This window comes from Podarcis cretensis (assembly GCF_951804945.1).
Source record: "Podarcis cretensis genome assembly, chromosome: 9".
Lineage (NCBI taxonomy): Eukaryota > Metazoa > Chordata > Lepidosauria > Squamata > Lacertidae > Podarcis > Podarcis cretensis.
The window spans coordinates 44,751,641-44,822,505 of record NC_137178.1 but is presented as its reverse complement, the minus strand read 5'-3'; the positions used below and the strand labels follow the sequence as shown (position 1 = coordinate 44,822,505).

General features: G+C 41.2%; 1 protein-coding gene and 1 long non-coding RNA gene across 2 annotated transcripts; one reads left to right on the top strand and one right to left on the bottom strand.

Annotated features, from left to right (window-relative positions):
- Window positions 1-18,887: 18,887 nt before the first annotated feature.
- NAF1 (nuclear assembly factor 1 ribonucleoprotein) lies at window positions 18,888-35,990 on the top strand (the record flags this gene model as incomplete). The annotated part of the gene is given in 10 exon segments (XM_079991475.1): window positions 18,888-18,903; window positions 18,906-18,922; window positions 18,926-19,611; window positions 22,048-22,189; window positions 23,870-23,966; window positions 29,931-30,013; window positions 31,068-31,228; window positions 32,976-33,027; window positions 33,958-34,060; window positions 34,559-35,990. Coding segments are annotated over 10 exon segments (1,800 nt in total). The 3' UTR covers window positions 35,002-35,990.
- Window positions 22,625-23,863, bottom strand: LOC307224575. The gene is made up of 2 exons (XR_013842678.1): window positions 23,184-23,863; window positions 22,625-22,918 (listed from the first exon to the last, which is right to left on the bottom strand). It is a non-coding gene; the product is annotated as an uncharacterized lncRNA (long non-coding RNA).
- Window positions 35,991-70,865: the final 34,875 nt, after the last annotated feature.

The window sequence follows — 70,865 nt, the reverse complement described above, 5'->3', positions numbered from 1 at the left end:
TCTGGGGTTGCCGTGCTCATCTCGCTTTATTGGCCGAGGGAGCCGGCGTACAGCTTCCGGGTCATGTGGCCAGCATGACTAAGCCGCTTCTGGCGAACCAGAGCAGTGCACGGAAACGCCGTTTACCTTCCCGCCAGAGCGGTACCTATTTATCTACTTGCACTTTTATGTGCTTTCGAACTGCTAGGTTGGCAGGAGCAGGGACAGAGCAACGGGAGCTCACCCCGTTGCGGGGATTCGAACCGCTGACCTTCAGATTGGCAAGTCCTAGGCTCTGCAGTTTAACCCACAGTGCCACCCGCGTCCCTCTTGCTTTAAATTACTTCCCCATATAATTTCATATTTTTACATTAATTGTTTTTACATCTTTTTCAAAATTTGAAAAACCACCCATGTACTGCCAGGCTGAGCCCACTTGACAATAAGCCCCATCTAACAGTGGCGTAGCATGGGGGGTGCAGGGGGGGCTGGCCGCACCGGGCACAACATCTGGGGGTTAGGGTTAGGGGCGCAAATCCACGGGTTAGGGGGTGCAAATTGCTTCCCTTGCCCCGGGTGCTGACAACCCACGCTACGCCACTGCCATCTAACTCAGCGGAGCTTACTTCGGACTGCCAAAGTTTTGTTTTCTATTGTTGCTGGGTAAGAGATTATGATGCACCGGTATTTTCTCTTCAAATCTCATGGGGAGGCAGGCTGTTAATTTGCACAGGTTCACACAACCATTTTCCACATATGGGTGTTTGTGCTAGAATCACTGACAAAGCCAATTATGTACAATAATATGCAACAGAATCAAGCTGAATAGGGCTGTCTAAACCAGAAAGCAAACTAGAGGAAACTATTAAGAAAAATCTTGTGGTGGTTCATTTTTCTGCCCTCTGGGCTCCTTTAGTCTTCATTTCCCCTGAAATATACTGAACTAAACATGTGGGAGAAAATCAAATATGTATGTGACATTAAGAGTTAAGTGATTCCAGATTTTGAGATGCACTACCCTACGATAAAATCTGTTCAGCACTTCTAATTTCATAATCTGATTAGATATTAAAATAAAATTAGAAATTGGTTTTATATAATAGACTGCAGAGAAATTAGTGGTCTCATTATGCAAATGATGATGAAGAACGTAATTTCCTTAAGCCACAACCATTATGCTTGCGATGGTCTTCTACTTATTGCTCTATCCCTCAACGTAACCCAGACATAGACTGACCTTTTCTTAATTTGAGTCGTCAGATGCACATTAGCGCCTGGGATACCCTCCCAGTCTGCACAAATATCAGCATTGCTGATCAACAACCATTAAGCTGACAAATAAGCTACTCAGTATTTTAATTTCCTCCTCTGTTTCCTACAGTCCCCAGGTTCTTTCCTGGGAATAGTTCATTAAAGAGAAAGTGAGAACACAGCACAAGGATGCTCTTTTAATGCCACTAGAATCCATTTACATGATGATCACTGAATAAAATAAACAATGTTTTTCCTTTAGTGATGTTGGTTTTTTGTTTTGTTTTTACAAAATTAAAAGAACGGTGCAGTGATGGGAGTGTAGTTATATAGATGAGAAGAATTCTGTTTATATTTGAAGGGGGGGGGAATGTGCAGCTACTCAGTCCAGGAAAAATCCACACCATCATCTCACAAAGGACCTCTTTTTCCACCATGAATTGATTGTTAATGTTAGCTTCCATCCTCCGGATCATAGATCAGGGTGGGCTAATACAATGGCACCTTGGGTTACAGACACTTCAGGTTACAGACGCTTCAGGTTACAGACTCCGTTAACCCAGAAATAGTTCCTCGGGTTAAGAACTTTGCTTCAGGATGAGAACAGAAATTGCACGGTGGCGGCACAGCAGCAGCAGGAGGCCCCATTAGCTAAAGTGGTGCTTCAGGTTAAGAACAGTTTCAGGTTAAGAACGGACCTCCAGAACAAACTAGGTTCTTAACCTGAGGTACCACTATACATGGCTCAGGGGTAGTCTTGGTCAGTACTGTGCAAACAAGAGAATCATGCCACCAGCCACTGCTACGGATTTCTGAAGCATCTGATCAAATTTGGTCAGGAGTCCTCATTACCGGACTTCCGGGTTAGCGCGATCCGAGTAATGGCGGATTCCCTCCGAGCTCCGGAGGGAATCGGCTCCATTGCAAACGGGTCTCGCCGCGACGGCGACGCGGGGACCCTTAGAAACCGCAGGCGCGGAAGCCTGCGGACTTGGTGACTCGGCGGGCACCTAAAGCGCCCCCCCGACCCACGAAGAGCCTTTTTAAAGGCTGCGGAGAGGGTACGGGGAGTGGCGTGGTGCTGTGAGTAGACCGCTACTGCAGTGGAGCGAAGCCGCGAGCCATGGCCGGAGACCGCTGACTTTCTTCCCTGAAATTCGGACTCTAATTAATCCGTGAGTAGATTGGAATTTGGACTTTAAAAAGCTTATCCTTGAATTCGGCACGATCGGGGGATGTGCTAAAGGGAAGTCCGCAACCCCCTGCCTACAGAAAATTTAAAGCAAAGATCGGAGAACTAAGGTGGAGAGTTCTTTCCTTGGTGTTCTGTAAAAGATAAGATTTGCATGAATTTGACAGAAGAAGATGTGCTGGAGAGTAAGAGTGATTTTTTAGAAGTTTGTCTTTTTTGAACCCCCCCAGACCCGGGGGTGTCCTTTTATGTGAGCTGGAGAACAAGGAACGAGGAGTTTGACAGCTGTCAAAGGAGCTGTCAAACGGGCAGCGAAAGTGAAAAACTCTATTATTTAACACTTTTTGGACTTAATTTGTTACATTCGAACTAAAGTGGTTGGAAACAAAGTAGGGAAATAACAAAGTAAAGGACTATTGGAAAAGATTACTAAGTAACTAGAATCCCCCTAGGGGAAACATTGAAACATTGCAATGGCTGCAGATGGAAAACTACAGGCAGAGCTAGAAAGAATGTTTTTTCTTGTGGGAAAACTGGAGGAGCAGACTACGGTCATGAGTAAACAACTCATAACCTTGAACTCTAAAATAAATGACTCTGCTGAAGGTACAATGGATTTGACTGTGGAAAAGTCTGCAGCTGAATCAGAAGAGATAACTTCGGAACAGGGGGAGAGCGAGCAAGGGCTAGTACAGATGGAGACTACCAACCACAAGCCTACATTGTTAGAATACAAAGAAGAAGACCCTTGGATTACAAATCTGCGAAAGATGCGAAAGAGGAGGGGGGAAGCCCCTGGAACATCTGGAATACCTGATTTTAAAAGAAATAAGAAATACGACTGGGGCTTCCTATTTGAGTATGGACTGGTTGATCTTCTGCAGCAGCTGGTGTCAAGTACTTTGGATGGAAGAAATTCTGATGAGACTGAGCTGAAATTTCCCCGAAACCTGAGGACCAATGAGGAGGGTTACCAACAAGATCGGCAAAGAGAGACTGACAAGGACTTAAAGGCCTCAGATGTGAGGAACCCAGGCTAAAAACTGTTGTTATGGATGGGGGGACATTTGGAAGGGACAGAAACCGGGGCTGGGGGGGGGGGAAAGGAGAATTTGTTTTTAAATCTTTATGACTTTTGTGTTTGATTATTATGACCTATTTTTAAGATTAAAGGGAAATTCGTGGAAGGAACTCGAGACGACCTTAGGAAAGGCTTTAATGTTTTATAAGAAAATTGGATAAGTAAAATCTGGCTAAGTAAATGGTTTTTTTTTAAAAAAAAAAACATATATATATAGATATAGTAATAATACGCAATGGATGAGAGATTTGAATTTGCTGAGTTAATGTAACTGAACTAGGATGTATGAAGGGGGGATGGGGGGAGGTCAAGAACTGGGGTTAGGAAAGTAAGGTTATGAAATTTTTATACGTGTTGTCTTTGTCTTTGTGTGTGTATGTTTGTCTTTATAAAATGTGAAAATTTAATAAAAATATTAAAAAAAAAAGGAGTCCTCATTACCATCTGATTTTATCTTTAGCTCAATTTTTGTAGAGAAGAGCATTTTGACTGTGAGAAATGTTGATCCTGATGGAGTAGAACATAGAGGTGCAGTTGGAACTGGCTCAGTGGGGAGGGGAGTTGCGGAAATATTTCAGTAAACTGGAACTTACTTTTTATGTTCCAAAAAGACCAGGGTATTTGGGACTGGCGGGTTCAACAGCTGACACTTTTGATTTAGCAACATACAGATTTTTCTTAATTGTCTTTGGCTGTGGGATGAAGTGGATTTGAGTTTCCAGCTGTTCTTCTCTCTCAGACTGTTCATTGAGGTCTAATTTGAAAAATTTAATTACTTTCCACATTCCCACCCTTCCCAACAACCCGAAGGGCTAAAGAGAGTTTATTACTAACCAAAGCACACCATTTAAGAGAAGGGCATCAGATGTTGTTATAGCTTTAAATCAAAAAAAGTGGTAGATAGTTGTGGGCCTAGTTGTGGGCAGCAAAATGGAAGAACCCAGAGAAAAGTGGTTTCTGCATTCCTGAAGGACATCTCAGGTATGAAGGGAAACTTGCTTTGCTTGTTAAAAATTTGAGACCCCAAAGTCTGCCACTGTCTCCAACTCCAGCTTCTCCCCCACCCCAGAAAAAGGTCCGGGTGTTACAAGATCTACAACTTTTGTAGAGTAAAGGGTCATTGGGGGTGTTGTTGTTGTTTAGTCATTTAGTCGTGTCCGACTCTTCGTGACCCCATGGACCAGATCATTGGGGGTAGTTGAGCTGAATTAGACAAAATAGTACTTCCTCAAACCCAAATAAACACCCCCCCCCTACACAAAGAACAATTTAAGGGGGCAGAGTCAGTGCATCCTTTTGCCAGATTTTGTGACTTGGTGCTTTAGATAGTGCTTTTTTCTGGGGGGACGCAGGGGTATGCATATCCCATAACATTTAAGTTTGGTGTTAAATTGTGGGTGAACATAGCAGACGACACAGCGATTCTTCAAACAGCTCTTGTTTATTCAGAGGCCAGAACAGAAGTGAGCTGAAGGGCTCAGTACGCCTGCTTATATAGAGCTCCAGTACAACGTTACTGTAGCAACTTTCTAAAACTATCCAATCACTGAACATCACTTTTGATCCTTCATTTGCATAACTATCTACAGTATCCCCCTGTTGGCCCAGGGTGAGAACTTCAGTACATAACATTTGGCCTCACTGAGGGGCAGTATTTCAATATGAATAGGAAAATGAGAGTACCCCAAAACATTTTTTTTTTTTTTAGAAAAAAGCACTGGCTTTAGATATATTTTAGCTATATTATCAAAGTGCCCATTATGATGGGCTGGGTGGGTGTCTGGGCAGGGTGGGCTTTGCATGCTATATGGACCCCTGGAAAGCAGAGTTCACCTGTGTGCTCTGCACAAATGCAGATAGAGAAAAAGAGACGGCGACCCTATATGGGATCCTCTCTGCAGTAGGGCCAGATCAGTAGTGCCAGAAGTTGCATGAGTTTCTTTTAGTCTTTAGAATGCCCTTCAGAAGGGCAATCCAACACCAAATCAGGACATTAGTCACCAAGCACATTTGAGGAAGATTGGAAAAGCATGACCTGGCCTCCCAACTAAATAGATTTATGTTGACTTTTGACTTCCTTTGCTTCCAGTGTCATAATTCCAGCTCCTGAACTGTATTCTGCACTATTCCAGGCATAACCAAACCCCACTGTCAGCAATACAAAGGACTCTGCATACAACCTGTTTCATAATGGACAATGAGAAAGCCCTCGCTGCTTTTGTAGATACATTTGCTGAATCACATAGTCCTGGACTGTTGCAGAAGTTCCCAGTTGTTAGAGGAAAAGCTAGATTTAAGAAGAACACAGGGCTTTTCCTCCTCCTTTTCTGTGGAGGTATTCTACAACATGTACGGTAATTGACACAATTACAGTGCATTGGAGTCATTTTGGACTCACAGCTGTCCTCGTCCTTTCTGCAGCTCTACTGCCATTCTAAATATGATTCTGCTGGCACAATATTTCAAGGATAAGGTCAAAACAATCTAACGTTAATTAAATATTGCATGGAATTTTTAATATTGCATAATTCTATTTCTCAACCTACCCCCCTTCCCTGGATAGCCATCTTCTTCTGTTTGCTTTGCTTACAGATTGTGAAGCACCATCAATATTAAAACAGGGCAAGCAGCACCAGTAGTTGTACCAGATGCTCCTGAAATGGATTCCCTGACTGTGCCGCAAGGGCACCGTTTGAGTCATAACACTCAAGGCTGAGTCACTGGAATGGCTTATATTAATTTTCTGAGCCTGCAACTCAGCAACTCAAAATTATTGTGGAAGACAGCAGGAATATAGTACTGATAAGGTGTGCCTTCCACAAGAAAGGTAATAATGATAGGTCAGCATTTTTCAAGATATTTTAGACTACAGCTCCCATCAGCTGGGGAAAGTTGCGTTCTCAAAGGCCGCACTAGAGCCTAAGCGGAATTTGACCAACAGAATATTTTCTGATTACTATGGGCCTGTATGGAATTCCCCATGACAAGCAGCCACACAGAAACCAAAAATGACCAAGCATGTCCAAGGTTAGAGGTTCTTATTCATGGCAGCAGTACATGCAATTGGTGAAAAGATTAGTTGATGTGCTACAATAATTGTGGCTCCTATAACCCCAGATATGTTCAGGCCATCAGGCAAGATGCTCCACAATAAAGACTTCCCATTGCCTGGAATTTCCCTGTAATGTAAATATTATATACTCTTGTGCTTGTGGTGGTGAAGCTTTACCACAAATGATAGAGGAGAATGAGAGACGATAGAAGTAATGAGCAGGAGTTACCCATCCCAGTTCATCCACCAGCAGAAGATTCTCATGTAGGCCTTGAATCATCCATCTGCTCCCTTCAAGAAAATGCTAGTTTTCCTCCACAACCTGCTCAGGTGATTTTTATTCCTGGAAGGAAGGGGAGAAATGGTGCTGTTGGGTATTATAATGGACCATCTACCTCACACCTTGTTTGGTATTTGATGGAGGGGATGGTCAGCAACCCACAGTTCCTCAGCTACTTACATTACCTACTTAGAGGACTGACATACAGCTTAATCAGAAGTGTGCATGCACATGAAAGCTCATACCAATAACAAACTTAGTTGGTCTCTAAGGTGCTACTGGAATGATTTTTATTTTGGTTAACATAAAATATACATAGAAATTAATAGTTGAGTGGTCATATATGGGATATGGCAAACTACTAGCAAAGCCATTGCTAAACAATAAACCAGGACAGACAACAGGTGAGAAAGGGGTAGGGTGAGAAAAGGACAGGCAAGAATGAACGCATATGGGAGGAGATTTTCCTGTGGGCCGTTGACTGGGGTGGATGGGATCTCTCTGTGCTACTGGTAAAAACAGCCACTGAAAACCTCGAGTAGCTACAAGTTCTTGAAATGCCATATGTGGTCATTCATTGGGGATCATACTTCCCAGTTTCAGGTACATATTTGCTATTTCAGGTAAAACATGGACTTGCTGATTCACAGGTGTTTCAAATTATAGTGTAGGCTGACATGAGGAACAGTTATAAGCATGCAGTTGCCTTTCCTATTCTTATCTTCCTTCTCCTATCAGCCCACAAAGCATTATTGCAACAACACACTCCCTGAAGGTGTCCACCCCGCTTTCCCAGTTTGGGTAGAATCGATGTGTTAGGAGTGAGACTCCAGCAAACCAATTAATTTATTTTGTATACGTAAACTGATTTGCAAGCACAGAATATTTTCACCTAATATTTTAACACATTGACAAGAGCACCCAGAGGGTGTTGGATGGGCATTTTGCCATTGTGCTTTGCATTTATACATTTAAATATGCTGCTTTTCACATTTTACTGTATCAGACCACTTAATCTTGACTCTTACCTCTCTGAGATGTCACCACCTTCTCTCATTTATTTATTCGAAAATTTATCAGCTGCTCTTTCATAAGATATAGCAAAGTTGTTTACCACATATAAAATAAAACCGGTCTATGAATTTCTACAAGACTAAAAACATCAACGAGACATAAATCCATTGAACAAATAAAAATGGGCAATATATCATGCTGACTTCAATATATGTGTGTGTGTGAGAGAGAAAGCTTCATTTAGTTCTATTTTCTAGTCACTAGGAATTTTCCATAGGTTTCCTATAAAATGTTAAGACATCTTGCCACCAGTTTCCAACCCCCCTTCCCCTTATGAAAAGCATGGGACATTTATTAATCAAAGAGTGCTTTGAAGTTTAATTAAAAAAAACCTTTCAGCTCATTTAATCAACTATTCATTGCATATATTTGTACTGAACAAAATCCAATAAGCTTAAGAAAACATTTTGTGAAATCTTAAAGGGCTCTGATAGCTACCATACATCAATGAACCGAATTCTTATGTAAAATCTATACAGACCCCTGTTTCGTACTGTCCTCATGTCATGCAGTCATGAGTGGCAGCCTGAGTCTCAAGAGGGGACTCAGCTATACAGCTGCAAATGAAAAGTTTTAAATGTTATAAAGTGCAATATACAAATGTGACACTATGTGGCGACAGTGAGCTATGCCAAATTCAATGTATTTTTCAAAACTTTTTTTTAAAAAAAGCATTTCCACAGTGTTTTTTTATATGTGTGCAGATTCCACTAGGATCAGCTCAATGACTCATTTAAGACAGTTGTTTTTTTGAAAACACCGTCTTTGAGCTCTATGTTTTCCACAAAAGGTACACTGGCTTTAAAGAGTACAATTTACTTACTGAGGGATCAAATATTAGTCTCTCTCCCCCCCCCCTTCTGCCTGTGGCAAGTGGAAAGATTTAAGAGTTATGTAGGTAGGTTTCTCTGTGCTCTACTTTGAAGCAACGTCATTTAAATCCCAAACTGCTATTTCAAAGGCAAAACTCAAGATAAAGGAAGCAAAAAAATGGGGTCTGCGATCAATGTTTAGGTGTTTGTTTGTTTTTTTAATAACCATATGAAATAGGCTTAGGCAGAAAGATAGCTGTCGTCACTCCATTTGTGAATGTATGAAGCTCTCTTAGACATACAGTGGTACCTCGGGTTAAGAACTTAATTCGTTTTGGAGGTCTGTTCTTAACCTGAAACTGTTCTTAACCTGAAGCACCACTTTAGCTGCTGCTGCACCACCAGAGCACGATTTCTGTTCTCATCCTGAAGCAAAGTTCTTAACCCGAGGTAATATTTGTGGGTTAGCGGAGTCTGTAACCTGAAGCGTATGTAACCCGAGGTACCACTGTATACAGATATGTCACATTCACTAACAAAACAGTAATTGTCCTAGCGCTTATCAGTCACTAGCTTAAAGTTTGCTGATGCCTAGAAAAGATCCTAGTTGGAACTCAATAACACAACTTTGATGAGAAAGGAAAATGTGCCCATGTACCAAAGGGGCATGTAATAGCAGTATGCCTCCAAATCACATTTCATAGAGGCAATTTCAACCCAAGCTTCACTGCACCGCACATAGACACCTCTTATATTTGGGCTCTTAACCTGCTCTCTTCACTCTGTAGTCTGCAGAACAATTGAAGCAAAGCTCAAAAGGGTATTGGCAACTTGTCAGTCAGCCCCAGAAATCACAATATGCAGCACACCTTAACTTTTAGGGAAGAAATAGCAACTTACCACCTTTTCTTAAAAATAAAAATAAATCGTTCTCATGAGATTGAAAACAAAACCCAGGACCCAGAAGTCATGGCAAAGGCAAACACTTGTTGCCCTGCAGGAAAAAGGATCGAAAAGCTACTACATTTGATTATCTTTAATCAGCATAGTGAAAAGAACTGAATAAAACTACTCATTGATTTTTCTGGGAGTCTAAACACAATATTTACTATGCCACAGAATTATCTGCAACAAAGAAGAATTTTGATTGCAGCAATAATTAAAAAGGCAATCAAGAATGGAGTGATTGCATATTAATAGTTTGCCCTTTAAAATTGGTTTCCATGAATGATTGCTTTTCATCAGCCTTTATACTTGTTTCTATGGACAATATAAAAGCTTACAAAGGAGAAGTGAAAACAGAAATAATAGAAATTTTATCAAGCTCTCTAACTTGCCTTATTAACCTTTAACTTTAATAAATATAATAAATATTCTACAACTATAGATTAAAATACACAACTAAAACATTTATTTATATGTATCTATATATAATTATTTTTATGTCATTTTTAAAAAGTCAGTTTGGGCTCAACCACACTTCTGGTTTGCCCCATGCATGCATAGAAAGTATAAGTCTGAGAGGTTTGGGGTCCGAATGGTGTTTTTTTTTTTTTTTTTCCCCTTTCCCATTGCTGTTTACTGCTGAAATGGTGTTTGTTCCGTGTTTCAGCAGTAAACAGCAGGTTTCCTCAGGACAAGCAGAAGTGTGGCTGAGCCCAAACTAACTTAGGTAGCATAAAAACATAGTACGAAAGCATGATTATAGCTGCAGCACTACCAACCATTTAAGGACATGTGCCAGTTAAAACAAATACAACAAAATAAGGTTAAAGGAGACAGAGAAAAGCTATCCATCTTAAGAGAGCTTTGTAACAATGAAAGTCTTCTTTGGGAGAAGGTGCCCCCAAATCAACAGTTGGGGTGATGTAATAGTTGAGATGCCCCTTGTAGATAATTCATCCAGCCAGAGGTAGCTTGTCTTTGTTTTATATCTCATCATCCTGTCCCAGGGGTGGGTGGAAAGTGAAAACAAATATTCTAGTGTTTATGAAAATTAAACACCCTGTATCAAATTACTACACTGTCTCTAGAGACACTAACTGGGAAAAATTATTGCTGTTACACATCTCTGAAATGTGTGCCTGAGGGCAATTCCAGACGGTCGTTATTTTTAGTGAGATCTAGTCGCATGCTGGAGGGCTGATTGGGAGGTCTTGCACAACAAACTCACTTATCCAGAAGATTGGACTTTTTGGGGTAAGAAAAGTGACCAAGAAACGCAGTGGAAAGTGTGATATATCACTAGCTTTGATGCAACATCATCTCACCTCACCACCAACAAATCAGATTTAATGCCCAACAGCCAATGTCATCTAATTTCCCTGCAATCAAATCAAGATTAAAAACAACAACAACCCAGATCATCTGGAAATACCCTGAAGGAGGAATGTTCCTATTTTTTTGCTGGAAGGGCTGGGCTTCGCCATTGAGACAGGACGGGAAATCAAGGACATACAGTAATGGCTTGGAAAAGCAAGAGTCTTATGGAGATATATTATGATCGATTCTTCCACTGTGAATAATAATGCCCTTGATTCATAATAGAAGCTACCTGCCAGTTTTTCTGTACATATATTTGTGTTTTTCCATAGTTGACAGGTAGTCATTTTGTTCATTTTATAAAAGATCTTAAAGTACCTCTTGATGATTTATAATTTACTCAAGGCAATACGAGTCTCTCTTTTCCACCACAGTATAATTTTGCATTTCTTTTCACTGTATAGTATGTGAGCGAGACCACAAAGGAACTCGTTACTGTAGGTATTCTGTTTCCTTGAAGGACTGCCATTATAGAAGCAGAAATAGTGATCAACAATCAGCCTGTGTTTAGGTGAATGGCGTTCCATATGGAAATGCCTATTCTTTCAGTGCTAGGCAGTCATCACCTTGCCTGATCACTGCATGTATTGAACACATTTCTTGGTGGCAAATAACGACTTGACAGCATTGTAATTAAAAGCAAAAGAATCACAAGAAATTTTTTGCCAGAAGTCTTAAGGCAGTAACCCCACAAATGCTGTAGCTTCCAAGACAAGGCAGCCTTCTGTCTTCTATATTTCCATTGTGCTGTAAGAAGAACCATAAGGAAGGGAAGCTGCCCATCAACTGTTAGCAACTGGACCCCAGACTGAGCAGACACACAGCTCACCTGGTTAGTCTTCCCTACAATAACGAGATGTACTGCATTTCTATTTAAATCACATCGACTATTTCTAAATTTGCACCCATATATGTACATTAGTACCTGCAAATATAATGCAAATCTGCACCGCATTTGGTCCCCTCTTTTTTTTGATGTTTAACGTGATATTGGTAACCATGTCTGTTGAAAAAGAAGGCATGGGGCAAGGGGGACTCGATTTTTCCATGAAGCATTTTTTGGGTATTTACCTTGAAATTTGGTAATGCCAGCTTAAACAGCAGATACCAGCAATTTCAGTGAGTAAGAACTAACTTCTGTGGCTGTCCACATAAGCTCTACTGTCCTCCTTCAAATGAATTAGTGAGAAAGATACTGAAGCCTTTCCTATGTTCCAAAAGGTTATACAAGGGGAAACCAGGCTTTATTTGTGGCAGATGCTGTCTCCAAATATGAAAAGTAATCTCACTGCAGTCCTTCTCTGTCATCCATCTTGACACAGCTGTGATTATTTACTTCTTGTTCTCTCTGTCATGGGCACTGAAAAGTAATTTAGTAATTTAACCTTTACATAGACTTAGATAAACATCTGGGAATAAAATCACACTAGGGTGGTTAGAGGCACAGTTAAGGTTACTGGTGAGTAAAGAAGGGTTATAAAGTAAATGGATGATAAACATCATGTGTAGGTTTGTGTAGGTGTACGTAATGTACATGTTACATATAACGTTTATGAAAGAGGCTCTCTTTCAACTTCAACTTTGCTTTTGGTCACTAGGTCTGCAATGCAGTTAACGAAATCTATAAACTGTCTGCAGACAAACGTTGGCTCCCTCGGCCAGTAAAGCGAGATGAGCGCCGCAACCCCAGATTCGTTCGCGACTGAACTTAACTGTCAGGGGTCCTTTTCCTTTACCTTTTTTATAATCTCATCAGTTACGTCAGCATAAATCTGCACATCACAAGCATATGTTTCCCTGCTTAATATTTTGGTAAAAATAAATAAAAGTCAGTAGTGTGATCCAGAGGCTTTAGCGTAGGACAGTTGCGTTACATGAGCTGCAGAAGAAGGGATCCATTGTGCACATGTCAGAATGCACCGGATTCGGAGCACTGGATTATTATTTGGGTTGTCACTTAGGGAAAGGACACATTGTTTTCATGAATTTATGAGGTCCAATTGATAAATTGATTAACTAATCCAATTTGCAAACAAAGAGGCAATGCTTTGGAAGGAGACACCTCCCCCCACTGATTTTTGGCTTGCACATGTTGAAGCAGGTTCTGCCTTGGAAGAGGTATCTCCCTATCCAACTATGCATAAATTCTGGTTTTGAAACCTAATAGATGGGGATGTGAAATTATATGGAGGAAAACGGATATGTTGTTCTTAAACAAGCCAACCAACACCAACAAAGTTTTAACAAGGAGAAATAGTAGAGATGGGTACAATACAGAAACGAACACCAAAAAGATAACACAACAGAACCTTTCTCAACTCCCTTCTTACTGTGCTCAAATCTTGTTTTAAGCTGTCACCCCCTGCTCACTCAAAACTCTGCCACCATTGTTTTCCTCTCAGTTTCTTTCCAAGGATTTGAGCCTTCAATATTTCATTGTATGAAGGTCTAACCTCCCTCTCAGTTCTCTGCCTTCCTGCTTTACTCAGGCTTCTTCTGCTGTTTTAGACCATCAATTTCCACCTGTCATCATTTATCCTTTCTCACTCCCATGTCATAGATACTGGTGTTGTGCAACCGGCCTTCTCTTTTGCTTTTCTTCCCCCCTCCTACCCTGACTCCCTGCAAATATCAGCTTCCTATATGCACATAGGAAGGAAATTTATATACTGCTTGACTGTAATAAAACATCCAAGCAATCTACTGCATGTGTTCATTAGGCGAGTAATATGGAAAACAGTTTTAAGAATAGCAATGGTTTTTTTTAGCCACCATAAGACATTTCTTGAATTTATGTAACAATCCTGGTTGTCAAGGGAACAGAAAACAAAGCCAGACTCCACTCGTTATTGTTTACCCAGGAGTAAATATCACTGATTTCACTCCTGATAAGCGTGCACAAGAAGAGTGCAGTCTCAGACTGAGCATCTCTTTCTAAGCGGCCTTTGAATGTTTACACATGCACACACCTTTCAGTCTCAGGTCAGAGAATTCCAAATTCCAGAGGTACTACACTCAGTTGTCATAGTTACTGAACTTGTTAAAATAAAGCCTTATGAGGAACAGTTGAAGGAGCTGGGTATGTTTAGTCAGGAAAAGAGGAGACTGAGAGGAGATATCTCAAGGGTTATCACATGGAAGAAGAAGAAGAAGAAGAAGAAGAAGAAGAAGAAGAAGAAGAAGAAGAAGAGGAGGAGGAGGAGGAGGAGGAAGAGGAGGAGGAGGAGGAGGAAGAGGAGTTTGGATTTGATATCCTGCTTTATCACTACCCGAAGGAGTCTCAAAGCAGCTAACATTCTCCTTTCCCTTCCTCCCCCACAACAAACACTCTGTGAGGTGAATGGGGCTGAGAGACTTCAAAGAAGTGTGACTAGCCCAAGGTCACCCAGCAGCTGCATGTGGAGGAGCGAAGACGCAAACCCGGTTCACCAGATTACGAGTCTACCACTCCTAACCACTACACCACAGTGGCTCTCCACACAGGAAGAGGGAACAAGCTTGTTTTCTCCTGCTCTGTAGGGTAGGACTTGAACCAATGGCTTCAAGTTACAAGAAAGGAGATTCCAACTAAATATCAGGAAGAACTTTCTGACAATAAGAGCTGTTCAACAATGGAACAGTCTCCTTTGGGAGGTTGTGGACTTTCCTTCCTTGGAGGTTTTTAAGCAGAGGTTGGATGGCCACCTGTCATGGATGCTTCAGCTGAGATTCCTGCATTGCAGGAGGTTGAACTAGATGACCCTTAGGATCCCTTTCAACTCTATACTTCTGTGATTCTATGAAAGGAAACAATTATTTCCCTCCCAGTAAGCAATAGTGACCCACCTGTCTGGAAGTTAGTGGAGTGACTCCATCCCATCTGGTGAGCCACTTCTGCCTGGGAGTACACATGTGAAGGACTGCAGCATTATGACTAAGTCAAAATCATAACAGACCAATTGAAATCAATGGACATGACTAACAAGCCAACTGATTTCAATGGATCTACTCTGAATATGACTTAGTCAGGTGCAACCCATTGATTGAGAGATGCTCTGAGCTGACATAGCTGAGAAGAATGGAGCAGCTTTGGTTCCAGAAAATTTGTGGACAACCCTGCTCCTCTCCCACCCACTAACACCCCCTTTCAAAGCCATATGCTTGCTTCCACTGGTAGGAACTCCATGTTCTTCGTGGTTGCCGTAGGGGCCTTCATAGCGGTCCTTATGCATAGGGGCCACCAGAGGCAGCCAGTAGATTGACATGTCCTCCTTTGTCATAACCCGCTCTGGCAGTGAAGAGAAGGATTCCTCTTTATGCTTTTTTTTAAAAATAAAAAAGTATAGCTTGTGTTATCAAGACAAATAATGTATCTTTCTAGTACAGTATCCTTATTTGTGCAGAAAAGTAACGTAGATACGGCTGATATTAAAATAAGTGATGAAGCGCTGAAATATTACAATGAAGCACAGTAAATATTTAAATAAGAAATCTATTAAGCAAACAAATTTTGAAATATGATAAAATTATTTATCCTGGTGAAGGAAATTAGAGAATGAAATAGCTGAAGAATAAATAAGCAACAGCTGTATATTTGCCCAATAGATAAGTAATTGTTGCAAGTGTTTTTCTTAATTTAACTTTTCCATAAAAGGGCCCATTTGCATATACTGTAGCACTCAGTATTGCACAGCAACAGATCCAACCAATTGTGAAAAACATTAAGAATCAGTTATTTAGCCATTCCATGCCCCACCCTTCCCTGGTTAAATGGAAAGTTGAGCTATTTAAGCCTCATTTTGCATGAAAACACATACAGTGGTACCTCAGGTTACAGAGGTACACAAACCTAAAAACAGTTACAGATATGTAGCCATGTTGGTCTGCCATAGTCAAAACAAAAAAATTCCTTCCAGTAGCACCTTAAAGACCAACTAAGTCAGTTCTTGGTATGAGCTTTCGTGTGCATGCACACTTCTTCGTGTATCTGAAGAAGTGTGCATGCACACGAAAGCTCATACCAAGAACTGACTTAGTTGGTCTTTAAGGTGCTACTGGAAGGAATTTTTTTGTTTTGACAAACCTAAAAGGCATCTTTGGTGACAGGACTAGGAAACCAGAAAAGTCTGAGACCATGGAGAATTACATCCATAATAAGCAATGCTGACTGTACAGTGGTACCTCGGGTTACATATGCTTCAGGTTACATACGCTTCAGCTTACAGACTCCGCTAACCCAGAAATAGTACCTCAGGTTAAGAACTTTGCTTCAGGATAAACACAGAAATCATGCTCCGGTGGCGTGATGGCAGCAGGAGGCCCCATTAGCTAAAGTGGTGCCTCAGGTTAAGAACAGTTTCAGGTTAAGAACGAACCTCCAGAACGAATTAAGTTCTTAACCCAAGGTACTACTGTATAAGGAAGCCAAGCTTTAATTTAGAAAAGCCTCTGTAGTGGAGACATAAGGCATTCCCCCCAAGAGCCCCCAGCCAAACTTATTCTCTTCTTGTGGGGTGCAAGTTACTCTACCATTTAAGAACATCCATGCCCCACCACCCACAGAACTGACAAAGAGCCAAGCATGGCGGGAGGGGAGAGTTGGTGCTGTGCTAGCTTTTACTGGGAGAGGGGTGATGCAATGGGAAGGCCAGTCTTGAGTGGGCACACTGGCAGAGCCAATCTGGTGCTCCCACCATTGTACAAACACAGCACCAAACTTCCTGTCACCTCAGCATCAACACCCCCAAAGAGTCTTGTTTCTTCTATTAGGCTCAGCCTTGGATTCTAACAAAAATCAAACATCTCTCTCTCTCTCCAGCTTGATGCTTTTCTATCCATTTGCTGTCTTGTACAGAGCCCCTTTCCTTTGTTCCCCTTAATGGCCCATCACCCAGGCAATCGCCTCATCAGGAAGCTAGCCTGGCTTATATTTCAACATTTGCTTGATCCAGGGGTTAGAATGGGCTCAGCATACAGCCTACTCCCCCCCCTTTATTTCTTATTCTTAGAAAGTTGTATAATCTTAGAAGGGACATGGCTACGAGGAGGCATGGCTGTGATGATCATGAAGGGACCTGGCACTTCTGAATTTGCCACTAAGCTACTGCCCTCAAGGTGGGGAGATGAATAAAGCTTTTCAAGAAACGTAAGGCGCAGATGAAAAAGGCAAGTACCTAACCAGCCTATGTTTATTACCACTATCCCCAGCATCAGTTAATTACCAGTTAAATGTTACTGTTAATAAGAACAAGATTATTACAATTTTGTGAAAATCCCTGCTCCTGCATTCTCCTAGGTTCCTCATACTAAATGCCTTCTGATGTACTGTTAAAGACTGTTGTTTTATCTCACCAGGCCTTTGATTGGTTCCAGCTTTCTTTTTCATTTTTGTTTGAAATACTGGTTTTCTGCTAATTGTGACTGCAGGTTTATTCTCTTTTATGATGTATTTTTATTCATGGTTACTTTTACAGTGGTACCTCAGGTTACATATGGTTCAGGTTACATACGCTTCAGGTTACAGACTCTGCTAACCCAGAAATAGTGCTTCAGGTTAAGAACTTTGCTTCAGGATGAGAACAGAAATTGTGTGGCGGTGGCGCGGCAGCAGCAGGAGGCCCCGTTAGCTAAAGTGGTGCTTCAGGTTAAGAACAGTTTCAGGTTAAGAACGGATCTCCGGAACAAATTAAGTACTTAACCTGAGGTACCACTGTATTAGCAACTTCAATGGGCAGAAATGCAGCTTAGATGTATGAATGCAAATAAATATAAATTTATAATAAAAAAATCAAAATGTCAGGCAAGATAATAAAGCAAGAACTGGGGGAATTTTGTTCAGACTGAGGGCTACATTGCTATCTGGACAATGGTGGGTGGGGCAAGAGGCGAAAGTGGGAAAAGGAACAAATGTAAATTCTACCTTTGTATAGTAGGCTAGTTTCTACAGACACACGCACACACAGACGCCCTTCTATCTAGGCAAGCAAGAGACAATATCCGAGCTCAAGCACACATTCCAGCCATGCAACAGCACTCAAGGAGAGTGTGAAACAAAGCCAGTGTGGTCACACTCTCACACACCCAGCCAGGGGGCGTGGCCAGAGAGAATCCTGATTCACACAGAGGGTGGATAGCTCAAACCTTAAAGCAGAGCTTTACAAACTGTGTGTCGTGAAGTGTTGGTGTGTTGGCCGCACTGTGTAGATGTGCTGCATGAACTCTCCCCATGCTCCTCCTGGGGCTGGAAAGGTGTTTGTTTAACCTCTGGTTTGCCAGTAAAGCTGTATTACTGTGTGGCGAAATGATGCATGTCTAAAAAGTGTGTCACCAACATGAAAAGTTTGGAAAGCTCTGCTGTAAAGCATGGGACTCATAACCTCAATGTCATGGGTTCGAGCCCCATGCTGGACAAAAAAAATCCTGCATTGCAGGGGGTTGGAGTAGATGACCCTTGTGATCCCTTTCCAGCTCTACTATTCTATGTGGCTGATGGTGAAGCCACGGACTCGGGTGTGCCATCTAGGCTGAACCCTCCTGAGAGAAGGGTTGCACAGACGTTTCAGCTGGTCTAAGAAAAGTTTCGCCTTCACTACCACCACCACAAAGATGGCACACTACTTTGTGACATTTTGTTGGCCTGATGAAGGTTTTTCAGTCGTTTTCTTATGGGGCTCTAGGGCAACTTTACTATTCCTGGGTTAGCTCAGTCGGTAGAGCATGAGATTCAGGATTGTGTGCTGAAGCCCCACGTTGGGCGAACGATTGAAGCGGGCTGGACTTCAACGCTACCATAATTCCAACTGCTCGCCTGTTACGTATTTAGGCAAAAGGCGCCTGCGCACACACTGGAGTCCCCAGGTCCCCGCATGCGCGAAGCTCTTCCTCCCATGCGGAGAACGAATGAGGCCGGAAGCAGCGTATCCGGCGCGCGCGCGCCGAAGCTCCCGCCGCTGTTGCCAGGGCAGCTGTGCGTAATTACGCGCGGAAAGAAGGCGCGCAGATGGACGAGCTCCCGGCTTCGCGGGACTCCGGCCTCGCGGGCTGCCGAGTGACGCAGCGGCTGCAGCAGCTGAGCGTGGCTGGCGGAGCCGAGGGGAGCTCGGCCGGGACCTGCCCGCTGGCCCTTGCCGTGAAGGAGGGAGAGAAGGGAGCCCCGGAGGCCTCCGAGGCGGCCGGCCCTCATGGAGGCGGCGTGGAAGGAGGAGCCCCGCAGCCCGGCTCTTGTCCGGGCCTGCTGCAGCCGTCCGGCGCGGCGGAAGGGGAGCCGCCTCCGCTGGGAAATGGCTCGTCGTCGTCGTCCTCCGTCGGCGGCCCGCGGCCCAGTTTCAACGCCGGAGAAGGAGGCGAGCCGGGCGGTGGATCTCGCCGCGACCCCGATGCACCCGCTGCACCGGCAGACGAGAGGCCCCTCCCCGGCGAGAGAAGGGAGGAGAAGCCGCCGTCGCCCGATTTGAGAAGCCTTCCGGATTTTAACGGCGACCTCCAAGATGTAGGGATGGGTGTCGCGGAGGAATCGAGGCCGGCGCCGCTAGGGATCGAGCAGGACTCGTCGGCGATAGAAGGCTGCGGCTCCTCCTCGGATTCCGACAGGTGGGTAGTTCCGCAAAGCATGGCAGGAACTCCGCCCGGCCGGAATCTTGCATTTTCGAACTTCCCGGGGAAGTAGGAGAGGAAAGCGGGTATTTGTACTGCTCGGCTTGCCACCTAGCTGCGCGTCACCTTTTAATGGCCGCGAGACTGGAGAAAAGCACTTGGGGAAAGTTAGACGCTGGAAAAGGACCTTGCCTGGCTGTGCTTCGGCAGTGATGGGTTGCCGGTTGTGTCGCAGGAAAAAAAGTCGCGTGCTGCTCTATAGAGTGTGTTTTATTTTGTGCTACCTTCCACTTTTGGTTGGTACCACCTCTATAAAAAGCACGAGATTTTTCTTCCTTAACATATTTTAAAACTGACGTCTGTCCTTACATATGCTAGGGCAGTATGCGGCAGGAGTGATGTAAGTTAATATTAAAACAAATCTAAACGGAGTTCGAAGTAGTTAAAAATGATGGAGCAGACTACCAACACTTAAAAACGCCAAATATTTTAACTAGCTCTTGCAATAAACTTGTTTATGTCCAGACATATTGATAAGAACATAGTCTGCTGGATCAGGCCAGTGGCCTGTATAGCCTAGCATTCCTTATCACAGTTGCCTATGGGAAGCCTAGGAAACTGCTAGTTAAGTGATAAGTAACAGAACCAGATGTATGCATATATATTGGGCCTATTTTTCAATGCTACACCAGTGTGGTTTAGTGGTTACAGTGTCTGACCAGGACATTGGAGACCAAAGCCCACTTGGCCTATTAAGCTCACTGGGCGGCCTTGGCCTATCCACTTCCTCTCAGGCTAACCTGCTTCACACTGTTCTTATGGGGATTAAATGAGGAGAGGGCAAACCATGTACACCACCTTGAGCTCCTTGGAGAAAAAGATATTCTAAAAATCCAGTAAATAAGTAAAGGTCCAGTCGTGGCTGACTCGAGGGTTGTGGCGCTCATCTCGCTTTATTGGCCGAGGGAGCCGGCGTTTGCCCGCAGACAGCTTCCAGGTCATGTGGCCAGCATGACTAAGCCGCTTCTGGCGAACCAGAGCAGCACACGGAAACGCCGTTTACCTTCCCGCCGCAGTACCTATTTATCTACTTGCACTTTGACATGCTTTCGAACTGCTAGGTTGGCAGGAGCAGGGACCCAAAAATGGGAGCTCACCCCGTTGCGGGGATTCGAACCGCCAACCTTCTGATCAGCAAGTCCTAGGCTCTGTGGTTTAACTCACAGTGCCACCCGCGTCAACATAAATAAGTAAATAAATAAGTAAATTCAGGTTGTAGGTACCTGAATGCTTGAACAGACCTAGTTTTGTCATGACCAGAGCTATGTGTGCTGTTAAAAAGTTGAATATTAATATACTGCAAAAGCCAAATTCTATCGGCATATTAGTGATGAGAATTAACAATACTTGGATTTTGTTTGTTTAGCACAATACTCCCAAGTAAGAAAGTGGCACTAAGGGCTTGCAAAGCATTGTAGTTCCGGCACTGGGAATACTGGGTCTCTGCCAACCTGCTGCCTATGGAAATTTTGTGCAGGCATCAACAAGCCGGTGAAATACATCCTTGCTGCCATGAAAGTTAGAAATGTATTGTTGCAGGCCATGCAAAATCGCTGCTGAGCTGTGCACAGGGTTCCAGGGGTCTTGGTCCTCAACCAGGGCCTATGCTTCTTGGGAGAATTGAAGACAACAGTGGAAGCTGTCATTGCTTTAAGAAATATGATTTATTCACATGTTTACACTTGAGTTTAGATTCAGGTAGAAATTGCAAAATATCTTTTGGAGGACCAGCATAGTTCTCAGCTCAACTGTATTATGCTTTTGAACTTTTTAAATGTCTGTTCTTGTGGGGAAGAACATTGGTACTGGCCAAAATCCGAATAAATTGTGGGCTCTCTAAGAGCCTTTTGCTTGGAGAGGCTCAGCAAACAATTGTTTAGTCCCTTTCCAATCCTGCCCCCTTTCCTGCTCCTTCCTCTGTAGCTCGTTCTGTAGAGTACCCCTAAAGCTCAGATTTGCATCTCATTCATGCCTTGATGGCAGGCTACCAAGTGAACCAGAGTTTAGGCTTCTGCGAAATTTTGTGATCATAACAGCACTTACCAATCAAGAGTTGTGTCCAGTGGTGTTTCTCAGCTGATAGGAAGGATTCCATTGCTTCCTTCCCAAAATGTGCTCCAGAGGGTTGGGGAATCCTTCAGACCAGGTTGTGGGGGGGCAGTTTCCAAGCAAGAGAGGGAAATCACTGGAAATTACTTTCCCCTATTCTGCTGATTGAAGCCTTACCATAAGTTGAGTGACATGGTTGGAAGCAGCCCATAGGCTTCTTTTGCTATTATATGAACAACAATTTCTTCTTTTAAGATTTTTCTGTAAATAGAATGTGGCAGGAGATATGCTGAAGAATAAAAATAAAATTTAACTTTCGTGCAGTGATACAGACAGTTCATCTACAGACAGTTCATCTTCTGTCTCCTCTTCTTCCTGTCTTCCAATGCTGTCTGAAGATGATGATCAGCAGTCTAAGACTGAAAGTAACTCTTGCCCTAATAGAAAGAAGGGCGAATTAAGTGAAGTAAGTATGTTGATTTATAGACTATCCTCATCTACCTATAGTTGGACGGTTTATCTGAGAATCTTATCTGTAGTGCTTTTATAGGGCAGAATTAGATGTTGTTATAGAAAGTGCTCAGAGCCAAGGGGCCCTCCTCCTTTGTCTGTTAAAGCATTGCAAGGGATGCTTTGGAGTCCCACTTTATCATCTTTCCCTATCACTTGTTTTTCTGGTCCAAACTTAAAGTTAGCAAGTGCCAAAACAAGTGTATTGTTTATTATTGTATATATTATAAACTGCATGGCTGCAATAGTTGCTAAGCAGTTTTCTAAGATACAATACCTCCAAAATTAAAACTGTAAAATCAAGAAAACAAGTTAATAATAATAAGTATTGTTTTGTTAATGTTTGTCTTTCTCTTCATGTACAGTGTCTGTTTTTGCTCCTCCTTTTAAAAAAAAACCCTCAACACAGCAACTATAAACTTCAGCAAAACTTCAGTAAAAATGACTGCAGTAGGCACTCATTAGGGAGAAGGCTCTTGGTGGATATGGTCTGTACCTCTGAGCCATGGGGAACACTTAACAGTGACTCCTGGAAATCTCAGTGATAGGGCAGGGATATAAGGAATTACCGTAGGCTGCCCTTGAATACTGGGCCCCAATGGTAAATTATTACAAAACCTTGAACCTGGCCCAGTAGTGTTTGGGCAGCCACTGCAGACTTTTGAGGCTTTGTACCAGCAATAGTCTGTCCCCATCAACAGTCCAACTAAAGAAGAAGAAGAAGAGTTTGGATTTGATATCCCGCCTTTCACTCCCTTTAAGGAATCTCAAAGCGGCTAACATTCTTCTTTCCCTTCCTCCCCCACAACAAACAGTCTGTGAGGTGAGTGGGGCTGAGAGACTTCAAAGAAGTGTGACTGGCCCAAGGTCACCCAGCAGCTGCATGTGGAGGAGTGGAGACACGAACCCGGTTCCCCAGATTATGAGACTACCGCTCTTAACCACTACACCACACTGGCTCTTTTTGCATCAGCTGGAGCCTGTGGACCAAGGTCCAAGATGTGCTGTGATTACTGTCTCCATCTCCACCCCCAGCCCAAGAGTCAAGAGAAGCAAATAACAGGCTGCTTGCTTCCTTTTAGGCACCCATGCTGCCTTCCCTAGTTAATGAGAGCTCAAGAGGCATGAAGACCCTGGGCATGCACACCCTTTGTCACTTTTGGTGATTTGTAGGGAAGATAGCCAGAGGAGTTCCCGTTGTACTGTGCTTTCCTTTCCTTGGGCACCGTGCATCCAAACATGCAGAGTTTGCTAAAGTTAGATGTTTTGACCAAAGGAAGCTCCAGGGAGGCTCACTTAGCATCTTCATTACATATCTTCAGGTGCCAGTTGAAAACATTCCTCTCCTCCCAGGCCTTTGGCTGCTTAAACAATCTATGGTCTTTTAAAGGGGGAGCATTGTTTTGTTTGCTATTATGTTATGTGTTTTTGTGTTTTTATACGTAAACTCCCCTGTGATCCTTGGATGGAGGGTGGAATATAAATTTAATGAATAATAACAAGGTTAACTAATTGTGGATTTTAGGTCTGCAGTTATAAATTGACCCTCGGCCAGACAGCTACAAAGAGATTATCTAGGGTGGACAGCAGTAGGATTAATATTTTATTATGAAAATAAATTCTTAAAATTATCCAGCAGGAGCCACTTCCTGTTGAAGATTTTACCATAATTCTGCCTGAATCGGTTGAACTTATGCCTTTTGGAAAAGTTTCCAGCATCATTGAGCACCTAGGTAAGCGAAATGTTTATGTGTGTGCATGCTTTTTCAATAATTGTTCTCCTTTATAGTTCATAGTGTATTGAGAAGCTTAATGTTATGACAGAGGGGTTCCTTTTGGAGGAAAGGCAGGATATAAGAATAAGTTATAATATGATACCATATTCCTAAGTGTGTAGATGCCAAGTGTATAGTATAGTTTAGTGTCAAGGGATATCAGAACCTCTAGAATGTGTACTTTTTGTTTCACCCCCTGGCTTCATGCACATCTACCCCAAACCTATATTTCCTTCATTTCGTGCATGCAGCTGTGCATCCTGCCCCGCTCTCTCTCAGGCTACCATCAAAATGCAACTTCTTCTTATGCTTCCTTTGTCCCTCCAAAATGTGTAGTAGGCCTTACACCTCTCATCTCTGTGACTATTATTGCATCACATAGAACTAAAACCTAAAGGTAAAGGGACCCCTGACCATTAGGTCCAGCCGTGGCCGACTCTGGGGTTGCGGCGCTCATTTCGCTTTATTGGCTGAGGGAGCCGGCATACAGCTTCCGGGTCATGTGGCCAGCATGACTAAGCCGCTTCTGGCGAACCAGAGCAGCACACAGAAACGCTGTTTACCTTCCTGCCACAGCGGTACCTATTTATCCACTTGTACTTTGACGTGCTTTTGAACTGCTAGGTTGGCAGGAGCTGGGACTGAACAATGGGAGCTCACCCCGTCGCGGGGATTCGAACCACCGACCTTCTGATTGGCAACTCCTAGGCTCTGGTTTAACCCACACCTCGCCAAATTCTCATTTTGACTCTTTTGCCGCCCCTTCTTCCTCACTAGGCTCTCTCCTTGTTTCAGCAGGGGGCCCTTGCCAATAAGATCATTTTGTCTTGAGAATTCCTAACTTATCTTCTAGTTGTCAATGCTAAAACATGTGTTATGTGGAAGATTGTCTGGGGGCACAAATTGAGCCACTTGGACAGCGATAAACTGCAGTGCAGTGAGACTAAAGGCTGAAGAAGAAAAAGCTTTGTAGAATGTGTATCACAGAAAGCAATGACAATATGTGAAAGTAAATAGACAATAAGCTTTGGAAAAGGTAGTGGTTTTTGTGCTTGGTGTTCAGTTAGTAGTGATATTTTAGTATTGGAAGTTTCTTAATAGCGCCACAAACACTGCAGTGTCAAAGATTCCATTGGCAAAGGATAATTCTGAGGTATAGTCCACATAGTGATTCAGTTCCATATTGGTGGCAATATTTTTCATACTTTCTGTGGGCATTTGTTTACTCTTGAAGGTGGTAATTCTGGAATTGCAGCTAAAGTTGGAGAGGAAGAGAAGAGGGACACACCATAGTACCACAGAGCTAGCTGCAATAATCTGTATCTTTAGGCAGGACGCTCTATATATTAAATTGTATTATACAAATTAAAAATCTACTTATTCCAGTTAAACCTAGAGGCAAGTAAGATTGTCCATGCCAGAGAAGGCTGCATGAGTCTAGCAATGCTGTTCCAAAAACTCCTGGGTTTATACCGTAAAATTAAAATACGGAGAAAGCAAAGCTAATGGCATGCATGTGAGGTAAATGGTTTCTTTTTTTAAGAAAAAATGTTTCTGTACTGTTCTTCCTGTGGGAGCCAACAGCGATGAACAACATAGAGAATACAATAATCAAAACCATCTTAAAAGCATTTAAAATGCATCTGAAACCAAAATAATGTACAAAAACATTAATTGAAAACATGTTGTTGCCATGTTTGTTTTGAAGCCGCATGGTATGAATGAACTGCCATAATGGGGGGGGGGGGGAGAGTATTTTTGCTGTTCAAGAAGGAAAAGTGTATTGAGCGTAATATTCTTGTCTAGATTTTGACTCATGTTGCGGCTCTTCCTTCTGGTTCCCCTTAGCATTACCCCTCTTTTTGTGCTTGAAATGGTATGGGCCAGACACTAGCATGCTGCATTTCTCCTAAGATTGCGAATCTGTAAGTGAACCCCATTGAACAGAGTGGGACATGAGACTGAAAAAATATGCACAGGCTTTCACTGCAAACTTACCTTTCTAAAAGCAAATAAGATAGGTAACGGATTTAAAGTGACAGGGTCTTTCAAGCACATTTTCTACACAGAACATGAATCATAGTCTGTCAAATGCAAGCGATTTAAATCAAGCCTAAAATTGTGCTGATAGCTGTGTAATCCTGATTGTATGAAAACAGGCATGCAGAAATATAGTGTGACTAGTACAACTGAGCGTTCTTATTGGATGCTCAAGCCATTGTGATTAAGTCACTAAAATATGCATTTTAAGGTGACGTATTTCTTTTTGAGTTAAAATCTACTCAGTAGTTCCATCTGTTCAAAACATGGGTCATTGTACTTGGGTTTGTCCAACCTTCTTTTTTTCTTCCTGGGGGTACATTTGAAATTTTGGGAGTGCTGTGGCTGCTGCACCTCAGTCCCCTCTCTCCCTCCCTCCCTGATTATTTTTACACAAGGTCCTCTGGAAACCACTGTCACAGTGATAAACTGCAAAGCTGTAAATCACAGATCAGCAGCACCAAAGCACAAAAATATTGATGAAAGGCACAGATCCTTATGGATCTGAACCGTTTCAAGATGGGATGCCAATAGATTACAGAACACATATATGGACAGATACTTTGATAATGTGAACAAGTGGGGAAATGCCTTGCAACTCATTACAGTAAGTTACAGGTTTTGATTTACAGCTTCAGGCCTTTAAAGAAAACTTTATATGTGGTACAATATATTTTCACACCTGATGAGGTGAGAAGAGAGAGACCAAAGTCATTAACTGACACTCAAAGGTCACTGTTGCTACTATTCAACTAAGTTTTATTTAGAGTAGACCTATTTGAGTTAATGAGCATGACTAAGTTAGGTCCTTTAATTTCTGTTGATCTGCACCCTGTGTAGTCTGGTGTTAGCCAGAACATGTCACAAGAGTGCAGTTTTTTATTTTTCTGTTGCTTCACCTTTATAGCCCTAGTAGGGATCAAGCTCTCACTGCTGCATTAATATTACTCTGGAGTTTTTTTGTGAAGGAGTGATGAGTGTGAATATTTAATTGATCATTGTACTGTCTCAGAATGGATGACTTCCTTGCCAGGAAATGAGTTTCCGTTAATAAGTGTTGCAGAAGCATTTTCTTGTTTCTGCAGCAATGAATATTAGATTTTTGCAGGATAATTGGGAGTAATTTACATTTTTATTAAATGATATCAAATCACCTGCCTTTGTAGTTTTCTTCTTTAGAAATTGACACTCTTTTACATAGTTTCATGCACTTTTGATGTTAAACATGAAATCTGCTTGTCAGAAAGTATATAATAGGAAAGGTAACAGTTTATCCACAATATCCACAATTCATTACATTGCTATTAGTTCTACAGCAAAGTGTCACAGTGCTTTTCTTGAAGCTTTTGATCTCTGCGTCTTTTAATTATACCGTCCCAGTGAATATCAAGCTTAATGGAGAGGTGTAGCATTCTGATAGTTCTAGCAGAAGTTGATAGATGTCTAATTTCCATCTGTAGAAACAATAGAGCTTTCTGATTTGTAGCAATAAGCAATTGTAAACAGTGAGCTTGTGAGTACCGAGAATGCTACTCTGTCTTACAACAAGCTCATCACGTGAATACCTTCAAATGGGGCACTGCTTTCCCATTGCACATGCTGGTTTCACATGATGCATGGCTCAAACTTTATTCATCAGTGTAGCTATAGATTAATATTGTAGTTTAAAGTACCGTATATACGCGAGTATAAGCTGAGTTTTTCAGCATATTTTTATGCTGAAAAAGCCTCCCTCAGCTTATACTCGAGTGAGGCGGGCATCAGCAGAGGGACAAGCGGACATGAAGCTGTATTATGAATCAGCAGCATTCTGCTGGTTGAAAGACTGGCTACTTCTTGAGAACACCGACATTTTGGATTTGGAAGGGTTCAACAATGCTTTTGGGTGGCATGCATACTTGTGGTACGACAAGGTAAAAGCTATAGAGCATTCAAAAACCATATTGTCAGGAAAGCTGTGTTTAATGTCTGGACAAGATATAAAGACTTACTGGAAAACAAGACACCAAGGTGGTTATCACCTATGGAGGCTAAGGCTTTGAAAAAACTCAATATGGAGGCCAGGTGGCCGAAATATTGGGAGATATTAGAACAAGATCGAGATACATTGAGACTGCAGAGTTTTGAGAAACTAAAAGACAAAGTGCGAGATTGGTTACATTACTATCAAATTAGAGAGGCCTTTAACTTGGATAAAAAAGTAGGCTTCCAGGTGGAAAAATCGAAACTAGAAACAGAATTGTTAGAACCGAAAACTAAGATTCTTTCAAGAATGTATAATTTGCTGCTGAAATGGAATACTCAGGATGAAACAGTTAAATCAGCTATGATTAAATGGGCACAGGACATAGGTTATAACATTATGTTTGCTGACTGGGAAAAGTTGTGGATCACCGGTATGAAGTTCACGGCATGTAATGCCTTAAGAGAGAACATTATGAAAATGATTTATAGGTGGTACATGACCCCAGTCAAGCTTGCAAAAATTTATCACCTGCCTGACAATAAATGTTGGAAATGTAAAGAAACTGAGGGAACATTCTTTCACCTTTGGTGGACATGCCCAAGGGTTAAGGCTTTCTGGGAAATGATCTATAATGAACTAAAAAAGGTATTTAAATATACCTTCCCCAAGAAACAAGAGGCCTTCCTTCTGGGCATTGTCGGCCAATTGGTGTTAAAGAAAGATAGAACACTTTTTATGTATGCAACAACCGCAGCAAAAATACTTATCGCAAAGTATTGGAAGACACAAGATTTGCCCACTCTGGAAGAATGGCAGATGCAAGTGATAGACTATATGGAATTGGCAGAAATGACTGGCAGAATCCGAGACCTGGGAGAAGAGTCGGTGGAAGAGGACTGGAAGAAGTTCAAAGAATATCTCCAAAAACATTGTAAAATGTTTGAATGTTAAAATGATGTTGGATATAAAGATAATATGGCATCAGTGACATAGTAAAAAGAAATATGCAAAAAAGTTTTAAGAAAAAAGGGTATGACCAGAGTAAAATTATGTCAAAGCTAAATAAATGATATAAGGGATTAAGTTATAAAGAACAGGTGATAAATGGATTTAAATGGAAAGGAAAACCGAAGACATAATAGGTTGAAATGTATAATATTAAATAAGATCGGAAAGAGGGTAAGGAATTGCTGAATTTGATTGTGTAAAGGGGAAGTCAGGAAAGAGAGTTATGAAGATGGTTAGTAAAAAATTAGATTTTTATGTTTTTTCTGTTTGTTTTTTCTGTTATGCCTTTTATTGTGTTTAAATGTCTATGTTGAATACTTGTTTTATTATGCAAAATTTTAATAAATATTTTATATATATATAAAAAAAGAAAAGCGGCGAGAAAGGAGACCTTTCTCGCCGCTCGTCCCTCCGCCACTGCCCACCTCTCGCAAGGGCAGGCACAGGGGTTGAGGTTGGAAGAGGCTCTGCGCTGTGCCTCTCCCAACTGGGCTCCTATGCCTGCTCTTGTGAGCGGCAGAGATGGCAGCGGAGGGACGAGCAGCCTGAAAGGAGCCCTTTGGGGCTGCTTGTTCTTCCTCCTCTTTCACCGCTGTCGGCAGTGGCAGAGGAGGAAGGAGCAGCCTGAAAGCAGCCCTTTGGGGCTGCTTGTTCTTCCTCCTCCGCTGCCGCCGCTGCCAGGTTTGTGGTGTGGTGAACCGGCTTATACTCGAGTCAATAAGTTTCCCCAGTTTTTTGTCCTAAAATTAGGTGCCTCTGCTTATATTTGGGTCGGCTTATACTCTAGTATATATGGTAGTTCCTCAAACTTGGATTATGAAGGTAGAAGCAGGGCAATGAGATTTAAACTAATGCTGTTTAACCTTCTTTTGGAAAAGGTTGTCAGCTTTATAATATTTTCTTTTTAGTAATAATAGAGTCACAGAAAGGGCTACCTCCAGTCAATGAAGATACGGTGCTATTTAAAGAAAATCGGCATTCAATGGGAAAGGTGAGCAAATTGCACATGACTTGTACTGTATATATTATTTTTTAAAGCAGGAATGGGGAACCTCAGGCCTGGGGGCTCAATGCAACTCTCCATCTGGGCCTTGGGATTCTCCCCAGACTCCCATCACTTGGGCCTCCCCACCCCTGGTCTGCCAAAGGCTACCCACAAGGGAACGTGGCCCTCAGACTCAAAAGGCTTCCCCATCACTAATCTAAAGCCTCTTGGCTTTTTGCATTCTGCTCATTATGTGTTTTTACATTATGTGTTTTTATTCACTTCTAATGAATTTCTGGGGAAATACATTTTTTTAAAGTAAAGAACAACTAAAGAGGTAGAAATACTTTGCCAGTATAAAGGCACTATCAAGCTACCTTACATAGGCAGTAACCTTGAAGATACTTAACTGTACTTTCAAACAGATGATTTTGAAAAAATGACTCACCATGTCACATAGTTTCAGCTAGTGATAAAATATAGATTGAAAGCCTCTTCCTTTGTTTTAGATGGTATGTTGCAGGGCCTATTTCTCTCTTGTGTTGCACTTATTTGCATACATTCAAATGAACTTGGCTTTTCTGTTTGAGCATTCAAAGAAACATGCCTAAAATCAATGGGCCCCGGAGGAGAATTCTTACAGGGTTGTGTTCAGCAGTGTTGTCCATCTTACTTTAAGACTGCCATTAGCAGAACAGGACAGAAGCAATTTTCACTGATTCCCTCTTCCTTCTTAAGCCCCTGCACCCTTCCTAAATCACTCAACCATTTGAAGGGGGGGGGGGAGGAATAATTGAAAACTGCTTCCTTCCTTGTTCGTCTGACAGAAGCCTTATGAGCAGCTGAGTAATGCTACATTGTTTGATACAACATAGTATTTTATATTGGGTGCTTCAGTTCCCCAAGCTGTGACGTGTTTTGGATTGCTACTATATCATTAGCCCAAGTCAGTATGGCTGTGCTGACTGGGGCTGATGAAAGTTAGTCCAAAACATGTGGAGGGCACCAGGTTGGTGAATGCTAAATTATAGAATGCCCAATGTTGGTTTTTGTCTTGCAGGTCTTTGAGGTATTTGGTCCTGTGTCACATCCCTTTTATGTGCTACAGTTTAACAGTCCTGAGCGTATAGAATCCAAAGGTATTAAGATGCACGAGGCTGTATATTTTGCTCCATCCGTTGAAAGCTTTACCCAGTATATATTTCCAGAAAAAATAAAACAGTAAGTAATGTAAATGTGTGCATCTTGAAAGTCTTGCTAAATAGATTTAGAACTCATCTCCTTGATGATGCATTCCGAAATGCTTAGACAATACCTTTGCTAGCCATTAGTGTCCATATACTTACAATTCCTGATATATGAATATGAGACTTATATGCAGATGTTCTGTTTAAAAGACGTAAGTATCCTCTGAGGTCCTTACCTTGGTTCTCCTGAAGATTTCCTCATTTTGAGCTATAAATTTGGTATGGAAATACACAACTCATATTGCCCAGAAGGCTTTTTAATTCTAGACTTAATGTAGCCTTCAAATGATCCAAAACCTATCCTTGAGCATAATTAGCCTTTTGGATTTAGGATTCCTGATTAAAAATCGTAATGAGTTTGAACAGAAGTTAAAATCATGTGCTATATCCTCTTCCAGAAGGGTGTGTTTGGGATAGAGGAAGCATCTATCCTGAGCTTCTTCAAATGTTGCTCTGTTGATAACCCCTGTTCCTTATTCAAAATGTTCATCAGATCAGGTGGAAATGGGTTTGCTCCTTATTTGTGGCAACAGGCTATTCTCTAAACTGAAGGCCTCATTAAGTAAATGCAGCATGCATGCACCCAGAAGTCCTGTTTTTTTTATCTGTCTTAACCTTTTATCTGTGGAGGAAGCATGGATGAATCACTGCAAGTATTGAGAAGCTCATATGGGGTGTCTATATCTCCATTCTGCTTTCCCTCTCCTGAGTAACTTGCATGTTAGACAGAAGGGGGAGGGTAAAGCTCTGAGCCATGATGAAATCATCTGCTGCAGCTGCTATGCTGGGGCTTGGACTGGATCAGGCCCTGTCAGTTTCAGTTAAAATCTGTTTCTGTTTAGAGAGTGGTATTAGGGCTCACTGACAGTCCTATTTCAGTACTGAAGATAGGAACTTGGAGCTGAATGAACTGTGACTTGCCCAAGGCCACTTAGTAAATTTGTCACAGAGGTAAGATTTGAACTGTTGCTTTCTGGCTCATGCTGCTGGCAAATATGGTACACAATTGAATTGAAGTGGGCAATTTGAAAAATTGCCACTGGTTTTCCGGCAGGGTGGATTTGATTTAAATCACTAGTCAGTAAGACTTGGTTTAAATTATTAATTTTTAACAGAAAGACACATTCTTGCTGGTATAATCTTAATATTTACAACCAGATGAAGGTTTCACTTTTGTAATAATAAATTTTCAGAGTAGTTTTTACAGTTGTATCAAAAATTACTGATTTGGTTATACTATTAGAAATACATTGACAGATAATTATTAAATTATTGTGAGGTTTAATAAGTTTTTTTAAAAAAATCATTTATTTTTATCCACCCTGTTTTCTGGCTTTTCCTCTCACCCATGACAAAAGAACTCTCAAAGGACAAATGTTGTCTTAGTAATCACAGTTCTTGCAAACTTTTAATTAAATCTGATGTTCCCAGACTGGAATCAATACTGCATGTGTACTATAATGTTCCATGTATTTCTTTGCCATGTGTGGTTTTGCACATAAGATGAATTAGACATTATAACATGCAGGTGTGTTTTCCTATGTGAAATTGATATCTATAGTGGAAGCTGTTTTGAGTGTTCAAATTCTGAATGGTTGAGGCTGCAGGTAGCATTTGAGTTGTGGTTTTTTTTATTCTTTCCTCCTGCTTGAGGGTAACAGTAACTCATGTATAGAGATAATGCCCAGTATATAGATCTTTCACTTTGTCTCATCTTGCAGAGAGAGAGGATCTGATGCATCATGGAAAAATGATGAAGAACCACCACCTGAGGCAAGTACATCCTTTTTTGTACAAATTTTATACCTTAATGTCTGTAAGTGGTTACTACTTAAAGAGCAGTATTCTTGTGGGATATTATATGCATAGAAAAATCACTTAAGCAGTGTCTGTCGTTCAACGGAATATGAATTTCCCTGAGAGCATCTTAACATTTAATTGTCTGAACAACAATGAGAGATAGCTCTGCATATATCTTGTCTGCATCTTCATTAGCTCTTTATGAGAATCAGTGCGAGTTCTTTAGCTCCACGTATCAGTAGTCTGAAAGCTGGATTTTCAAAGTAGTTTGTCAATCTTTAAAAGGTTTTAGTTCATCCTCAGAAAGAGGATAAATTGACTTGGATCCTAAACTGCTTCTTCAGCGACTTAATGAAGGAGTAATTTTCTATCATTGCCCCCTCCACCTATAGCTCCCCACATATCCTATAATATTCTCAAGGATCAAGCTGGGGGAACTCCCAATGGCAGATTTTTCATTAAGTTTGTGAAAGGCAGGTTAGAATCCCATGGTCAGTAACATGTCATGAAGTTCACGCTGCTTTAATTTTGTATTTCTGCAGTGAAATTGATTCTTGGCCCAGTTGCAGATTGCTTCTCCTTTAGTGTAAATAGTAAATTTAGGAAAGATACAAAACTAGTTGTATCATTTTGTACTTTGAATCCTATGTAAATAATCCTTTCCTATATTTTTCACTACTACTACTACAAATTTATTATATATACCCCGCCCATCTGCCTGGGTTTCTCCAGCCACTACAACTATACTCCAGTGGTAGTAAAGGTGCTCATAGTGTATTCCAGAATGTCATATTTATGAATGAGCATCAAATAATCTGTTATTGCCTGCTGATAGCCAGTAAAAAGAACCAAATGGTATATTCTGCTCAGTTTCTAGTTTCTTATGTAAATATTTTGATCTAGGCTTTAGATTATAGTGATGATGAGAAAGAGAGAGCAGCTAAACAGCAGAAGAAATCTCAGAATCTAAGAAGAAAGAAGTGCCGACCACAACCAGAGGATTCCAGTAAGTAGGTGCTATTACGGAATTTTAATGTTGGGCCTCAAACTAAATTAATGTATAAAAGCTCAAAATCCCACTTTCTTAGATGGATTACTGTATGAATATAGCATAATTGTAAATTTTAGTCCTTGCGTGTGAGAACCTTTCAGTGTCAATATTGCCTTTATCCTGAACAGATTAACAGTGTGGGGTTGCAGGGGGAAATTATCATTTATTCTGCTATGGAAGCTGGAAATGTTTATTGAATTTTTATCACACCCTTCTACCCAAATGAATCCACGGTGTCAGCAGACATTCATTGGTTCGTTGCAATTTATATGCTGCCTTTCTCGCAAGGTAACCAAGGCAGTTTACAAATTTAAAGGACTGAAACAAATGAAAACACATTTAAACTTGGCCTGGGGTGGGAAGGGGACAGTCCGTGTTCCCCATGATACCACATTTGCAGGATAACCCTGAATTACCAAAATACCACAATTGCTTTTTCATTTCTTTCTGCAGATGGGAACGGAGCTCATTATCAGCCCAGAAGACAATATCCTTCAGATTATTCACATGGATATTTTGGGAGAGAACCCAATCCTACCTTTGCCAGGAGTCGATTTCCTCATTCATCTGCTTCCCCACGTTCCTTCAGGCAGTATGGGACATCTCCACAGCATTACTCTAACTTCACAGAACTTCCAAAGCCTTCAGCTTATTGCCAGCAGCAGAGGCAGGAGAACCTGAGGAGACATCAATATTCTTTTCCTCCCCCAACATTTGAAACTGTTAACAACGAGGCAAATTTTCCACCTCCTCCCCCTTCTGTACCATGGGGGTGGCCTCATGAGTGTAGTCAGAATGCATACGACCCATTGTTCTCACTGCTGTCTCTGCCGCCGCCACCACCACCTCCAATACCACCTCCACCTGCTGCTCCCCACAATGCTCATCTTCCTTAGAGTAAAGTGGTTCTTCTGTCATTCAGGGACCTGGAGAATCTATAATTGTGCACCTGATGCTTTGTATATTCTTACGTCCCCTGTGGAGAGAATGATTTTCAAATTATGTACAAAAATATAAACTTTGAGGTTCTTGTATGGAATCAAAAATATAAACCATGTGTATTTTTTGTTTGTTTTTAGAACTGACAAAAGAATAGGGGAATAGTGGTTTAAATTTTATAGAGCATACCTACATCTAATGGAAATACTAAAACACGACTATATTTTTATCTTGAGTTTGTACAATCCAAGTTCCTAGAATTTTTTTTTATAAAGCTGTACATTATTTTTATAGTAGCTGTCCTAAACTAATGTATGTATTTGTCAATGCAATAAAAGAAGATTGTGTTTGCGGGGTATATATATGGATTAAAAAATTTATCCAAGAAATACGTTTAAATTATGAATTATATGCTGAATGTATGGCAAAACATATCCCATGCCAACAAATGCCAATTCCTAAAATAAAAACAATGTGTTGTCCAACCAAGACCTATTGAGTTTAGTGGGTACGTGCTTAACTCTCTCCTTTTAAATTTGAGGTTTTAACCATGCTTTATTTAGTAATCAGACAGGGGTATGAAATGGTGAAATTGGCTTGTTGACCATTTTGGTGGTAATTAAAAGTTTAGGTGATTAGGTTACCACCTTTATGTCTGATTGACCTAAGAAGTTACAGTACAAGTAGCCTGAATTAGCTTCTGTACTGCATCATGAAAAAACGTAGCCATAGGAAGAAGTAGTCTTACTGTTTGAGGTCATTGAAGAAAGTCTTGTGTTCAGATTAAGACTGCTAATAGTTTCACTTCAGCTTCCACATCTGATACTACGTGTCATTTTTGAAGGCTTAAGCACCTTGATGTGATGGATCAATGGAGAAACTAACCACTAGATCTGACTAGGCTTTCTGTTTTGTGTGAAACTGAAATAAATAGACTTTGTTCAAATTATGGTGTTGAATAAAATTATTTGTGGTGTCTGAAGTATGTCTATAGGTTTTGGTCCTAAACTGAACAAAGTTCATAAGTGAATCAAGCCAGGTTATATATATTTTTTGCCAGTCCACTTTAGGCTGCATGCTCAAATTTCTTCTCATTTCTTTTTTCACCATCACTGTGCCTGCATTAGATGAAACTTTCTATATGGTCTAGAGCTAGACTTTAATTACTTTCCCCTTCACTTTTCTGTGCTGACTGGTATTGGCAGGATGCCATTTGTAGGCAGCAAGTTGCGTCTGTCAGACAGGCACTATCGCTGCCTCATTTGCCTCTTGACACCCCTGTGTTGTCAAGAGTTCACAAGATAAGCACGCTGGAACAGATCCTCCTGGATTTTGATGACCTTATGGGAGCAGGCCTCCTTTGATAGCATATGCTAAGCCCCAATTTACCAGTGTGTCGCCAGCTACATGACTCTTGATTTCATCTTGTTGCTGCCATTACTACTGGTGGCAGTCCCTCTCTGAAGACCCTAAGAGCTGCTGCCACAGCTATGTTAGTTTCTCTAAGACATTGTCTGCTGTAGCAGTTGGTCTGCTCTCTACAAGGTATGTAACTGTAGCCACCTTACTACTGACCATCATGGTCTGTATATCATTCTCCATTGCAGCTGACCAAGCTCACAAGGCCTCTTCTCCTTTCATGCAATAGGCGTGTCTAGTGAACTTTTCTCTGGCACTTCCCTATAGTGGGGACATTCCAGGAGTCAGTTAAGGGGTGGAACAGTAAGGTCCCCACGCCTGACTTCAAGCGTGCATGCTGAAGGCTGGGGCCAGGCAACTATTTCTGTTGCCTATTCTAGAAGGTTCAGGTCATGTGCAACTTTAAAAGATTCAAGGTTTTAATAAGTGTTTCCCCTCCAGCTTGTTTCACTTACCTTTAGAAAATGTTACCAGACTGAAGCTCCCATTTCCCATTCTTCAGTCAGTTGCCGTTCTGTAACCACAAAGCATAGGCTGTTTGTGGGGTTATTACCCATTTGGTTTTTTCACCAGATTTAAAAACAACTTTTTAAAAAAACTATTTTTTTTGCTGTGTTGCTATTTTTGTCTTGTATTTGCTTGGTGCTGTTTTTTGTTAAATAAGCATTGGCACTCATAGCTGAACATTAGCAATACTATTACCGGCCCATTTGGATAGAACAACATTCAGAACTTTGTTTCAAAGATGTGTGGTGAAAGTTCTTTCAAACCATTCACCAAAGTCTTAACACATCTCCCAAAATGTCTTCTATGAATAATTGTAAGCAATTCTCTGGCCATGATGCACACTTGCAGACAGAAAAACGGAAATTCCATTAAGCATGGCCAGAAAACAATACTGTAGCTTTATAGCTCAGGCACAACCACAGAAATTGAAGCTAGTGCTGCAGTTAAAAGAGCTAGTCTGAAATAGTTGCTTTCAGAAGAGTTGGAAAGAGTATAACTTGTCATTTGCTGCTATTGTGATGTTTAAAAAATGCTAGTGCCGCCAATATCCAAAACTGGCATTTTCTAAAAGAGCAAGTCTTGCTATGCAAGGCATTGCATTAAATGATAAGTGGTTCAGACTAATTTAACTAACAAAAGGTTAATCAAACTTTTGCTTTTATTTCTCATGGCAGCAAAGTTCCTTACTTTGAAATAATTTAATGATAGCACCAAAGAGTCTTCAGAAGCCAAGAGTGGTTAAAAAATACCCTTGAAAAATTAGGTCCAATTGTTTTTATTTACCTCGTTATCATAATTTCAGGGCAAATTTTGGAATCCAGGTAAGTATTCTTATTGGTGAGGGCAGAGGCTGCAGCCTTGAGAGATCAGGGTCCTTCCATGTGTGAGTGGAAGAGCTTTCTGCTTATCCATGTATTTCAGAGGTCCAAGCCTTTGCTATGAAGTGCGCGCATTCACAATCTAATAGCTTTCAACAAGATAAATGTTAAACATAATTTCCATAGAGTTTCAGATAATGGAGGCTTGATTATAATATGAATCTATATGATTATCAATATTCACTTCATCGGTACGTGCAGCTGTATGTCTTAAGGATGCTTGAGAACAAGCTTACTTATGGAAATGTAGAATTCGGTGAATGAAATAATAAGATGTTATGGCATAGTGTGAATTTTGCTTCTATACTGCATGATGAATGTGTATATTATGGTGAATATAGCCCACATTAGACATGCAGTCCACATTATTCCTAATAAGTTTGTGTATGTACACGCTATGTACCTCCTTTTAATAATCTGCAATGATGTTTCAAATAACCATATTGCAAATTTATTATTTCAAGTTTCTATGCATACGTACTAGGAAGCAAGACTCAAAAATCCCCAGGCTGTTGGTACCTCTTTATTGTGGTAGCTCTTTCCCCAGTTTGCATCCTGGCAAATCCTTTGTGAGTGAAATCAGAATGAAACTAAGAATCCTTGTTCCTAACAAATATTAAAGTTAATTACGGGGAAACAAATAGTTACAGAATTTCACTAACCGTATAAATTTAGCTCAAGCATCTATCTTAACCAAGTTAGTGTGACAGATCTTCTATTATGGACGATTACATTATCAGTCTGCTTATACAAATGCGATTGCCTGGATGATAATACTCAAACCCTATCTGATTAGTGCCATATTCCTAGATTAGCATGTCAAACTGTCAGCAGCAATCAAGAGATGATAAGCTGATGGATCTTGGTACTTATTGCTGCTGTGTTGGACAGATTGATTGCATATTTATAGTGTGTCTTTGGTTACCTAGCGTCACTTTACAATAACATATTACTGCATCATAATTCTATTAGGGTTGTTATAGAAGGATGTCGTTTAACTTGTGAAGCAATTCTCTCATATGGTTTCCTTGGAGGAAGATTAAGAATTCGCTTGGCAAATAGTTCCATCTTTTCACCACAAAATAATGATAGGATTGGTGGTTTTTATGTGAAAATGTATGCTTTACAGTATACTATCTTAATACTCACAATATTGTGCTTTTAACATTTTTGAAATTTATTAAACCTAGTCCTTTAATTGCTAGGCAGGGCTATATTATTGCAATTGGCTTGTAGGTCAAGCTTGATATGGATTTCAATGGGAGCAATGTCGAGCAATTTCTCTAATAATAATCTTGTCTGTTGAACAGCATAATCATTCCCAATCATTTCTCAAAAATACCTCACCTTTTCTTAATAAGTCAGCGACCCTAACTTTTTCAGTAGGGACTGTGCTCATGCAAAATAATAAGTTTGGAAGTAGAATATTAAGAAGAGCAATGATTGGACAAAGTATGAATAAAGAATGACAACAGAATTTAGGTGTTCTGCACAATCTTTTTAAAAAGTAGGAGCTGTAACAGTGACAACTACTGCTTCTTAATGGCCGAAGGGTGTGTGGAGCCTCCAACTATTCCTGACCTACAGTGTAAAGTGGACAGTGCTTTGTACCCTGAGCAAGGATTATCTTCTAATATGTGACAAGGATGGCTGGAACTGGAGGGACTCACAAGAGAAAACAAAGTGGTCTTTCCATTTCCCCACATAGGGATGAGGTGGAGAGGTTACTGTGTCATCAACCTTCACCATCTTCTGGGGCTCAAGATATTACTGGGAGGTGATTTCTCTTTCAGTGCCAGCCAGTGTACCTTTTAATGCCAGCCTTAGGTTTTACTGGCAGGGGTAGAATATATGTGTTCAGCACACTAACCAACTTCTCAATGTACCTTGAACAATGCCCACACCTGGACACATACACCATATTACAAAAAGTAGTGTGACAGGGGACCTCTATGTGAGCATATCACATTTTTTAGTTCCTTTCCCCCTTAAAACATTACAGAGACTGGGCGAAGAAGAAGAAGAAGAAGAAGAAGAAGAAGAAGAAGAAGAAGAAGAAGAGTTTGGATTTGATATCCCGCCTTTCACTCCCCTTCAGGAGTCTCAAAGCGGCTAACAATCTCCTTTCCCTTCCTCCCCCACAACAAACACTCTGTGAGGTGAGTGGGGCTGAGAGACTTCAAAGAAGTGTGACTGGCCCAAGGTCACCCAGCAGCTGCATGTGGAGGAGTGGAGACACGAACCCGGTTCCCCAGATTACGTGACTACTGCTGTTAACCACTACACCACACTGGTTCTCAGTGCCTAAACATGTACAGCTGTGCATCTTGTGTTTTGGGGAGTTGATGGTGATGATGGCAGCTCCTTCACCACAGAAACGTAATCCATGACCTGGTGAGAATATGTATTAGTGACCCAAACAAATGGAAATGTTTTACATTCTCCTGATAGAATAATGTCACTACAAGGGAACTTTTGCAGCAAAAAACCAATGCAAACAATCCGGCCTTCCTCCAGGAACGAGTTTTGTGATGTGAATATCTGCATGTGTAAACAGATAAAGTACTTGGATTGAAAGCTATTGCCTAAATATTAAGGCATGTTTCTACACTGTGGGCCATTTCCACCTACATGTTTTGAAGAAAGGCATATGAAAGCTTTAGAAGTATTAGAGTAAATGAGAACCGGCATTTTTCTAACTTGAAGCTGTTCTTTTTTCCAGCTTGAATGCCATAGAAAGGCTTAAGGCAATAAGAATCCATACAAGTGTGATATTAGCTAAGGCAAAAAAGGAGATTATGGATGTAGGAAATATAGCTTTGAGGGTTTTATTTCCTCAAAATAGAAAAGAAACACAAAAAAGAAAATTCTCTATACATATTTCAATTATTAAGATAGTATTAAAAGTTTCAGCAACACTGTAAAAAATTGGGACTATTTAATCAACTGTAAAAAATGCACCCTGCCCTCAGTGAATATTCTCTTTGGGCAGGGTTGCCAACCAAGGTAAAAGATCCTGTTCAGATTGAGGGCAGGAAACATTGCTCTCAATTTGAATTGGCTGGGATATATTGTTCTCAAACACATCCAGACAATTCACAGTATCCTGATAATGTTACACTGTTTATGTAATCTTTGATTAGTTAGAATCCTATAGTCAGCATCCCTGTTTACACTGGGAAACAGCACCAGAGCAACCGGCATTAAACAGAGTAAAAGAGGTGAGCAATACTGTATTTACCGTAGCTCCAACATCTATGGAAGCAAAAGCCAGGGACCGAACAAGACCTGTTTCCTCCTGGGAAAGAGCTGTAGCTTAGTAGTAGAGCATTTGCTTTGCATACAGAAGTTCCCAGCTTCATTCCCCAGCACCTCCTGTTAGAACTGGGAATTTTGGAGACCTACTGCCAGTCAGTGTAGACAGATGGGCTGAGTCGGGTGGACTTGGTATAAGGCAACATTCTATGTTGCATCTTGAGGTCTGTGCTTGTTATCTGGGCAGACAGCCAAATCGCAACAGTTATGAATAATTTACAAACCGGCGCAGGCTCATCTGTGTTCTAAAATTGGCTTACCGTGGCACACGGCTTCATTTGTTGCCGGCAAAGATCACTTCGGGCTTTTTGTTCGATTTCCCACTTCCTCCTCTATCAAATCACATCAAGAGTTCCATTTAGAAAGCTAAACTTGCACTCTATTTAATAAAGCTGAGAGGCTAATGTGGCTTTTTGACACTGCCACTACATTATCTTTAAAGTGCTGTTGTGATATATGAACTGTGGGTTGTTGGGGTCCTTTTGCCACGACACTGGTGCAGTCTTAAGTTCCCTTATGCGTGAGACTTTGAAGAGAATGGGGGAGGTGGGCTGAGTGCCTTTCCCCTTAGTTCAACATCTGTAGAGAATTGAAGCACAAGACCAGGCAGCTCTTGGGAGTATTTCTAAGCCCCAGGAAGCAAACTTTTTCTCTTCCTTTTTCATCCTTGCTGTCACTTAGATTCTTATTTATCTAATAAATGGAACTATGTTACTTTAATGGCCAAATAACTTCACCTAAAGTTCTGGCTAGGGCTGTCGGTCTATAATTAATGGTGGTTATTTTTTATTTAAACGATGGGACTCTCTCAGAGCTTTGATTGTCAGCAACTGGGAATGTGCTCACAGTAATTAGCTACAGTGGTGCCCACTTCCTACAGAGTTAGGTCTGGAGCGATAGATTTTCACGCTTCTGGCTGCCTCTCTGGAGAATTTGGCAGAAGCAGTTGGATTTCTGTGTTCAGAAATGATATAGTTTATTATTCTAAACCAGGGGTGGGTGTACCTGTCAATTTTGGCTTCTCTCAGCAGTCCAGGTTTCTAGTTCAGTTTACCCAATTTCCAGTTTTCAATTTTTGAAAAGTATGCATGAGAATTCATATATACTTTTGTACACCTTTCTCATATGCATTTTTAATACCATTTTGGCTAATGTGTGCATTTTGGCAAGCAACTTCCCCTAATAGTCATTTTTGATCATTACCAATGGGCATATTTTTGTACACGTTTGTTGGATAGAGAACTGCATCACAGTATTTGGAGAACTGCACATTTCAAAGGATAAGGGTGCTTTGGTTCACATATTAGTTTTGGAAGGGCAAACAGAATGATTTTCTCCTCCATCCCTACTCTAGGCTTGCCACTGTCAAAATATCAACATCACTGGTGCCCCTTCTGTTATCCTATCATTGTATCCCAGGCTTCTGTATCTGTAAATAAACAGTTTGGTTGTCATTCTGTGACGCGTGCAAACGACAACAGTTCTGCAGAAGTTGCCTAGAAGTTCCCAGTGTTGGAGAAAATGAGAATAAAACATTATACACTGTTCAACTTTTAAATAATTGATTTTCTCATAGGTTGTCACTGACCCTGTGGACTTTCCAGAATGTTTCTTGCAAGTATCAATTGATACTGTGGTCTTTTAAAGCTGTACTTAATTTCAAGAACTAGTCAAGCAGCAAATTACATGTTGACTTTCACCTTCTCCCACACTGTTGTCACACTTTCTATATCTTCTAGCCAAGATCCTTTTCTGGGGGGAAATTACTGTGTGATATCTTTACTCCCCTTTGCAAATAACCTCTCAATAACCTCAGCTTTGCATATGCTCAATGAATTTTGTTCTGAGATAACATGCCCCTTCCAGATGAGGAATCACTGGATGTTCCAAAGCTCACATGTTTGCTGATTTATTTTGGGTCATTCTTAGGTTATCTGTTTCTCTAGAGAAATGTGAACTCCATGCACCAGGCAGATCAGCCCTATTATTTTGAGATCACTTTATCTCAGGCATGGGAAACATTTGGTCCTCTAGATGTTGTTGAACTACAACTCCCATCAGCCCCAGTAAACATGACCCATAGCCATGGGTGTTGTAGTTCAGCCAGATATGGAGGGTCAAAGGTTCCCCATGCTTGCTTTCTCCCATATCCAAAAGGAACAAGTGACAGAAGAGGCCCCAGTCTTTCCAGTGATGCTGTCCCTTTCCACTCTCTTGAATCTCCTTTAGTTGTTTCTGTCCATGGGGTTGGAATCGAGTGGAGCGAGAGAGTGCATCTGGCCCTGCGTTCACCATCGCATGGTGTCTGCACTTTGGGGCTGAAGGTCTCAATTGGGAAACCTTGTTTTTATGTGCACAGACTCCCTGCATGATGCAGGCTTCTCAATCACATGCATAGCCAATGCACATGCAGCAGACTTCAGATCTTCAGCCCCAAGACATGAATGTGAGAAGACAGGTCTGGCAGGTGATGAGGTGATGGTCAGGGATGAGACCCCACATTCCCCTCACAAAAATTGTAGTTGTGAGAGGCAAGAATAACTGTGGAAGGCTTTAATCTCCTGAATATTTAGCAAGTCAGGAATTGAAGAAAATTCATGCATTGCTATTCCAGGATAAATTGTTTTGTGTAAAGCAGGTCCCTCTATATTCCTCAGTTCATTAACATGCTCAGTGTTCCAGAGAAATCAGAAAAAGTGTATGTGGAAAACTGCATAATTCTGACTGAGCTCTAAAGTTTCAATTGATCACATTCTTACTCTTCTTTTGTGTGTGTGAATGAATAACTTCCAAATCTGGGTTCTCTCTCTCTCTTTCTTTCTTTCTTTCTTTCTTTCTTTCTTTCTTTCTTTAACTAGGCACTTGAGAAACAAATTATATGAAAGGAATGGGTTTCAGGCACCGCACTGTTTCCCTGTTTGATAATTGTTGTGCATGAATAGTCTAAAAGAAAATGTGCCTGATTGTCTTTCTCCCAGCAGCATATGATTTCTGAAATTTCACTCCAATAACCAATATGCTCAGTACATCTGTGCTGCAGCCCCAAGCTTTGCAACCACATTTCTTTGTGCTTTCTTTCAAGAGAAATGTGCCTTTGGTCTTTAAAAGAAAGTTCACATTTTTATATTAGCCATTTTAAATTTACTTGAAAACAATTGCTCCAGCTGTGCCTTTTGAAAACCTTGTCTTAAACTAATGATTTAGTTTGCATTTAGAATGTATCGTGAAACAATTTTGAATAAAGTTTCAAACTGTGTGTGATGCTTGGAAGCCTTCAGAGGGAACCTTGCCTGATTTCAGCTGCAACAGGTACTGAAAATTCATTTTTAGGAACACTAGCAGAGAGCCCTGACTTTTTACCTGATTTGGCTTCCATGTTCTTTGCTAAGTTACCTGTCTCAGAGAAGTGAGGTTGCATAGATACTCCCACCCTGATGATCTCATCATCCACTCCCAGTTCTTGGAACAATGACAGCAAGACTTGAAATTCACCAGTTTCACAGTTCCTGGTCAACAGGGTCAAGATTGAATATCTAGGAATAGCCAATATGACTGACTATTGCTAGATGGGAACTACTGGGCCTTTTGATTGAGAAAGTGGATAGAGAAAAGTTTTTGTCTTCTCTCCTAAGACTGAAACTCATTGGCACCCAAGGAAGCTGAATGTTGGGAGATTCATGATAGGCAAAGGAAAGTACTTCTTCATACATCACATAGTCAAACTGTGGAATTTGCTCCCACAAGTAGTAGTGATGGCCACTAACTTGGGTGGCTTTTAAAAAGAGTAGAAAAAATCATGTGTGATAAAGCTAGCAACTGCTCCTAGCCAGTACAGTGGTGCCTCGCAAGACGAAATTAATCCGTTCCGCGAGTCTCTTCGTCTAGCGGTTTTTTCGTCTTGCGAAGCAAGCCCATTGACGGCTTAACGGATTAGCGCTATTAGCGCTTTTAGCGGCTTTTAGCGGCTTAGCGGCTTAGCGGATAAGCAGATAAGTGGCTTAGCGGCTTAGAAAAAAGGGGGGGGGAGAAAAAAAACCTGCAGGAACTCGCAAGACATTTTTGTCTTGCGAAGCAAGCCCATAGGAAATTCGTTTTGCGAAGCACCTCCAAAACGGAAAACCCTTTCGTCTAGTGGGTTTTCCGTCTCGCGAGGCATTCATCTTGCGGGGCACCACTGTATGGTTATTTTTCCTCCACTATCAGAGGCAGTATGAATGCCAGTTTCTCACTTGTCAGAGGAGTGCTCCCCTGAATAATTTTTCTCTTCTTGTTTATTAGGAAAAGGTTTCCTCATATCTCCTTGTCTCCCTTATAATTGCCTTTTGTTGTTTGGTTTTGTTTAACCAGTCTTTGATAGTTTGTCAGTTTAGCTGTATGTTGTATGCAGTTAGGACGTATGACTTTTAATGTGCAAAAACTTGCTTGAGTTTTTTTAAAATCTGAGGGTAAAATCTGCTCCTTCTCCCACTCTCAATTTGGTAATCTCTTAGCCATCCTGGAGAAGCGGCTTAATCCCCATACCGTTGAAAAGAACATAAATTCATTGCTAAGCCCAGAATTTCCTTGTCAGAATCAAACTGCAGTATCTTACTGCTTGCGGTTGAATGGTAACAGGCTCAGGGATGTGGTTTTGTTCTGTTTGGTTTTTTGTGCATCTACATGTTTTGCTATACTGCCTCGGGAAAATAATTCAGATGAGTGAGTCAACTCTCAATAGAAATAAATAAAGATAACAAAATCTCAAGAAGCCCTGTGATAAAAGACATTCCAGTTGTAATTAAAGTTCTCTTGCCTGACAGCACATCTTCATGCTATCACACCTATTGCTTTCATCTAATGAAATGGGATTAGCAGGAGTTAAATGGGATTCTTATTAAAGTAATATACATTAATTGGGCTTTCAAGGCACTAGAATGTTGATTTCTTCCTCTCTCTCGGACTCTTGATTCAACAATTTACAGATTCAAGCTAAGATGTAGCTTTTAACTTCTAGTTTCATATGTAACTTGGAAATATTGAACCAAGGTATTCATGTGCTTAAGGCAATATAATGTATTGCCTTAAGCACAGAACCAATCTTTTGCTGAAGACTGCTTCATTGTTTTCAATCAAGAGATAATCAATTACCATTATCTGAATACACCAATCTGTCTTCAGGCTTGATTTTGGGACAGAAATAGCCTAAGTTGCCCTGATTTACACGAGGAAATGGACACAGCCATTTTAGCCTTTCTGAATCGCTTAGCAACTTTCAGTATTTATTGTATATTTCTGGATAGACTATCTGGGTCTGGCTTTGGAGGGACAGTGCTATGTAGGCTCTGGTCCTTCCTGGAGAATGAATTTGGTGTAATGGATAACTGCTCCTTCCCTTGACCTTTGGCCTATGTGGTGTCTTGCATTTCTACCTTGTGCCTCATGCTGGTGAACATATACATGAAATCACTGGGAGAAGTCATCTGGAGGTTTCGACTGAAGTATCACCAGTATGTAGATGGCACTTGGCTCCAGCTCCCTTTTCAGTTTATTCATCCTAAGAAAGTTGTTTGACTTCTGAACTGGTGCTTGGAGGCAAAACCAGGATGGATAGTTTTTAGGAAGCTGAAACTTAATCCCAGCAAGATGGATATGTTGAGGAAACTGGCTAATTAGGATGGAATTTGCATCTGGTCTTAAATGGGTTTGTATTCCTGCTGAAGGACCAATCTATTTCCTCATAAATGGATGGGGAATGGTTTTAAAAGTGCAGAGATTGAGTCTGGTAATTGCGCTTCATCTGAAGCAGATGCACACCCCGACTACCTGATCTCTAGAAAAATACTGGCAGCAACATTGTATGGGGGTTTTCAACTGAAAAGAATGGGTGGGTTATTTTGCTTAAAATTAGCGCTCAAATATAATGTTCACAGAACTTCATTACCAATACTCATAAGACCAAGGTTGCTGTTTTTTGAAGAGAGAGAACATTTTTCTGCCAGGACTCTCTTTAGCTTAGGACCCATGGTGCTCTAAGAAAATGCTGGTTATCTGGGAATTGGTGAGATGAAATAATCAAGATGTTGATGTTGGCTTGGTCAGAAATGTAAGCAGCATTGCCCCCAGACATAAAATAATCGGTCCAAGAGGAAAGGCATCTTTGTCCATGAGGAAAGCTTTCTCATTTCTGTTCTGTTACAGACAGGGATGTTAGGCTAAAAGAAAGTGGAAAAATGAATCGATAACTAGAGCTGGCAGTATATTTGTGTGCTTCATAGCGGCAAAAACCTGATTCAGTTATGTCCCACTTGGGAGAGTCTTCTGCAGCAGGAACAAACAGATATGCTTATTTGGAAGACCCTGCTTTGAAGCATTAAGCTTTAGTGACTGCCAGAGAACCTTGAGCAAAAGGCTCAATATCTTGGAACAATTTCAGAATGAATCCTGCACATAATGCAACATTTGCTACAATTACTGCATAGCTAATTGCTCCTCAGGCTCACCAGCTCTCTTGTACCTCTTCTGATTTGGAGAACAATGAAAACCGGAAAATCCTATTTCATATCTCCATCCTTCAGTATAAGAGGGATGAGGAGAAATCTGGAATGGAGTGCAAGAAATAGCCTGCCATCCACTGTAAACAAAGCCATCATCTTAAGAAGCAGATTATCTGATCCCCAAGCATAGGCTCAGCAGCCAGACATTAAACAGGAAATAGAGAGGGCACCATAAGTCATCTGAGATGTTTACAACTGCAGACGTTTAGTTATTATCTTCTTGGCCATGACTTAAATACAGTGGTACCTCAGGTTGCATACGCTTCAGGTTACAGACTCCACTAACCCAGAAATATTACCTTGGGTTAAGAACTTTGCTTCAGGATGAGAACAGAAATCGTGCAGCGGCGGTACAGCGGCAGCAGGAGGCCGCATTAGCTAAAGTGGGGCTTCAGGTTAAGAACAGTTTCAGGTTAAGAACAGACCTCTAGAACGAATTAAGTTCTTAACCCGAGGTACCACTGTATTGCTAAAATTTTGGTTAGTAAGGTTTTTCTGTTGCAAAAGCAATGCTGACTCATCCACACCAATGTTTTTGTTACATGCCACCCAATCACTGCTCTGCAAGAGAGGGCCTCCGGCAGATAATATCTTATTAGGAGTTCTATTCTGTACTTTGTACAAATTGGACCTTTAGTCTGGCAGCACTATCCTCTGGAATTCCCTCCCATTACATATCAGACAGCCACCATCTCTATTGTCTTTTTTTTTTTGGGTGTGGGCGTAGCAATTGGAGACTTTCCTTATCCAACAACTTTTTAAATAGGGTTTATTTTCTGAGTCTGTTTCTGTAGTAGATATGAACTTGTTTCTGTGTATGTTTTTACGATATTTTAAATTATGTTTTATTGTTAATTTCTTCTGGGTGTTTCATGGGAAGCAATACATAAGTGAAATTAAATAAATACTGTTATGAGTTAGTGGGTGCTAGACTCCCCTAAGTTCCTGGACCCAGTTAGTGTTAGAATTTAATCAAGCTTCCTGAACTTCTGGATCCAGCAAGGGTTAAAATATGATGCAGACTCCTAATCTAGTGCCAGGAGATCGACTGGGAGGTGAACCATTAAGAAAACAAAGGAAAGGTGATAAGCTACCAAGAGAACAAAGAGAAGGTGATGGGCCATTAAGAAAGTAAAAGCGCTGGGCCAGATGGCAAATAGGCAGGGCCCTTCCCTCAACCCAGGGACAGTTAGAAGACAAAGCCAGAGTGTGAAGTGTAGTTTTAGAGTTGACCATGATGTGACTTAGAGGAAAAAAGATTTCAGGCTGGTAAAAGCAGCAAGCTGGAGGAGAGGGTGAGAGCTTGATAAGTGATCTCCGTTTGAATCTAAAGCTGTGGCTACGGAAAAAGCATGACTCTTGGGGTGTTGATGCTGTGAACCCCTCCATTGTAGGCTCAGGTTGTATATATGTGTAAATAAACCATATATCACAAAGACACCACAGTCTCTGCTGTGTCTTTTTTCCAAAAGGAAACACAAACCCTAGGTAAGCACATGGAACCCTGGGAATCTTGCACTGCTCAGAGACTGGGGTGGTGGGCGACACTACAATTAATTCAGTTAACAAATCTAGTTTTCATAATAGCATCTATATTAAAGAGAGATGTTACTAATGTAATTTCTCAGATCCACATGAGATTTCCTCTTTTTAAAAGCAACTAATGTAAATTTGGCAGCTTTCCATCCCTCTGGTATAGAGGCCAGTTCTATATTTATTTTATTACACAATGGGTGAATATCCTTTCTTTGTGCTAACCTGTTCCTGCTAATCCGTTACTTGATTATTTTTCAGGTAAATCTCTGGCAAACACTTTGCCACCTCTGCTTGATTTAAGGTATCAAATGCTAATCCTACAGAGAGCAGACTCACTGAAATTAATGGAGATGGCTAGCATAGTTTTATTCAGTTCAGTGACTCTGAGTATAAATTCTGGCATCCTATATACTAAGGGTTATGGCAACTTTAGCAGCCTCCCTCATTTCTGCCTCTTGGCCCCCTCCTCTCCAGCCTCCACTTCTGCCTCTGATTCTGGACTGCTGTTTGCCACAGCCTCTTCTTGCTCACGAAACCCTGTTACCTCATCAGCTTCTGAGACCTCCTCCTTCCATTTGGCTCCCTCTTCTCCCTCTGACCACTCATCATCATCCCACCACCAATCCCCTGGCTCTGAGCCTTCTTTTCCTGGGGGTTCCTTTGGGGATCCTCTGCACCCAGCCAGGCCTTGACATTGGCATGTTAGAACAATCTAAAATAGTTTTATGTCTTACAATCAATACTTAGAATTCTTAAAGTGTAATTCTTAGAGGCCCTTCCCCAAAATTGTACTTGAGCTGTGTAATAGGGCGTACAGTCTGAGCAAAGTGTGTAACTTGGAATAGTCAAGAAGTCCTGGGATGCCTTGAAGAGGGCATTGCAGTAATCAAGTCCCACAGTTATGTAAGCAGAAATAACTGTGATAGGGAAGTTATAGTTCAGAAACCTTCCCTTGCCGTCTTGATTGATAGTGATCAGCAGGGGAGATTGCCCTCTGTGAGACAAACAAGAATTTATTTTGAACAGGCATGAGGACAAAAGATAAGTGCAAGGGATATCTCTGAAACACAGGCTAATGTAGAGAAACTGTAGACGTGTTGCACAAACGAGGCAACAAATAAATAAATCAGTATGAAAAGCTTCTGAGCTGAATGAGAAAACAACTAAATAAATGAAACAGAATGTTGGGGGATGTTACATATTTTTATTACCAAAAACTTCTGGAAGATACAGAGATTTTTTTTTTATCACTAAGGGCAAACAGAGTGTTAAAAACTTGTTTAAGGAGCTGGTGAATTTCACAGCTAATGAGACATATGGATACTGAGATGAAAAGATGTAAAGAGGAGCCATGCCTGCATTAAGTTGCCCTGTAACTTCAATAGCAGGGCAGTGGGATGATTTTTCCCGTCCTAGAATAAATATTCAGTGAAGTTGGGTGACAACAAGCAGAACTGAATCTTAGGCATGATCTTGGCTATTAGGCAGTGGGGTCTTGCTGGAACTCTGAGATGATTAGTTATCACTATAAACCTGAGATGAATTTCATTAAACTGACAGCTATTCCAGGGGGTTAAAATGTTGGTCAGAAGCTTTTCCAAAAGGCTATTTAGGAGGATTTATATATATATATATAAAGTCAAACATATAGTACATGTAAGAATATATATTCTTCAAAATCTTCTTATTCAGTGTCATGTCTGGGAGCAAATGCAGTTTTAATAGACCTACTCCTTCCTTTACTATTCAGGGCATTCACCTTTTCAAATGATTATCTTTCATGAGAATCCTAGAGCAAAGAAGAACTCTTACACATAATACATAAAATGTGTGGGTTTATGCTGCAGGTCACATGCAAACATGAAGCTGTAATGGACCTGTGTGATGATGATGATGATCATCATCATCATCATAGGTGCTGGAAAAATACTACCATTAATGCAACTAGTCAGTGGAACATAAGTGGGATTTTCTTTGCAGGAGGATTATTCTAGATGTCATTTTTGGGGTCCCTTCCACTTGTGGCTTTAGATCTCTAGGATGAGATTTTTGCAAAGAAAAGGGGAGTGCTAAAGAGGTCAAATCATTTTTTGGATATGTTAATTGTCCTGGCCATTATGTTAAGAACAGTGGTACCTCGGGTTACATACGCTTCAGGTTACAGACTCCGCTAACCCAGAAATAGTACCTCGGATTAAGAACTTTGCTTCAGGATGAGAACAGAAATCGTGCTCTGGCGGCACGGCAGCAGCAGGAGGCCCCATTAGCTAAAGTGGTGCTTCAGGTTAAGAACAGTTTCAGGATCCAGAATGAATTAAGTACTTAACCTGAGGTACCACTGTATCCCTTTGCCTAATTAAAGTGATATAAGTGAAAAAACCCTGCTCCTTTTCCCTTATGGGGTAGAGTCCTTTTGTAGGTTGTCTATAGGTAGGAGAAAATAACAGAGACCAACCAGAGAATATTGAGAAGCAAAGCAGCTACTAAGCCTGATCTTTATTAACTGTTGCAACAGGGTGCTCCCCCACAGGCAGGAGAGAGGAGGAGGACCCAGAGCCATGCGTGCAAGCCATTTTAAATTGCCTGCCACTCCCAGAAACATCATACATACATCACAGAAGGGGTGCAGCTATTATACCTACATCACAGAAAAGGTGGTCTACAAAAGAAATCTGAGTGCGTTGTTTATCTCCTGTCCAGCAAGTTACCTGATTGCATTATCTAGGTGTGCTGGGCCGGGGGTAACCCAAGCAACACGGTCCAGGTCCAGTCCAAAATCCAAGGGTTCTGCGAAGAGTCAGTCCAACAGGGCCAAGGCAGGACACCAGACAGGGCCAGGCACAGGGTCTCAAGCAAACAGCAACGTTGCTCCCGCAACCTGGGGTGGGATCCGACAGCCTTTTATCTCTGTTGAGATAACGGCCGGTCTTGACCCCAGCGACACACCTCCCTGTTTCGCCTGTGAGTACTCAGGTCTCTCCTTCTCTCAGCCCTTAGTCTCTGCAGCTCAGGAGATGTTGGTGGGTTACTAGACTCAGAGGGCACCCCAGCTTCTCCTGACTCAACTGGTAGTGGAACAGCTGAAGGCGACAAGGTAATCCCCACATCTCTAGCCTGGGCAGGCTCAGGCCCCTGACTCAGGCCAGCTGGTGCTTGTTGCAAGGGAACCTGTGGAGACTGGGGCTCTTCAGAATCAGGCCCCAATTTGGTTCAGATGCCGCCTGAGGCAAAGGATCCGGTGCGGACTGAGACTCCTCTGGTTCCGAGTCCGAGCACGAGTCCCAGGCCATCACCACTTTTGGCCACTCTTTTGTTATTAGAACTACTTAATTATTGAATCTAGGTCACAGGTCACAGGCTCACACCCTGTTCATATCTTGAATGTGCCCTTAAGACAGGATTTGTGAGGAGAGGATTTGTGAGGAAAGAGACAATGGGGAGGTTTCCCACTTTGACCTTGCAGAGAAATATTTGAGGTCAATTTGTTCAGGACCTAATCTGTGGGGTTTCAGACATGTGGTTTATATATACAGTTATGAACATTTAATTTTTTTATATATGACCTTGAGATTCTTATAACATAAAGAATACAGGTTGCCACAGTAACTAGTAGCTGAAGATACGTGGAAGGTTTGGCATGCCTTTGCTGGCTGGAGATGGAGAGACTTTATGAATAGAAAAGCTTCCCCAGTTCTGAAGTTCACTTTCCCACCACATGGAAGGTGATGTTGCCAGTTACACGGATGTGATGGAGGGGCTGAGGTCAATGGGCATATTCCTACTTTCCCTTTTTTTAAAACATATTTTTTATTAACAGGCCAATCATATCACATTATTTCAAATCACATTAATTCCAAATTACACAGCCGAATTTTTCAATTTTGTTGGGGGTACCCATACATTAAGCTCCGGACGAGAATCCAAACATCATTTCTATTACTGCATTAATTAAACAGTTCTATCCAGTTCTATCCAGATAGTCTCTTTTTTACTTTCTTCATTCTTGTTGTTGTCATATATTCCTTTCTTTGCGATCTCTGATAATCTTCACAGGCAGGTTAAGAACAAACATCGTCTGCGTGGGTTTTACACACTCCATAAGTCATATTTCATAGGGACAGCCGCCATTCCACTCCTACTTCGAAAATTTATCTTCGGTCTGCCCTTTAGTTGTCTCATGCTTGTAAAATATCTCCTAGAGGGCTCTGCCAGGTTAAAGATCAAATTCCAAACATCGTTCACTTTCAAACAGTCCTGGTTCTCCTCCCCCCGTCTTTCTTAAACAAGCCTGTCTTGCGAGACGCCATTTTAAAACTGTGTCATAAATTTTTTCCATTCTCCGATCTTTACCATTCCTCTTTTCATTCATCATTAATTCATCCCACACAGTTTTTAGATTCTTGCTTGTGTAGTAAAATACGGCGGTTCTTTTTTTCTTTGGGGTGGAGGGTTATTTATGCTCATATAATATAAAGAAAGAAAAGTTCTTCCTCCACCCCACCTTCTTAACTCCAAACATACCCATCTCTTAATGGCGCTTCGTCTCTTGATTTATTTGTCTTCACCCGCTGCTCCGATCCCAGAAATCCATTAATCAGCAGTCTTATCTCCCGACCTTTGCTTGACGTATGTGCTTTAACAATACATCTCCAATTATATATTTCCAATTATATTTTCGTGTTAAAGCAAGCCAGCACGCGCAAATTGGAGATGGCGTCCGGGAAGAGCCGAACACACCGAGGGCTTAGCCAAGTGACCGGCGCACCCCCTTCTCTCGAATCTGGGGGTGCATTGTGGCCACCGCTGGCAAGGCAGTCCCCCCCATATCCTTGGGGGGGGGGAAAAGACTGCATACTTCCCATAGCAGCCTCTTAATTACCTCGTATGGGTCGGAGAGATGTTATTGTCAGCCATCTTCCAATGCGCCACCTGGTGGCCCCCCTATTCCTACTTTCCCACTCAAACTATGTAATCGTTTGTGGGAGAGAATGCTCAGAAGGGATTTCCTTTTACAGCACTGCTGTGACAATAAAAAGGAGGTATAGAAAATCTCATTGGACCTTCTCTTCAGTTCCTTGGAAGAAAGAGAGTCTGGAAAGTGATGTGTCTTCGTAAGATGGCTTGAAGACATCAGAACATGATGTTCCTCACCTTCCAACTGGGGAAAGCATAAAACTTTCTTGGGTTTATATGCAATCCTTAATTTTATTTTAAGGAGGCTGGTGCCTTTTCTTTGTTGATATATAACCCAGGGATGTCTTTGATACTGACACCAAACAGGGTTCTGTTCAGTTGCGTAAACTATCATCCTATAGCCTTGAGTCATATGAATAGAGCAGTGTTTACAGAACAGCAAAGAGGTCATTGCAGTACACTGTAGTTTTCTCAGCTGTTATTGTAAGCTCAGGTATTAAACTCAAAGCATGCTGAAGACAGCCATTATGTCAAAAAACTGGATTTAGGACTAGACAATCCTTTACATGTATAATTCTGCTTTGTAAGAGAGTAATTACGCCATTCTCAATTCAACCATTGTACACACTTCTGCTTTGCACAAAGAAGTTATTTGTAACATTTTAAAGCATTTTGTTGCCTGCTTCAGATAATCTGCAGTCAAGAAGCATATAATGAAATCAGGTTGTGATGGCCACTTCTCAGCCACTATGGATCCAGGCTGTCTTGAAAGAAGGGAAGTCTCCACCTATCACAAGGTATACTCCTCTGATCAGCTCACTGTTCCCTTTTGAGAACTGCTTCCACCAGATAAATGGGAGAATTATTTCTACATGGTTGCCCTGAAGCCTGTCTACATAGTGAAGTAGCCTGAGCAGGTTAAAATGAGAAAAGACCACACCAGAAAGTCACTATATTCCTTTTGGAGCGAAAGAACAAACACACACAAGTCTCTAAGCATATTATCTGAATACAGAATCTTATACAACGTTCTTTGTTGTTCTCTGTATGATTCTCATCATTTCCTTGCCTGATTCTTTCCCCTGCTTTGTACCACGCTGAGATCCACTTTGATCTAAATGCCTCCAGGCTGGCTACCTGCAGATATTGACCTCCCTTGTCAATCACAGGCCTCACCCAGCAGGCTATAGGAAGTCATGGAAGCCCTCAGCACAGAGACCGCCAAACTCATTGTCTGCAATGAATTCTTTTTCTTCCCAACTGAACCCCAGGTGCAATTCTAGGCTTCACAAATTAACCCTATACAGTCATATCTCGGGTTAAATATGCTTCAGGTTGAGCGTTTTCAAGTTACACTCCACGGTGACCCGGAAGTAACAGAGTGCGTTACTTCTGGGTTTTGCAGTTCGCGCATGCACAGATGCTCAAAATGACGTCACACACATGCACGGAAGTGGTGAAATGCGACCCGTGCACGTGCAGATGTGCAGTCACGTGTTACGTTCTACTCAGGATGCAAACGGGGCTCCGGAACGGATCCCATTCGCATCCAGAGGTACCACTGTAATCTCCAAATAAGGGAGGGGAAACCTTTTAATCAACAATTTTAATTTTTACAATATTTTTGTAAACCACTTAAAAGGTTTTCTTATAATCAAGTATATATAAATTTTGTTATGTAAATATATACGCAACAGACAAGGATGATGCATATGCATCCCCATAGACACAACAGTCCACCCAAGTGAAACCCATACAAACAGCTTACTGCAATGAAGTTCAGTTCTTTTACAAAGGTAAAAGGCATGTTGGGTGGGATCAGCATGAATTTGACTCCATGTAGCACCCCATGTTGAGACTAAGTGGTCACCAACCATTTATTCACTAAGCAGTTGTATTGATTCCCCTCACCCCATGGTCCATTTGAACGGTCTGTCATTGTGCAATATCAAATTGAAATAGGCTTGTAAATAGCCTCAAATCCAATCTCTTTAAATAGATGCTTGGCTTGGGCAAGAAATGAGACTCCCCTCCCACGCTGCTACATTTACTGAAAATCCTTTTTGCAAGAAAAAGGAAGGAAAAAGAAAGGAATTCATTCCTCCCCCTCCCCAAGAAGCGCAAATGATATTTACTGATCAGCATAGCTGTTGATTACTGGAATGCTAATTTATGCATTCTTTAAAGACATTTTTAAAATTTGCATTTCTGCTGTTAACATATATGTTAACTGATAACCCCTTGCAAACAGAATTTCCTTTGTTTTGCTCCTTTCTTTTGCAAGAAGAAATTTCAGCAAATTTATCACTGGGATGGGGGGGTGGGGAGAATCCAAGTTCTCAACAATTACTTCATTTGCTTATATTCTAAAGGTTAAAATAAAAGCAAAGTAGCTGTTGAAATAACAATGTTGCTAAGAATGCTTTAATTATTCATTGCTTATTTGTTTTTTTAAATCTTTTATCTACAGGGATTGCAGATAAAGCACTATCCTTTCTTCAGGCAGTTTCAGCTCAGCAAGACGCCTCCACCTCCTACACAGAGAAACTAATATGGTTTTGTAAAAGGTTGGTTGTTGTCTCAGCTGTTGCCAAGCTACATGACTGAACCTCAAGGTGCAACGTTTCCTGCTTTATTGCATTCCTCCCAAGATACTTGATTCAGGACACTTACTGCTTCAAGATCCTCAGAAAACTGGAACAAAATTCCTCCTCTTCGGCTCTTCCCATTGCCTTCAGGTTGCCAACAAGCCTTCAACTCTCCGAAAATAAGTTTGTGCATGAGATTGAAATACCTTTGTAGTGGAGGCTCATCCATTAGGGCAACTGGGGCACTGCTGCACCAACCTCCATTAGAAGGTTTCAAATTTCAGCAGCGCCTTGTGCGAGCCCAAAATTCAGTGCCCCTCTGCCTCTCACATTCTGTTCTGCTCAACTCACTGCATCATAGTTGCAATGCCTTGTGGCTCCCTCTAGGCTCAACTCCCTGTGCTGCGGAACTGGCCATGCTGCCCTAAATCTGCCTCTGTCTCCATCTTCCCTTGCCTGCATTCTACATCCAGTCCAGCGGGTGGCACTGCCTTCCAGATTCCTCTTCTCATTGTTTCCCCTTCTAGAACTCAGCAGGGAAGAGGATGGGGGCAAAGCTATGCTTAGTTGGTTCTTCCTGTCATGGGCTCTAGCTTCACCTACTGTTGACATTCCTGCCTTCTGTCCTAATGGGCACTAGCCATCACATTTGTGTTGACAAGGCACAATGTTGAATCCTGCTCCTGTTTAATGCTGATAAATGCACTTTATTCTGCAATGTTCCTTAAGGTCCTTACTGTCTTTGGCACTGCAAGAACTTTTTATCAGGATCAATTCAGTTTATTAGTCAACCTTTGTGAAGTTTATCAGTCTCAGATCTAGAAGTGAGCATTAGTGGTCAACATTCTTTTTCAGTCTCATATTAAAATCTGAAATGGAGACAAATTCCTAGTTTGTCTCCCAACTGTCCACTCGTACCCATCATCCACCCTTCATCTTTAAAATCAGCTTACATGCCAGGCTAACAACAAGCATACAGTTTCAGGGACGGAGAAGGCAAAGTGACAGTGGCTGCATACCTGAAATATCTCAAGGGGCAAGAACACCCACCAAGTGGGTTATTGGGGCATGGGGTTGCACATCCACCAACAATATAATCCAATGGAGGGAACTTGGGAGCTTAGTGGGTGGAAATAGACTGGATTAAATGCAAATTGTCTTAGAAATAATCTCAACTCTTCCCTCCCAAATGGGAAATGGCTAAGCTTAGTTTTGAGCCAATCTGATGGCAGACACGGGTTATTCCTCTAGGAATAACCACTTACACCACCTTAAAATAGCATGATGCAAAGTACAGAATACAACTTGAACTCTCCAGAATACTTTCATGTCTCTTGTATTTCCCTGTATGCCTTCCTAGGCTTCCAGGATAGGAGATCTACTCTAAGCATGTTGACAATATTGCTGTTAGAAAGTAATACCTTATAAGTGGGTCAGTTTATGAGCATCATCAGCTCCCATAACCTGAATTATTAACTCCCCAAGTAGTTTTTGCCTTACAAAGACATTGATGCATGCATGACAAATATATTCAGTTTCCGCCATACCACATGCACACTTGAACCCTACTTTGCAGATTAAAGATACATTGGCTCTTCATTAAAGTTATAAGAGTTTTTCATTCTACCTATTCTTTTGCCTTTTACAACTTTTCCTGCCTGGTAAGTGCAATCTTGTCTCTGTTTAAGAAAACATTTCTATAATGCTACTTTAAGAAACAGGCAGAAACCCCCCAAAAGTTAAGACTTGTCACCTTTTGAAACAAAACATCAAATTAGGTAGAAATAATGCCAAGTCAATGACATTTGAACAGATGAACATTGTCGTGATCAAGCATGTAGCTATGACATTTGCAATTGCCCTTTGACTAGCACTGAGAGTGAACCAAACAAGAGCACAAGCTAGTGAGCAGCACCCTTTATCTGAAACCACTTTAAAGCTAAGGTGCTGTTATTATATCCTGAAAGCTCATCATATCCATATTCTGCTTCTCTACATGGCAGAAGTTACAAGAGCCCTATTCAGCCCTCCCACAACTAATCCTTGTAACTACAGAATGAAAAGAGATCATTCTTACAACCAGAATGTAAGACAGACAAAGATGAGGAGGGAAAAAGCAGGATGGTGGAGGTCTGTGGGATCTTCTCCTGGAAATAGTTTCTTACTGCTTTACCTGAGGTAGGACTGATGGGCACATGAGGTGGTGCCTTCTCTGTGTTGGAAGATATACTCTCTTTCCACTTGCTTAATGTGGCTGAACATTCAAAACACAGTTTTTAAAATAGATAAACAATTAAAAGGAAAAAAGGGGGAAAAGTTTACCTCATGGAATACTAAGTTGAGGATGATTAATAAGAAAACATGGTCCTCATGACTCCCTGTGTGTGGCGTTCCACATGTAGAAAGGAGCTTTTTTTAGTTCCCTTATTCTGATGAAAGCACTTCCAGGCTGTACCCCAGAAGCATCTAAAGTTCAGGAGCTTTCTGGAGCATCACCCCAAAGGCTTGAGAGCCCGTCACTTGAAGGCTATAGACATGCAAACCACTTCCTTCATGTGTATGGATGAGCCTCTCTGTATCACAGGTGTTTTGTTAATATCGTTCTTACTTTCTTGCATGCCAATGCCAGGTGATGTGTGGTGGTGGGGAACAAAAGAGAACAAAGATGCCCAGGTCCTACCCTCAGGCTTACAATCAAAGTGAAATGAGGTACACAGGGGAAGGGGTGGGAAGTGGTAGGAAATGATGGAAACAGACATTTCTCCTATCTTTCAACAAATTCCTTTCATCTGCAGTCTCTCCCACTGACAGGCTGACTGTGTTTATCTGCTGCTGCTCTTCAGTACTTTTGTTTCTTTCTTGTAATGCAGTTATTCTTCCTTTGGTTTCCAGGCTTGTGTTTTCTTGAGAGTCGTAGCTTTCTGTCTAAAGAAAGAAGATCTAGGCAGCTGCAATCCATTACTCACTTAGGGATCAATCCACGTTCTCCCACAGACAGCCCAAAGGCACTGGAGAAGGAGTAGCAGGACCACCAACAACACCTGAAGCATTCCTGTGCATAATATCTAGGGTGGAAAGTGGGACTGGGGGACTGGATCCTGGACCAGCTCAGTCAACCCTGATCCTGGAAAGCTCCGTTTGGGGGCTTTCATTTCTGCATTTGGAGGGTGGAAGGGAGAGTTCTGCTCCAACAAAGTGATGCTGGTGGGAGGCCAACCCAACCCCTCCCGCCCCAACCAGCCCAGCGCAGCCCAGCACAAAGGGAGATTATATTGTTCTGTTACCTGTTTACCTGGAACTCTGTTACCTGAAACCTTCTCTTTCTCCATACCACCAGCATCTGTTCCCCTTTGGTCTTCAGAAAGCTACTTTCCATTGTTGCTTGGTGGGGGACGACAAAGGTTGATTTAAATGCAGGAGATCACGATGCACCTATAGTGTTTGCAGATTTAAACAAAACTGAATGAAAATTTCAGGGAGCCCCCAAGGAATAGTAACCACATTTCAGATAAATGGGTCTGGGGGCTTTGGTGCTAGACACCAAGATAAAGCTGACCTACTACCTGTGTGTACTCTTTTTTCACATGGTCTGCAGCAATGCTGTCTGGCAAGACCCCTGCAAGTGTTACATGCATAGATACATGCATATCTAATAGCCATCTAAAACAATATGTGAGGCTTCTTTGAATAATGGTATTTAACCCATAAACAGAAGCTAAACTGTGAGTCTGCAGGCAATGCTGGGCATTATTCCATTTCCAGATAAACTGGCCAATTTCAGTGCTGGCTTGCTATCAATAACTCTTGCGCCCCTCTTGGCATCTGAATTATAAGGAAAAGGCTCCAGAGTTGGTTGAAAGTTGTTTAAAAAATTAAGCATAATTAAGGGGGGGACAGCTTTCAAAATGCAGGTTCAGTGTTGTTAAACAACACAGCTTTGTTGTTCAGGTGTTTCAGGTCCAGCTGCTTCTGTCTCTCCTTTGTTCTAAACTGATTCCAAAACACCCTGATCTGTTTCAGATCTGAATTGGATCTGCAAGGATGGACCAGCCCTAATAGAAAGGTGATAAATGGAATCAGGTAGTAAAGTAAACACGTTGGACTGTGACAGCTAGATGAGGAGGAACTGTCTTGTTGTCCCAAGCTAAAGCGAACAAGTTTGTAAAGAACATCCTTCTTCTTGAAATGTCAGGTGAACCTTTTCAATCTTGAGGGCTGCATTCCCTTCTGAGGAATACTCTGAAGGTCACATGTCAGAGGCAAAAGTAGGTAGAGCAATGAATATAAATGTTACCTTTGGAGAGCAGAGTAGTTTTTACATAAACCCACCCCACTCTATGCTCTCGCTAGCCTTTAACCAGGCAAGCAAGAGGCATTATCATGTTTCATTCAGTCAAGAACTTTCAGGGTGAGAAGCAGTGAGGGGTGTGGCCTGGGGAGAGTTATGAGGGCCAGATAGATTGATCTGGAGGGCCACATCCAGGGTCCCAGCCCTGAGGTTTCCCACCCCTGACATAGGTGGACCCACAGATAAGATATATGACAGCAATGAGTTATGATAGGTGGGCAAAACTTCATTTTTGAAAAATGAAATCTTTCATTACTACAACCATCATACTCAAAGAGATGATTATACAATAATAGTAAATACTATTCTACATATACATATGTAATTAACACATAATTTCGGATAGCCACATTTTGTTCTTAGGTATAGGTAAGGAGTCGCACAGATTGTTGTAAGATATAAAGTCCCGCCAGAATGCATAAAATGGTTCTACTGGTTCTATGCCTTTCATCACATGCAATCTTTTTCTTTTCTGACAGTGAGTGTAGAAGTTTCAGGTATTTGATCCTCAAAAGTTTTAGGCACTTTAACAAAAGTCTGTAGTTCATTTGCTGTACACACAAACTCCCACTGGAGGTTTTTTTCTTCTAACCGTTTGAGGTCTGAGGTTTGATGAAAAGTCCTCTGCAGGCTGTGTAGAAATAGGTCATGAATCATGAAATGCATTCTTTAGGTATGTTTTGTGTTTCTCATTTGAACTCACATAAAGAGCATAATCCTATTCTGTTTTGTTTTTTCCTAACAAAGAACAGTATAAGCATTAAATCATGGGCAGACTAAGAAACCCTGTGAATAGCTGTGGGAATAATCGTCTGTTTTCTGTGACATGAGTGGCTAAGCAACACTGCACATATTATTGTATCCTCAAAAGAAGATGAATTTGATTTCTAGGTCACTGAGACAGCTCTAGCTTGTCAACCAGCAAAAAAATAAAAAAGGTCCAAAACCCAAGTTTGTAATATGCATCTTAAAATGGTAGTCCTTTTCCCTTTGCCAAGGGTCATTGTTAATATGTTTATGCATGTCAGCTTCCTTTCATTTAGTTTATTTCAATTCTCTGTTAAGGATACTTTTACGCTGTATCTATTTTTGAACAATGAGATTAGCTCTGAAGTATTACCTGCCTTTCCATTCTGGGAAGGCAGCCAAATCTGTAAGTGGATCTGTCTCTAAGCAGAAGGATATATTAACACGTCCAAATTGAGCGCTAAACACACAAACATTATTGCCTGATTACCTTCACTGAACTTCAGATGCCTTGCTGGATGCTTCTGTTAGAGGCAGAAGTGTGTCTTCAGCTTCATAAAGATGACAGATGTTGGGGCTTGTTCTGGACGGGATGAAGCTACAGCAAGTAAAAAAAAAAAAAGTAAAGGTAAAGGACCTCTGGACAGTTAAGTCCTGTCAAAGGCGACTAGGGGGTTGTGGCGCTCAATTCGCTGTCAGGCCAAGGGAGCCAGCGTTTGTCCACAGACAGCTTTCTGGGTCACGTGGCCAGAATGACTAAATTGCTTCTGGCACAACAGAACACTGTGATGGAAACCAGAGCACACAGAAATGCCATTTATCTTACTGCTGTTTACCTTCCCGCTGGAGCAGTACCTATTCATCTACTTGTACTGGTATGCTTTTTTTAAAAAAAAATGATATTTATTAGAGTTTCAAATAATCCAGAAAAAGTAAAAAAGGAAAAAAAGAAAAAGAAAAAGGGAAAGGGAAAAAAGACAGAATTAAAAGACATTCAACATTTACAGTCCTTATTTTCAATAACTTTTTTCCACGACTTCCCCTTGCCTTCCCTTCTTGTATTCCATGTCCAAATATTTGTTCAACAAGTTCTTATCCCTAATTTTTAACCTTAATTTGTTTTCGTATTTGATTCAATTTATATATCAAATTTTATCTTATATACATTGATCGTAATACTTAAAGACTTTTTCTAAGATCGACCCAATTTCCCTTCCACGAATTCCCCATTTTTATACTAGTAACAAAGCGGGAAAAAAAACAATAGAAAAAATCAGAATATATCTGTGCACCCTTTGGGTTCCCAAACCCCACCCTCCCTTTCCCGGTTTCGATCCCCTAACCATTGTCCATTAGTCCATCTGCTATCAGCCTTGATTCCTCATGTCTGAGGCTCTTAATTCTCTCTCAGTTCCTCTCTGCCGGTTTTTTTGATAGTCCTTTGTATTAGCCACCAAGTCTCGGAGGGGCTCTTTCCCGAAAATGTCCATGTTCCTTTCAGCCGGGCCTCCATATTTATTTATTTATTTTTTAAAATATTTATTAAGATTTTCCAAATACAAAAATGCAAAAGTAATAAACAATATAACATATATCATAACGTATTATCAAAACTTCTTTGGACTCCCTCACGTCTCCCGCTCCCACTTGCATCATTACAAAACTTTTTCCAGCAATTTATCAACTTATTTACATTCTTAAGTCTTATTCATTTAATTTAGTCTGATAATTCTCCAAAAAATTTATATTTTCCTCAATCTCATTTCTCATCCAAATTACGTCTAATTTAGTGGTGCTCAATTGTTTATGATCTGGCATCCTTCTTAACATTCAAACCAAATTACAGTGTTTTTGTAAATAAATCCTGAATTTCTTCCAGTCTTCTTCAACCCTCTCCTCTCCCAGGTCTCGGATTCTGCCGGTCATCTCTGCCAATTCCATATAGTCTATCAGTTGCATCTGCCATTCTTCCAGTGTGGGTAGGTCTTGGGTTTTCCAATGCTTGGCGATGAGTATCCTTGCTGCCGTTGTTGCATACAGGAAAAAAGTTCTGTCCTTCTTTATCACCCTCTGGCCGACAATACCCAGGAGGAAGGCCTCTGGTTTCTTAGGGAAAGTATACTTAAATACCTTTTTCAGCTCATTATATATCATTTCCCAGAAAACCTTCACTCTAGGGCAAGTCCATCAGAGGTGAAAGAATGTTCCTTCAGCTTCTTTACACTTCCAACATTTATTATCAGACACATGGTATATCTTTGCAAGCTTGACTGGAGTCATGTACCACCTGTATATCATTTTCATTACATTTTCCTTCAAAGCATTACATGCAGTGAAGTTCAACCCAGTGGTCCACAACCTTTCCCAGTCTTCAAACATAATGTTATACCCAATATCCTGTGCCCACTTTATCATAGCCGATTTAACCATTTCATCTTGTGTGTTCCATTTTAACAGCAAGTTATACATTCTTGAAAGTACCTTAGTCTTAGGTTCTAACAATTCTGTTTCCAATTTCGATTTCTCCACCTGGAACCCTAACTTTTTGTCATTTTTAAAAACGTCTTTAATCTGAGCGTAGTGTAACCAGTCTCGCACTTTATCCTTCATTTTCTCCAAACTCTGCAATTTCCAATTGTCTCCATCTTTTTCTAGTATTTCCCCATATTTTGGCCATTTGGCCTCCATATTGGGTCTTTTTCGGGTCTTAGCTTCCAGAGGTGATAGCCACCTTGGAGTTTTATTTTCCAATAAGTCTTTATATTTTGTCCAGACATTAAACACTGCTTTTCTGACAATATGGTTCTTAAAGGCCTTATTGATCTTAACCTTGTCATACCATAAGTATGCATGCCAACCAAAAGCATTGTTGAAACCTTCCAGATCCAGTACGTCAGTGTCTTCGAGAAGTAGCCAGTCTTTTAGCCAGCAGAAAGCTGCGGCCTCATAGTACAACTTTAGGTCTGGCAGGGCAAAGCCTCCTCTTTCTTTCACATCGGTTAGTATCTTAAACTTAATTCTGGGCTTTTTGCCCTGCCAGACAAACTTAGATATATCTTTCTGCCACTTCCGGAAGCACTCCGTCTTGTCCACAATCTGTAGTGTTTGAAACAAAAACAACATTTTTGGCAATACATTCATCTTGATAGCAGCAATTCGGCCTAACAAAGAAAGTTTCAATTTTGTCCAACTGTCTAAATCTCTCTTAATTTCTGACCAACATTTTTCATAATTGTCCTTGAATAAATTCAATTTTTTTGTTGTTATGTTTACCCCTAGGTACTTTACTTTTTTAACCACATTTAATTCTGTCTCTCTCTGAAACCGTTCCGACTCTGTATCTGTCAAATTTTTCCCCAATACCTTGGTTTTCTGTTTGTTTAATTTAAATCCCGCCACCCGACCAAAGTCTTGAATCAATTGTAGTACTCTTTTCGTACTAGATTCTGGCTCCCGCAAGGTCAAAACTAGGTCATCTGCAAAAGCTTTAAGTTTATATTGTTTCGCTCCGACCTGAATTCCTTCCACCAACCAATCCCCTCTAATCATATTCAAGAGCACCTCCAGAACCGAAATAAATAGGAGAGGGGAAATAGGGCAGCCTTGTCGTGTTCCTTTTTCAATTTTAAACTCTTCTGTAACCACATTGTTAACTATCAATTTAGCCTTTTGTTCTGAATATATTGCATCAATCCCATTCTCAAAACCCCGTCCCACTCCCATTTCTTTTAAATTTCCCTTCATAAATTTCCAGGAAATATTGTCAAAGGCCTTCTCCGCGTCTATAAAGATTAACACTGCTTTTGTATTTATATCTGTTTGCAAAAGTTCCAAAATGTCAATAATGTTCCTTGTGTTAGCAAACAAGTGTCTACCTGGGAGAAAGCAGCCGGGCCTCCATATTTAAAGGTGGAGCTCAAAACTTGTTTCTTAATCCCTTTAAGTCCAAATGTCCCAGAAGCTCCAACTTCCACCTTAATCAGGTTGATAATCCATAAATCTTCAGATCTCCACAAAAGGAGATCTTTCCATTCCACCTTCTTCAATTCAAACCAAATTTTCATCATACAGTCCTTTTTTTCTTTTATATCCATCTTGACAGGCCTCCGGCTCTCCTTTGCCTTCTGCAACATTTCAGCCCCTCCTTCCTGTTCCTCCTGTTCAGCAAATGTTTCTTTCTCCACTTCCTCAAATTTCTTTTCTTGTTCAGCTGCCTGGACTGTAGACAAAACATGACTTTGCTCTAGCAATTTTCTCACGAGAAAAGCAACCTCGTCCAGATCAGCTAGTATTTTCCGACCTATATCCATTCTTGTAATGTCCCTGAACCCCCTCTAGAGGGATTCTGGTTATTGAGTATTCCTTGCACTTCCAGTCCAAAAATCAAGTTAACTTGTTTCAGTTCTTTATTTTCAACAATTTATCACTATATTGTAACTAATGTAGCCAGCAAGAACATCAGAAACAAAGTTCTCTATTTTTTCCAACTTTGACAGCTAGTTTGACAGCTGTCAAAATCTTCTATGTCTCCTCTGCAGGCTCCTCTCGCGGATCACTCCCGGGTCCCGGGGGGGGGGGGCACTTTAGTTCTCGAAGTTAGCTCTTACCCTCCAGCACAATTACTTATACTATCAATCCGTGCAATTAATAACTTTATCCAATAAAAAGGAGATATTCTCTCAATCTTAATTATTTAGTCCTTGCTTCAAATTGTTTACAAGACGGGGAGACGGACTTCCTCTTTGCGCCTTCCCCGATCGAGCCAAATTCAGAGAGAAAAAAATCTTTCTTTTTTATATCCAATTTCCGTATTACTCACGGGCTTTTACTTTAGGTCCAAATGTTCAGAAGAAGAAGTCAGCGCTCTCCGACCATGGCATGCGGCTTCCCTCAGTAGGAGTAGCAGTCGACTTACAGCACCGCGCCTCTCCCCGTCCCCCGTTCCGAAGCCTTTAAAAAGGCTCCCTATCGGGTTGGGGGGGGCGCAAATGGTGCCCGCCGAGTCACCAGGTCCACAGGCTTCAGCGCCTGTGGTTTCTGAGGGTCCCCGTGTCGCCGCCGCGGCAGGACCCGTCTCCTACTGAGCCGATTCCCTCCGGAGCTCAGAGGGAATCCGCCATTAGGCGATGGCGCTAACCCGGAAGTCTCGTACTGGTATACTTTTGAACTGCTAGGTTGGCAGAAGCTGGGACAGAGCATTGGGAGCTCACCCCGTTGCGGGCATTCGAGCCGCTGATCTTCTGATTGGCAAGCCCAAGAGGCTCAGTGGTTTAGACCACTGCACCACCTGCGTCCCTCAACAGCATGTAGACGAAAAAGAAGGAAGAAAAGATAATACTGCAATTGTATCTAGTTGCTTTGCATCGTATCAGCAGGGTTTTTTGTTTGTTTGTTTAAATGAAAGACTCCAACTTCTGAACCCTTATGGGGAAGTGCCATAGCTCAGTGGTAGAGCATCTGCTTTTGGCAGGGCATCTCAAGGTACGACTGGGAATGCCCCCCACTTGAAACCCTGGAGAGCCACAGTCAGTCAGACAATTTCTGAGCCAAGTGGAGCAGCAGTCTCCATACCCTTCAATATTCCACAGAAGAAAATCAAGATGCATGGCTTTCGGGCTTCTCTCCCACACAAGTCATGTAATTTACACAAGAGCATGGCCCCCCAAGCATCTTTTAGCATCGTCCTCTTGCAGGAGCCAAAGCAGGATATCCCAAGAACCAATCAGAAGCCAGGATGGCTTCTGTAATTCCAGGATGTTCCACTCAAAGTGGGACAGTTGATGCATATGCCAGTATAAGACAACTTTCTGGGTTCCTATAATATCATAAGGAAGATACTGCACTGTCCTAGTTGCTCTTCTTTGGATATTCTTTCCAGAATTTCTTTATTTCATTTTTGATAGTGCTTCAGAACTGCACACACTGTTCCATTGTTCCAGTTGATTTAAATAACAGTGTTATGTATTTTCCTTCCATTCCAAACAATGCTGAATATTGAATGATTTTCTTTTTTCATTGCCAAAGTACAATGAGCGGTTGTTCCAGTGACGTATTTCCTATTCTAATTGTGTTGTTTATTTCCTTAATGCTTTAGAGCTAATGCATATGTAAAAGTTTCCCACTTTCTTCATTAGCACTGACATTGAATCTTGTCTGCCCAATTAATTACCTAGTGTTTGAATTATCCTTTCTAACTAGTCTACATGGGATTTAATGATCTTGAATAATTGGCTGCCATATGCACAGTTGGCTAAGCCATTCTTAATTTAGGCTACAGATCATTTATTAAGGCTACAGATCATTCGCACTTACTTGGGAGCAAAATACCATTGAACTTGGTGGGACTAATATCCAAGACCATCAAATAGCACCAGACAGCTCAAGTACAGATGCATCCAGGAATCACATGGTGAAAAATGCTTGATGATTCCCAACTTTGAGTCAGTTGCCAGTCCATAAGAAAGCTTGTTCTATTATTCTATGTTAATGTGTGTGTGTGTGTGTGTGTGTATATATATATATATATATATATATATATATATATATATGCATGCTTAAGGTGGGGATACAGTTTTTAAGTGTGCAAATCTTAGAAGTCAACAGCTTGCTTTCTTCTTTTTCAAAGAGTTGAATATATGGTGGCTAGATGTGACAGAGGACAGGGCTCCTGTACTTTAAATAGTTTTATAAAAGAGGGCATTTCAACAAAAGTTACCTGCATGACCAGCTGCATCTGCTTTGCAAGAGGGTAGTGATATATAAATACAGTGGTACCTCAGTTTATGAACTTAATCCGTTCTGGAAGACCGTTCTTAAACTGAAACCATTCTTAAACCGAGGCACGCTTTCCCTAATGAGGCCTCCCACCGCCAATGCCCTTCCACCATTCGGATTCTGTTCTTAGACCGAGGTAAAGTTCGCAAAACGGGAACTTTCGGTTTTGCAGAGTTCATAAACCAAATCGTTCGTAAACAGAAATGTTCTTAAACCACTGTACAGGTACCACTGTAATATAAATAAATCAATGCATGAAATTAAAGGTGCAGCAGCCCTCTCCTCTTTTGCATTTTGCCACTCATGCTGGAAAGGAGGTAAAAATCAACTTCCATTTCTCTACAGAAACCTAAAGGTAAAGGGGCCCCTGACAATTAAATCAAACTGGGAATGACTCTGGGGTTGCGGCGCTCATCTCACTTTACAGGCCGAGGGAGCCTGCATTTGTCCGCTTCTGCAGACAGTTTTTCCAGCTCACGTGGCCAGCATGACTAAGCCACTTCTGCTGAACCAGAGCAGCGCATGGAAACACCGTTTACCTTCCCGCCAGAGCGGTACCTATTTATCTACTTGAACTGGTGTGTTTTTGAACTGCTAGGTTGGCAGGAGGTGGGACTGAACAACGGGAGCTCACCCTGTTGCGGAGATTCAAACCGCCGACCTTTCGATTGGCAAGCCCAAGTGGCAAAGTGGTTTAACCCACAGCGATACCCCTGTTTAATTAGGCCCAATTTGTTCAGGAACAAGTGTCAAACAGCCTAGATGTTTGCACTCTGGTTTTGACAGCTCTCCTTCAAGGTGAACAGCAGTTTGGGGAGAGGGGTACTATCATATGCACTGTGGCATGAGAGGGTCCCTCTGCCATCTTGCTTTTAAAGGGGAGCATCCTGAAGTCAAACGTTCTGAAATAATATGAGAACTAGAACAGAGCCATCCTTTAAAATGTGCAATTCTCTAGCCAAGTAATGTAAGCAAAAATGTATATACTGGGGTGAAATTTGCATAACAACACATATATTAGTGAATACAGCACCAAGAGAGCATTTCATTAGGGAAAATTGCTCTGTAAAATGTGTACATTAGGCAAAATAGCATGCAAACATGTATATTAAGAAAAACCCCACACTAAAGTGCTGATGAATCTTCATGAGGGGCTTTAATAATTGCAAACTGAAATGAAATATCAGAAAACTGAATTTCAGGTTGGGAAAATGAGAACATGAAAGCCCTTGAATTTGATAGACTCTGTCTTCCCTACTCAGCCCCTCCTATTTCTTTTATTATTATTTTTTAAAAGAAGCATCAAACACAATCCTGCATATATTTTTTGTATTGTCTAGTTTGGTCCTCTTAATTCTGCTTATTAAAAAAGTGCTGATATACTTTGAAGACTAGAGCAGTGACTGAATACCGCCGGCATTTATTCTTTCCTATATTAATGCTAAAAAGAATTAGCATAATGACACTGTTTCAGTAAAATAGTCAAGGTGAAAGACTACAACTACGCTTTTGATCAAGGACAGAATAGAAGTGTCTAAAAGTGACAGTTTGAATTAAATTAGTGGGTGATTTTTTAATAGAAGTTCTTGTCTAGCATCTCATTAGCTCCTGCACACTATTCCAGAGCCAAAGTTATTGGCTATGAAAATGAACTGATTATAGTTTCCTTAAAAGGTGATGCACTAAGCTAATCCTCAGCAGTCACAGGTGTTGGCATTTGACATGATAAAACACAAGAGAAATAATTGAATGCAAATTGCTTGGTGTTGGATGAAGGGGGGGGGAAAGAGAGATAATAAATAATTTTCTAAGTAGATAAACCTTTTTTGATGATGATGATGATGATGATGATGATGATACATCTCAAAAGAATATAAGCAAAGCACTCAGTGATCATACCAAGGGTCTATCTAGTCCAGCTTTATAAAGCTCAGTATATAAACTTATTAGCCATCAGGGCAGTTTTATGTCTTGTGAGCATTTATGAATTAAATGGAGGGGGAACCTCAGGCACAGAGGATGAATTCAGCCCTCTAGGCCTCTTTATCTGGCCTGTGGGACTTTTCTCAGATCCCACCTATGTCTGGTCCTGCTTCATACCACAAGTATTTTTGCTCTTCTGGAATGTATCCTTGAACTCTGACCCTGCCTCTTGCTTGTCCAGATGGAGAACAGAGAAGTCATGCCCTTGATGAAAATTGGGACATGGGAGTGCGGCACCCAAAGACGCATGTCTTTCGTTGCCATGCGAGATAGCTTGCT